The 71,904-nt window shown below is 46.4% G+C and overlaps 1 protein-coding gene across 1 annotated transcript; it reads left to right on the top strand.

The window, feature by feature from the left end:
- Window positions 1–36,815: 36,815 nt before the first annotated feature.
- Ehd3 (EH domain containing 3) lies at window positions 36,816–64,687 on the top strand. Its single transcript, XM_048416343.3, has 6 exons — window positions 36,816–37,434; window positions 48,026–48,202; window positions 52,646–52,743; window positions 59,317–59,729; window positions 60,199–60,363; window positions 62,471–64,687. The coding sequence occupies exons 1-6, from the start codon at window positions 37,208–37,210 to the stop codon at window positions 62,996–62,998; spliced, it is 1,608 nt and encodes a 535-aa protein (XP_048272300.1). The 5' UTR covers window positions 36,816–37,207; the 3' UTR covers window positions 62,999–64,687.
- Window positions 64,688–71,904: the final 7,217 nt, after the last annotated feature.

Here is a 71,904-nt window from a genome sequence, read left to right as displayed (position 1 = left end):
TTGATCTACCATCTCTTTCTAATATCAGTAGCTATTCTCCCATTAAATGAGTCACCGCCAACAATGATATGATATTTTGGTAGCACTTTAAAAATTATTTCTTCAGTGACATTTTTCATACAGATGAAGTTCCTCAGAAAATTCAGTTAACACATAACACAATACAGCAGCACCATCATCAGTAAAATTCAGCCTGTTTTCCTGACCTTTTCTCGTCTATAAAAATAAGCAAGGGGAGGGATGAAGGGAGGAAAGGGAAGGGGGAGATGATGTAATTATCATTTCAAAAATTAAATGAAATATTTTTTAAAGGATCACGCTGGAGATGAAGAAGTGTCTCAGCAGTTAAGAGCACTGGCTGTTTTTGAGGAGGACCTTGATTGGGCTCGCATTATCTGTGTGATAGCTTGTAACTCACTATAACTCCAGTTCCAGGGGATCCAATGCCCTGTAATCGCCCCTGTGGAGACTGTATGCATGTGGTACACATATACATATACATGCAGGCAAAACACTCAGGCACATGAAACACAAATGAATAAACCTCCAAAAACATGATCAAGTGATAGTACATGAGGACATGCATGCATAGTCGAAAGTTAATTAATTGCATGAATCTTTATAAAAACAGGCCAGATGACTCCTACGCTGTGACTTCCTTTCTACCCTTGTCCTTAGCCAGTGTAAAACCCACATACCTTTCAGACTGCCTGTAGGCAGAAACAATGTGCTTACAGGCATCTAATCAGAATGCCTAGAGGCCATTAAACGTAACCAGAGAGTAGGGACCAATCCACCATAGTCTGTATCTGACTCAACCAGCCCTGAACTGTGTCAGAGATAAAGCACTGGAATAAAGTAACCTACAAAGGCCTCAGGCAAGCCAAGCATGCTGCATGACCTCAAGCAATTCACTTAATCCAAGCATCCGTTCCTCTATTAGTAAAGTGGGGACACAATTATCTTCTTCAAAATAGTGCTGTTGGGAGATTGCATGAGATAATAAATGTTCAAAGGATTGAGCACAGAGCTGGCAAACCCTTAAAAAACATTAGCTTTAATTGTTCTAATAAAAAGAAAGTGGTCTTCGTAGCATGAAGCTACTTGTAAGTGTGAGAGGTTAAGCCTCAGTCCGGGAGCTTTCTGATCAGTCTCAAATGAAGTGTGTATTTAATTACGTATGAAAATTGCACCTCCACTGTGACCTTCACTTGTTTTGCAAGCAATCCAGAAATTCACCTGAATTATCAATTTTCTTTCCATGCTCCCTCCGGGTGTTCCAGAGCTCAACAGTGCCTGTAGTGAGAAGAACTGATTTAGGTTGCTGGGTTAAAGTAAGTTTGCCAGATATCTGGGTAAGACTCCGACCTGTAGGTGACACCCGTAGAAAATCAAGGACCTGGAGTAATTTGGTGGAGGAGAAAATAAGGCCTAGAACACATACACTAACTTCTCTGAGGCTAATTCTCAGTCTATGGTAGTAGACACAACAGTGGATCCCCAGAGATGTCTGCCCCAGAATCTGTGTCCAGGACCCAATTTTGACAAAGAAATTTTGCAAATGTAATGAAGCTAGAGTCTAGAGATGAGAAATCAGCCCATTTTATGGTCTTATATGCAAAAACCAGTGCTGGTAAAGAAGAGAAGGATAGACCACACCAAAGGCCTTGTGAAGACAGACAGTCTGGCACTGAATAGCCCAAGACAAGGGACTGGAACCATGAGAAAGTGCAAAAGGCAGTCTCCCTCCCGGACCCTTGTAGCGGGAGAGGTACCCCTGCAGACACACCTTGATTTCAGACTTCCAGCCTTCTGACAGTCTGAACACAGAACTCTTATTTTGATTCACTCAGTTTATCATCATTTGCTATGGCAACCTCAAAAGAGAACACACCTACTCAGAGCAGTGCTGCAAGATTAAGGGAACTAACCATCCCCGCCTCCCTATTAGACAGTTAGAGCATTTAGAACATGGTGAGGACTGTGAAGTTAGTCAAATCACTATGAAAATAAGCTACATGTCGACAGCACATAAGCAACAAACTAACTGCAAGTGGCCTGCAAGAGACTTGAAGCTCAAGGAGATATAATGGGAGGATGCTCTGGGGGAGGATGCTCTGCAGTAGGCCACTCAGGGGGGATGCTCTGGAATAGGCTGCTCAGGGGGATGCCAAAGCCTCTCTAAGACTCATCCACCTTTTAACACCAAGGTCCCTTTGCAAGATGTCTGCTTTGCCTCCTCTCCTATCCCAGGTCTGGGTTATCTGCACACTTAAGTTTGAGCTCTTGTAAATAGGGTTCATTCTGATTCTTAGTCTACTTGGTGCTTAACGAAAGAGCCTGAGAGACTTTTGGATGGGAGCATGTGAGCAAGAAGTGACAACATGCAATAGAAGAACCAGGCCCTGAGGCTGCCAAAGGCAGCCCAGAGTCAAGTTATAGGCACATGGGACCAATGCCAGCTGGCTGAGTTTTGGACCATGGGAAGAGGTAGGATGGCATAGTTTGGAATGGTGGAGTTGGCCTAGATTGACATTTTGCTCTAGTGTGTTTCTGAGTTACCGAGATGCCTTTCCTCTATTTTAACAGATCTGGAGGATCATCAGAGACTTTATCTCCATCTCAATACCACCCCAAGACTGGGAGAAGGTACTAATCTTCACCAAGATGAGCTAAGGTTTAATGAGAAACCCCAAGAAAGAAGGTTGAAACAGAGAGGCAAAGGGGTCCCCCACTTTCTAGACTCCTGAGAGAGGACAGGGATGACCATCCTCAGGCCCATATTCTTAGCATCCTTTCCTTCTAGAGAGCCACAGAGGAGTCCTGATATATCCTGTGCTATGTGCAGCCATGAGAGACCACAAATAGACTTAGCTGACAGAGGGACTTCTGGAGAAGGAGAAGAGACTCACGGTGTGGTATGTCAGTCTTCAAGGTCTTTACCATGCATAATCTCATTTTTCTTCTCAACACCAAATGTGCCACACTGTGACTATAGCCTTCATTTTACAGAGAAAAAACCTCAAATTCAGGTGTTACGTCAAGAATAGTCAGGGCAGAGCTAATCTAAACCTTGCACTTCCATGAGCTCCCTTAGTGTTTAATTGGATGTGTAAGTATCCTGCATGTTGACCTGCTGCCTTCCTTCGCTGTAGACAGTCTGTATTTCACAGCTGTCTTCCCTGTCCTGAGGACCTACATCTGCTGTCATGGTTTAAGCATCAGGACTCTGGATGCAGGACTAGGCAGAGGTTCTAGAGTCTGCAAAGAGGTGACAGCTGGTATATGGAGGAGATGGGAGCAGAGCAGGGGATGCTTGTCACTGCCTAGCCCACTATCACCTCTGAATGGCTCTGACAGTCAGTGAGGGTCTGAATGTCCCTGAGGTTGCCAGAAGCTTCTGCCAGATTAGTGGTCATTGTTACCCCCGTCTGGGAAGCCTATCAGAATGCCAGACATATTCTCAAATGTTGTATCTTCAAAGGAACCAGAGAACCTGATCAGAGAAGAAATAAACACAGACAGAAGGCAGGAGGTATTTATACTATAAGTAGGGTGGCCTAAATTAGTGAGACCTTTTCTTGATTATTTTTTGTACATATTTTTGTTACTATGTCCTTCCATTTCAGGACATGTATACACACACCTCCGCACACACACACACACACACACACAGAGAGAGAGAGAGAGAGAGAGAGCGAGAGAGAGAGAGAGAGAGAGAGAGAGAGAGAGAGAGAGAGAGAGAGAGCGAGCAAAAAAGATAGTGGGAAAGATGATATATATCAGAAAGATAGATAGATAGATAGATAGATAGATAGATAGATAGATAGATAGATAGATAGATAGATAGATAGATAGATAGATCCTATATGTGTGTAAAGGCAAACTTTCTAAAAGACTGTTCATGGTGGGGTCACCACTACGTAAAAGAACTTGATCTCTCAGTATCTCATTTCATAAACTTTGCCTAATTCCACTTTCCTCCCTCAACACTGAGAGAAGAAAAGAGAAGAGAAGGAGAATTTCTGGTGGTCATCTTAGTTGGACTTTTTAGGAAAGGCTACCCAGAACAAGCCCTTGTAGGTAGAAACAAACAATCAAAACAACATTCTCCAGACTCATCTACAGGCAGATTGTCATCTACTAACAGGATCCCATTTCCTGGAGAGCCAGAACTAGATGGAGAGTGTGCACACTGGAGAGTGAGAACCGCTACAGAAGGATGTGCATTCCTGAGGCACAGGAATGGCCCCTCCAATGCTCTCCTTCCTATGGTCCCATCTAGGATGGGACACCAGAAAAACACTCAGCCAGAACTGCAAGATGCCAGCACACTGCTTAGGGAAACTCTGATTCTTGGGGGAACTTAGCTCAAGACGTCCTGGTGCAAAGTCCCAGTTTACAAAGCAGCAGAGAATCAGCAGTCCATGGTAGCTGCGTCAATCTGCTGTGTGGTGCACATTGCCGTGATGGCCACTGAGGGCTTCTTTTGTACGAGGAATGTCTGGCCCCAGTCGCTGTCATCTCTGGATTGACAGACTGGTTTTGAAGAAATAATGTATTGAGGAGGAGGAGGAGACAGAGGGGTCAGAGCAGGGATGAAGAGCACTGCCCACTAGACTGGAATCCAAACTGAACACCAACAACTGAGCTGTATTCCTGGACCAGCTCTAGGTTTGCTAAGTGCCCCAGCTCCAAGACTTTGGACCCAAATACAGACAACTTTTCTGAATTCCACCTTCACAAGAGATTTCCATTCTTGCCCATTCAAGATCTATACCCTAAGCTTGTGCCTCACATGATGACCAATTTTCCCATTTACTCCAAAATAAAATGAGCCAACAACAAGTTTTCTTGGATCCTATTGGGGGGGGGGGTCTATTGGTGCCTCCTGAATGACTTATTGTGGCTACTGAAATAGAATAAGCACATTTTCCCAAAATAAGATTTAGATACGTAAATTGGTTCTCCAGACTATCTGGTCACTTAGCCAAGCTGTAGCATCCTCAAGCCTCCCACAAATACCAGTTTTCATGAACTTTCAGGAAACGACAGAGCAGGTCATGATGGAATTTAGGGTTTGCTGCTGAGTTTCCTTGTGTGGCTCATCTATTCCTTTTACGCTTAGGATTTCTGGGTCTCCTGTCAAAATGCATTCTGACTGTACCAAGCTCATAGATGGCCTGGTGTGTGTGTGTAGATGCTTCGAGAACTTACCTACCTCTCCCTGGCTCAGGTGCAGCTTTTCAACCTTGGCAGAATCGAATGACAATCATAGTGCAGCTTCTTTTGGGACAGGTAGAATTATCATTGTGACCAACCAAAACAAGAATGTTGGGAAAGGAGCGGCTGGCTGCATTCTGCCCCAATCCCAGCTAGCTTACCCCCTAAATAATTACATGGAAACTGTATTCATCCAAACACTGCCTGACCCATTACCTCCAGCCTCTTATTGGCTAACTCTCACATATTGATTCAACCCATTTCTAATAATCTGTATGCCACCACGAGGTCGTGGCTTACCAGGAAAGATTCAGCATGTCTGACCTGGAAACTTCATGGTGGGCAGCTCTCTGCCTCTGCTTTCTTTCTCCCACAATTCTGTTCTGTCTACTCCACCTATCTAAGCTGCTGTCCTATCAAAGGCCGAGGCAGTTTCTTTATTAGGCAATGAAAGTAACACATAGACAGATGACCTTCCTCCATCACGAGAAGCAAAACAACAAACAAAACACCCATATCTATGGAGATCATGTTTCCCATATACTCAACCTGAATTTATATTTAAAGGCAGTGTCATTTCAGAAACATGGCGCATAGCTGTGTGCATTTTATATCTTATTTCTTTCTGTAGCTCTCAGGTAAGTCAGAACCTGGGAGAACTCTAGCTAGATATTGAGAAATATCAGAAAAGTCTTTCTTTAGAGTTTCTGATTAAAAATGAAATACCAGCTGGGCATCGTGGTGTTCAATGCCAGCCTGATCCACACAGTGAGTTCCAGGACGGCCAAAGCTACACAGTGATACCCTGTTTCAAAACCAACCAAAATCAATCACTCTGTTTTATAGGGGACAACTCAGATTTTTTTCCTAAGTGTCTTCTTCTTGGTGAGCTGAGTACCTCAATACTCCTAGTCTCTGATACAAAACCTCCTTGACTTTCTATGCCTCATGGAGGCTGCAGGGGCCCACGGCGAGGGTCTTGTCACTAGCAAACACTAAATAACTCTATCTTTGTGTAGACATAGTCTCTCAGGATTTAGGTGTGTGGCAATTTCTGTGTCAGCAGATTCGAAGATCTTTAGAAAAAGCTGAGTTGCGTCTGCCGTATAGTTTGGTAGAGTCCCTTGTGGATTTTGCACGTAGTGGGATTCACAGTTCTGCCCTGCAGGTGGTGACAATAATTAGTGGGGAGGGACAGAAAACAGAACCCACAGCTCACATTAACTTCACCATGTCTCTAGCATGTTCCTGAAGTCTTTTGGATAAGATCTGGGGAAGGTGGACTGCAGTCTGAGTCAGACATCGTCTCTGAAAGGAATTGTTGCTGTAATGAGCACAATTATGACTACTTCTGAACAGCGATTAATAGCTTCTTAATTTACATGTCTCATGAGCCTAGTTGATATGGGGCGGGGTGTTAGAGGTACATTAAAATTTGCTCCCAGCAGATGGCATTGGCTATGACTCACAGTTTCTTGCCATGTCTACTGAAGACGTTCAGGACCTCAGTATATTTCAGCTGCAGCTGCTGTGTGTGTTTCTGGGAAGGCCTAAGGGAGCTAGCCGCTTCTTAAACATGAGGCCTTCACCATCTGGGAAATCAGAATGTGGGAGCTCACCCAGTTTGCCTCTCCCAAGGATCACTGATGCTATGACCAGCGCAGTGTTGTGAAGTTTGCTCCATCTCTTGTTCTTTGAGGTACGGAACTGCCCGCAGGGTGCTGATGGTCTTTTGTATGCTGGTGAGGTGAGCAGTGGTTTGTGTCTCTCTGGGCAGCTTCAAGACTGGATCAGTTCCTGGGAAGGCCAAGACGGACTTAGAGAAGGTTGACCCCCACACTGTACTGTCTGTCTGCTTGTCAGAAAGAATAGAGCTCCTGCCTGAAAGATGATCCAGCCAAGTTCTTTCTCTCAACCCGCCTTGTCTCTTCTCCCTCCAGTAAGTAATCTAGTAAGCACCAGTCAGTCTGTTAGAGCTCAGAGTTCTGTTGGAAGACCTGTAGTCTTTCTACCCTAGCTTTTATCTGCTTTAGAAAGATGGATGCAGAGATGTAGAGTAGATGGTGTCTTTAGATGGTCTCTGTTGCTCCTGAAACAAAGAGTGGAGAGTTGGATCACCTGCTACTTTTATATCCCAGTAGCAAGCGGTACTGGCGCATGCCTTTAATCCCAGCACTCAGGAGGCAGAGGCAGATGGATCTCTGTGAGTTCAAGACCAGCCTGGTCTACAAGAGCTAGTTCCAGGACAGGCTTCAAAGCTACAAAGAAACCCTGTCTTGAAAGAGAGAAAGAAAAAAAGAAAGGAAGGAAGGAAGGAAGGAAGGAAGGAAGGAAGGAAGGAAGGAAAAGAGACCTGGATCTTAATGGCTTTGATGATCAAATGCATCAACTGAGGCCCTCTGTTGTGGCATGCCAAGACTCTGTGGTTTCCAGAGGTCCGTGTAGTGTTCTTCTGTTCACCACTGTGTTTATATTACACACAGCCACGGCCCTCCCAACTGAGACACAATGACATGTAGAAGTCAACAAGCACTCTTAGGGTGAAATGGATCCCTCTTGTGAAACCTAGTCAGGAGTTTCGTTCAGGGTCTCTCCAAGCCAGGCAGGTCCCAGCAGTCCCAGTATTCTAGCACTCCCCGAGATATTCTGCACCAACTTTGGTACAGCTGTAGATGAATAAGTCAATGTTTTCATCGCCTCTATTATTTACCTTATGGCGCACTTATAAAAGAAAAACCAAAGTTAGGAGAGGCCTCAGAAGTCATCTAATATAGTATTTTTCAAAATAAAATTGGGATTCTTTCATCAAATGAAATCCTACAGAGATGCAAGGATGGAATCTTGAGTCTGTGGGTCAGATGACAACCCCTTTTTTGAAAAGTTTCTCACTTTATTGTTTAAAATCCACTAATTTTACTAAGTCCTCTTGTTTTGAGGGGATAAAAGTAAAACCTACTCAGCCATGCACTCACTAAAATTGTTATTTGAGATTTGCTGTCTGCTGGGCTTAATTAGGCACTTCACCAGAGGGAGGCCCGACCCCTTGGCTCTTACACTCTACTGGGATATAAAAGGATGCTCCCTGACACCACAGAGAGCTATTGTGTCGGAGCCAGATCCCTGGGTCATCCCAGTGCTCAGACTGTCATGCCTGTGTCTGCTTGACCCAGTTCAGATGCTGGTGCAGGATGAGCGCACCTACTGTGAAAGGCAGACCAACTCATCCAAGTGTGACACCCATTTGTGGCTGCAGGCGTGACCCGAGGGTCCCCTCCACTTGTCAAATCTTGTCTGTCTTCCACACTCTAACCTGAATACCCAGGAAGCCTTCCCTGAGTGTCTGGGCTTCACTGAGTTCCCTTCATCTGTTGACCCTCAACCTACCCCAGCCCACTACCTACTCTTCTCGAATTGCTTGTCTGATTAGCACTACGAGAGGACCTCTAGTCTTTTATTTTTAATTTGTCACAGAAAATTAATGAAATATTTTAATAGGAATTCAAATTTTTAATAGATATACCAAGTCAAGCTTCTTTTTGGAAAACCACTTCAGATCATACAGAAAGAGGATTCTCTGGTCAACTGCTATGGAAATGTCCCGAAATATTGGCCGTCAGCTTTGCTCCAGCTCAGCACGCACTGCCGGTGCCTGGTCATGGAAGGACCCTGTCCTCCGAGCGACATGAGCACAAAATCCCTGCTTGGTGCTGGTGTTTTATTCCCAGGATTAACACTGGTTGGATACTGCTTGGCTCCCTTCATTATCTCTCGGTGTGTGATTAGTTCAGCCTGATTCTTAGCTTTAATTTGTCATGGTGCAGGCACACTTCCTGGAAGGGAAGACCCGAAAATTCTCCCCTGTTACAACAGGTTCTTGTGTCTGCTGGTATTTTTTTTTTTCTTAAATGAATGGGTGAGAATGGCTTCTTCAGGTCTAACCCCATTTTCTTCCCGACAAGCTTCTCCTACCATGTACAGACTGGTAAACATACTTAAAGCCACACTAAAGCATGATCTCACTTCATTGTCCCTTCAGACTTAAACAGTGATCCTTGCTACTTTTGCTGCGATTCGAGTTCATGTCCCCCTTACCAAGTTCTGGGTCACACTCAGATCCCTCTGCAAGACTGAAATCACGGCACCTTGTGACAAGTGATGTGCGTTATGAACTCTGAGTACACAACACCCATCACAAGATCCTCTTACAGCGGGCTGTGGTAGCACACACCTTTAGTCTCAGCACTTGGGAGGAAGAGATTGACAGATCTCCAGGTATTTGAGAACAGCCTAGTGTACCTAGTGAGTTTCAGGTCAGCCAGGGCTATGCAGTGAGACTCTGTCTCAAAAACATGAAATAAAGCAAACAAGATCCCGTTAACCCTTCGAATTTCAGAACAAGGCCACAAACATGTGTAAATAGCTTATATTGAAACAAGTGTTCCTAAATAGCTGAAAGGGGATCTAGGCCCAAATATGCAAGACTCCTGTACATACCAAGCTGTGGAAGGCATTGGCTGATTCTCAGATTAGCAGTGCTCTCTGCAAAGAGCACAGGGGTCTGGGTCATATTCACTGTAACTGAGCAGTGTTGACTCTATAAAGACAAAGCCATGGAACTAGGAAGAAAACAGCTGACTGGAATACAAGATGCAGCCTGAAGTCATTCTTCCTGTGCAGGCAGGTTGGGGGTGGGCGTCTTTTTCTGCAGCATTCCTATGTATAGTACGCATTACTATGTATTGTTCTGCAGGCCAGAATTCTTTTACACTCAGAGCACTCAATCTTCCCTGGCTCCACGGTGGCTGTGTCCAGCTTATCTACAGGATGGCTGCCAGCGGGTGTACTACAGTGGTGAAGGGTATTTTTGTGTCACTCGGTCCCAGGGTCTCAAGCCCAAAGGAGGCATCTGAGTGTAAACTGGCTACTGATGATCAAGGAGCATCATGGGAGTAGGGATCAGGGGCTCCTAAGTAAAAACTGAGCTAACCATGTACTCCTGCCTCCCAGCTACAGGCAGGGCTTTCTCCCCTCTCTTGACGATGCTTTATTTAATATGTTGATTATTATAAAGCTCACTACGGAACTTTTTAAACATGGAAGAAGGATAGACTTCAGATATACCTATGACTTATGCCCTTCTATGCCCAAGTCTGTGTTCAATGATGAAACTTGTCATTGACCGTGGTTATCATGACTACTCTACAAAGCTAGCACATGGTATTAAGTAGGGGTTATATTATTTTTTAAAAAAATTGAAAGCAAGTTGCTAAACAATTACCAGCTCTCCACTAGTAGAGCTTGAGAAAGCAGGTTGGCTGCTGCTAGCTAATTCCCAGGTGGACACGCCCAAACTATTTTCTGTGAATACAGGGAGTCCACAGTCTCTGGTGAGAATGCTTTGCTTTATTCTGATTATCAACCTGATAGGATTGAGAAAGGCCTGAGCAATAAGTCGCACAGAACTCTGAGTGTGTCTACAGTGATATGTCCAGAGATCCTGTATTTCTAGATCCTGTGGGCTCTGGGCTAATGAAAGGCTTAAGCCATTGATGGAGTCAAACAATAAATTTGGTTACTTGGAGGAGGTAGAACTGTGGAAAGGAGGGTCCTGGTTAAAGAAAAGAAATCACTGGGAGAATATCAGTAAGGACTCTATGTCTTCCAGTACTGCTTCCCGCCTGCTGTGATGGGAGTCGCTTTGCCATGCCCTCCCTACCGGCACGAACCTCTAAAACCCAGAGCTAGCCATAATTAGCACGGCAATGTTTTAATGCATTTAGAAAGAGGTTTATTACTAACAAAGTGTACACAGGTAAGCATATCTCTACCAATAAAAGGTTAGTTGCATGGAGATCTTTACATGCTTACCTCAAAGACTTGAAAACAAAGGAATATCTTCTCACTCAGCTATGAATTGACTTGTTTTCCAAAAGCAAATATTGAATGTAGAAATATTGAAGAAACGAGAAGATTTAAAAAGGACTCCAGTCTACATAGTCAATGTTTTGTTATTAATTTTGAAGAGAAAATATCTACATGTAATTTTACGTTTTATGAAACCAGGATGCAATACATTGTATTTTAGTTTCATTTTCATTCTGACAGTTACTATTGTATGCTTTCCTTTGTAAATAAGTTGAAAATGCAAAGGCACATGTAATTATTGCACAACACACTATTACCATGAGTCAACCAAAATTTACTTTCAAGACAGTTACAGAATGTTGTTGACTTTTCAGGTTTCTCCTACTCTGACCATTGCCAGGGTCACTGTATTGTAAACCCTATGGATTGTTTGCCTAAATTAGGAAGAGAATTAGAATTGTAGCCTAAAAATGGCCTGTACTAAAATATCTAGCACAGTATTGGGATTTCTAAGAAAGGATTAAAAGCATTTTCTTGGAGCTTGAGAGATAGCTCAGTAGGCAAAGTGTTCACTATATAAGCATGTGAACCTGAGACTGGGGCTCCAGAACCCATAAAAAGCAAGCGTGCATCTGGAACCCTGGTGCTGTGGCAGAGATAGATCCAGGGAGCTCACTAGCGAGCCACACTTGCTGAAGTGGTGAGTTCCAGGTTCAGAGAGAAACCACCTTTCAAATACTCAGGTGGATCAGAATAGAGGAAGACAGCTGGTATTGACCTCTGACTGACCTCTGACCTCCAGAAGGAAACCCATAATACACATACATACTTGCCTCTCTCCCACATGTGTGTGTGTTGTGTGTGTGTGTGTACATGTATGTATTTTAAGGATACCAATTATTACCATTCATATCTTCAGTTATAAATCTTAGCCAACTTAGCAAGAGAGAATAAACAAGCACACAAAACAGAAAGTAAAGAATCTATTTTCCACACAGAAATTATTCTACATGTAGAATATCCAAGAGAAAGGGAAGGGGGAAACTATAGGAAATAACTCAAGGAAGTCTGTGAGAATGGGGTAATTACACTAGACTCAGTAGAACTCAGTGGCATTCTTCATAATATCAACAACTAAGTAGAAAAGTAATTTAGAAAACTATTCTTAATAGTGCAGGTTACTGGTAGGCATAATTTGCATCATTAATTATGATAAAGGAATCGGTTAGAAATCCTATGAACAAAATAATTATTTCAAACACAATCATTAAAGACACATTAAACAATCACTGGAGAAATTGTCTCTGCTCCATGCTCTTGGCATTAGTATGTGTGTGGGCATGTGCATATGGGAACACACACACACACTCAAAAAATGGAAATAAATGCATTTAAATAATAATTGTTCTTTATACTTTTCTATATTTTCTAAACTCTATAATTAGTATGTGTCTTTTATCATGGGGGGGAAAAAACCACAAGCTTTGTAAAATGCAATACCGTTAAAGCGAGCCAGCCTCTACACAAGACCAGAATAGAGACTTGTGCTGTCGTTTATGGTGTGATTGTTGTGGTTCTAGTTTCATTCTGCTGTTGTGATAAAAACATTTCGACCAAGCTGGGCACGGTGGTGCACGCCTGTAATAATGGCACTTGGAAGGGAGAGGCAGGCAGATCTCTGCGGGTTTGAGGCCCGCCTCATCTACACTGTGATATCCAAGCCAGCCAGGAACCTGTCTCAAAGGAAAAAACAGCAGCCCAAAAAGACCAAAAAAGTCCACTCTGACCGAATGAAACTTAGGGGAAGGGCCTGCTTGAGCTTCCAATTCTAGGACCCAGTCCATTATTGAGGGAAACCAGGGAAGGACTGAAGAACTCAAGGTAGGAGGCAGGAATCTGGAGGCAGAAACCATGGAGGAACATTACTTTTTGATCTACCCACTGGCTCACACACAGGCTTTGTGGCTTTCTCGTACAGCCTGTGACCACCTGCCAAAGATGATGCGGCCAACAGTGGGAAGGCCACAACCCGAACAGACAAGTCCACCGGCCAGGTTCTCAGTTGAGGCTTTCTTCTCAGATGACTGAGCCTAGTCAAGTCATCAAATCAAAGCTAGCCAGGACATATGGGGATATGCACGTGTCAAAATTCAGTATACTGTGCCCAATATGCTAACAAAGCCACAGTACTTCTATTTTAGAAAGTAATACACAACAGAGTTGATTCAAGTTGAATTATTAAAGTCAATTTAAGAAATGTAAGGGATCATTCCAACTCCTATCCTTGGGTCTTATCTTGTTTGGAATCACAATACCTGCTGAGCTACCGAATTTCCTGTCTGGCAGCTGTCTCTTCAAACACCAGGGAAACGGTTGAGAACTGGGTCCACCTTAAAGCTGGGAAGAGAGAGAGAAGTTGCAAAGTAGAAACGGATCTCAGGATCTCACCAGAATACAAAATGAAACTAGTTTCAGGAGCCTTAGTCCCTGCCCCAGTTTTCAGCTCAGCTATATCTTCTCTGAACACCTGCCAGAAACTATGCCTGAGTTGAGCATATATACTAGCTTCATTCACCTGCAAGGGTGAAGTCCAGTATCTGAAAAGGAAAGAAAGGATGTCCCACCCCCTTCCTTCCGGGTTCTGTAGTCATGCAGAAGTCCCCTTGGGATAATGGATTTCCAGAAGCATCTGGCATCTTGCCACAAGCCACTGCATTGACCCGGGTGAAACTGGAGTTAGAAACTCAGACTCCTTGTACAATGGCTGTCTGTAGGACATGAAGCTCTAGATTGGGGAGATGATTAATTCCATGTTCTTGACAGTCGGAACAAAGGAGCAAGATGGATTGTCGGTGCTGCCTGATCTGTCGTGTTTCTCCTGTATAAGGAACGTGCAGTGGCCGCCGTGTTGACTTGGAAAGCCCGGGCTGTTTCAGTCGTCCCTTCTCATTCATAGACAGTGAGAAATCTCTCAGCCTGAGATAGTTTTCGTACAAGGGCAGGGGTGAACCGCACTTAGTGTTTTAGTTCTTTCCTTGTTGCTGTGATAAAACACTAACCAAAAGCATCTAGGGAAGAAAGGGTTTGTTTCTTAAACTTCCAAGTGGCCATCACCATCTCCATCTCCATCATCAAGGGATTCCAAAGCAAGAGCCTGGAAGTGGAACCCAAAGCCGAGACCACGGAGAAACACTGCTTGCTGGCTCACTCTCCATCACTTACTCAGATTACTTTTCAATATGACCCATGACCACCTGTCCAAGGAAGGCACCATCTTCAGTGGGCTGGGCCTTCCTATGTCAATCATTACTCAAGAAAATGCCCTGGAGACTTGCCTACAGGCCAACTGATGGAGGTATTTTCCAGAATACTCAACTACTGTCAAGAGTCAGAAGATCATGTGAAAGGGTTCCCAATCAATCAATCAATAAAACCTTCGAGTGAGACTTGACAAAATACAGACTGTGGACTACATCGGCCCAACCCTGCTCTAGTAAAGATGTAAGGAAACACCACCACACATGCCTCTTTTCTCTGTCTATAGCTGCCTTAGCAAGACAAATGGAGGAGTGAGGAGATGCCATAAAGACCTTGTGGCTCACAAGCTGGAACTATCTCGTAACCAGGCCTCTGAAGTTCACTGAGCCTCCTCTAAGTCAGGGCTTCTGTACTTGGAAGCCCTTCTTACCAGAGAAATTCTTTGCAACCCTGGATAAAATCAAATATTTACCAACCATCATAGAACAATTTACTTAAAAAAAAACCAGCTCTTTGGCATGCATGCTATTTTATCATTTGTTAAGGGTGAAGGCAAAGTTGCATTTGAACAAGATAAACATACTTGTTAGTTGACTATCTGATGCTGTAGAATGCAGAACATCCTCAGAATTTCTCAGAGTTGAATGGCATTTTGATTTTATAAACCTCAAAGCTAAGAATGTTGCTTTTCTTTTCTTCAAAAAAATTGTTTTAATTCTCTCTCTCTCTTTCTCTTTCTCTTTCTCTCTTTCCCCATGCTTGCAGAGGCCAGAAGTACCAGCTTATCCTGGTGCTAGAGTTACAGGTAGTTGAGAACCATCCACAGTAGATGCTAGAAATTGAACTCAGGTCACCTGCAGGAGCAGTGACTGCTCGAACTGCTGAGCCATCTCTCCAGCCTTTAGAATGCTGCTTTTCATAAATATGTAGTACAAACGGCAGAAATATGTTTAGGGCCATTCAGAAATTCTATTCTACTCTCGATCCAAAATTAATTTTATATTTCTAAGAGACTCATGTTGGCAACTAAACAGTAGCTTCTAAAATCAAATAACCTACTACAACACAGTCCAAAGATACATGTACTTGATACTTAAGGCTGAGGACTGGTAGTGGGAAACTATTAAAAGTCCTTGTTGTCCATAATGTTATGTCATTATGTTTCTATAAGAGCAGAAAACATGTGTATGCTGTAAAACACCACAGCTCCTAGCACACAGCAGTCTGGATTTGAACCTAGACGGCCTACGAAGCATTTGCTGGTACATTACAGTGTGATGGTGTGAACTGTGCAAAGTGCATGTGTGTTCAAAGCCAAGGTTACACAACACAACACAGTGAGTGTAGCACAGCCAGGACACCTTGGATTCGTTACATATTGATTTTTGAATTAATTTTTGGTCATCAAACATCCAGAAATATTTTTGGCTGCCTAAATTTTCATGACCCCAACAGTCAGTACTATGACCCCACATATGGGTTGTGACAATAGTGTACTGTATCTGTTGGCAGACTTCAAGCAAGACACAGTTGACCTAATCCATTATTAAAATTATCTCAACAAAATAGAATTTTTGTCTCTCATGGATTCATTGACTTTCAATAGACTTTTCACATTTTCAGTTAGAGTCACGTCTCTAGATGAATGTGGCCCATTATTCTCCTTAGTGAAAGTTTTATCACTGCTAAATTTTAGTTGTTCTGCTAGCACACATTCTGGGCAGTTTCAGGTGGTTCTGCAGTTATTCAGTTTGGCTAGGAAAACATATCTCTTCATGTGCATGTTAAAACCAGTCCACAAGTGGGGGAATGGTTGTATAAAATCAGTGGTCTTAAAAAAAAATTTTAAGTTTTTGGCTATCTAAACATCTGTCTGCATTTAGGTTGGCATTCTCACTGAAGACTCTAAGCACACATCTTTAGAAAACAGTAAGGGATGTGACCCAACTTCAAGCTCTTGCAGACAAGGACAGCATCCTTCCCATGGGTGTGCAGAGTCACAGGGTATTGTATCATGAACAAAAAGATGCTTGATGAATGTTCACTGGCTGACTGAATGGATGAATTCATGGATGTTTCTTCATTTGTAAAACATGTAGTGATAAATATACTAAATAAATAAAGCATGCCTCCCTCTCCTGTTGAATAGCAGAAATGAGATAAAGATGTCAAAAGGAACTGCCTGCCATTTAGCTGCCATTCTGATATTCTAACCACATCTCTAGAAAATGATGGATCAAGTGGCCTCCTTCCTCCTCCCTGCCCCACTGCTTTCCTGGCTTGCCTTAAGGGTCCTTCAAGTTGGGGGAGGGAGTCAAGGCAGAGCACATCAAGGAAACAGACCCACAGTTGTCTGTGAAAGAGAAAAGACTTCTCTAAAGAAGGCGTGAGCCTTGAGAGTGGCCCCAGCAAGAACAGGTAGCCCTACACCAGTGGTCCTCACCCTGCCTAATGCTGCGACCCAGTTCCTCATGTTGTGGTGATCCCCAGCCATAAAATTTTTTTGTTGCTACAGTTATGAAAACTATAAATTTGCTACTGCTATGAATCATAATGTAAATATCTGATATGCAAGATGTGTGATATGCAACCCTTGTGCAAGGTCATTCTACTCCCCTAAGAGGTCGCGATCCCCAGGTTGAGAACCACTGCCTTGACTAGTAGTGTTGAAGCTGGAGGGAGCTCCCGCAGGTTAATTGCCCGTCCCTATGGAGCAGAACTCCTGACTCACCCCCAGATGTTTTACCTGCTTTCTGACCCCAGGAACTGCTGCACTGTCGCCAGTGTGTGTCCCCAGAGAACCCAGAATTTTGGTGTCCATCTTGAGGTGCCAGTTATGAGGACAGCTCTTCCTGTGGAAGCTAGATTCCATTGTCATTTATTGCAGGTCACAAATATCAGACTAGAAAGAATTAGTGAGTACTCTGGTCAGTGGCCCTTGTGTATAGTAAAATGCCCAAATAGTTCCAGGGGTTCTTGGCCTACTTAGTCTGCCTCAGGTGAGCCCTAGAACATTCCTTCTGCATATCCTTTACTTACAACCTCTCAGCAACCATAACTATTCCCCTCTACCCAACTCTGCTCTGACACTTTCCATCTGGGTAGATGGCAGCCTCAAGTTCAAAGTCTATCCCCACTCCAACTTCTCAATTCGTTCCTATGCTTTAGAAGCAATTCTTTGGTTTCTTACCACTGTAAACATTTGAGAACACTGGATAGGAAAGGGTCTTAAAATAAACATAAACCAGTTCCTCTCATGTTTCTTCAGCATTTGCATCTTAAATGAGCCCCAGAATATCAGCTTCATTAAATGGTCCTAGAAGTATTTTCTCCTCATCCTGCGTTCTCCATCTGACTGGTCACTTCATGGAGTGCTCCCTTTAGAGCCAAAGAGCTCATGCCTTCAAGTTCACACGGCCAGGCTGTTGGGATATCAATACCCCTCCTCCCACTGCCTGCCTGCCTCGACACCATCCCAGTCTTTAAAAACACGTTTGCACAGGAAAGAGTTAGCCTTCCTCTGCTTTGTGTCATGCTCACTTTCCAAAGTTCAGCACAGATTGCCCTCCTCCCAGGAGACTGTGCAGACCACTTATCTTCTCTTGCTGGAAGAATCACCTCGCCTCCGAAGAGGTACCATGAGGACTTATGAGCTTACTACATAAAAGACGAAGGTTTAAGACGAAGGTTTAGGGCAAAATGTGCTTCCATGAAGGAAAAGCCCTTAGTCTTTCATGGTCAATGCTTACCCTCTCTTCAAGGTTAAAAACTGCAGAGAAGACAACTGGGTAAAGGCATCTCTGAAGCTCTCTTGCTGTGGAAGAAAGCCCTAGCTCCTTAGGCACTCCAGAAGTCCAAGCTGTGTAGGTAGACACCCAGGTGAAACTTGTAAATAGCTAAGTTAATCAGAAATATCTTTTAGGGAAAAACATTTGATGATAAATACCAGCGCTAACTGTCTACATGCTTATGATAATATAATTCCATTCCTGGGCATTACATAATATGTGTGCTTAATTTCATGCATGAAAGACATGTGGAATAATATTCGTAGTATATTCAAAATAGTCCACGGTGGAAAACTACCCAGATGACTGTATACAAGGGTAAATAAAATGAAGGCACATCCTTACAGTGGAATGATATTTATCACTGAGAATGGACAAACAATACATGCTACATGCTACAATACAAGTGAGGTTCACAAATGAAGTACTGGGGAAAAAATTCAGACACAAAAACTATTACTCCATTTACAAGCCAAAGGTGGGGGGAGCAATCTATGTGTTAGAAGTGGTTTACCCTGGAGGTGAACTGATTTATCACCAAACAAATTATACCCTTAATAGTTAAATCAATTCTATTCTTTTCCTATTGATTGTTTTGATGGTCAGGAGAGAGATTTACAAAGGAGTTTGAAATGTAATAAATTCAATTCATTTTTAAACAAGGCATTATTGAGTACCTCCCTACAGACAGAGGTTGCCATAAATCGGAAAGGCACAGAGAGAATTAGATAAAATTTCCACAATCTAGGATATCATAGTCCACTGACTGAAGTCACATTTAGACAGTCCCCTTTCTCTTTACTTCAGTGTGCTCTCTCTGTGTGTAATGGCTATCACCTAACCTGTTCAAGAATCCTAATTCAAAGACATCTTCACCCTGTTGGACCTGAAGATGATTTCACAATAAAAACCCTAGCTCAAGCTGACATTCAGTAATAGCCATCATCTCCAAGACTCCATGCTGCATCCCATATATCAAACATTACTTCCTGCCTTTCTAAGAAAGGGTTGAAAGCTGACCTGAGAGCCGGATGCCTTGCTCTAGTGTTCTTCAGAGAGTTTATTAGTGTTCCCCTGCGACGAGAGACTAGCAAACTGCACAGATAATGGACGTTTCTGGATTTCTAGTCTCCATAGAATTCCTCCAGCACCACACTGACAACTGACATTCTAAGAACGATTTCATTCTCACAGGATGTGGATGTCATCCGTGCTTTTACATCTCACCTCACAGAACTCAAACCAGGCTTGTTTCCCAGTATAATAAACCTGAGAGAAGCCTGGCCCTATCCCTTGATCTGTATGATCTCACAAGACCCTGGGCAGGAGTTAGCTGCTCCCTGATTCCTTCCATCTGGAAACATGCAGAAGCCCCTTAGATGGTCTGCAGCCTGGGGAAGAACAGCATCCAGTGGTATCGGCAACTCTTAGAGCTATCTACCCAGAGAAACCAGATCTGGAAGAGACTTCGGAGACTACCCAGGTCCAGAGACTCTCATCTTTACACCACTTTGATGAAGAGACAAAGGTCAAAGGGCTAACGTCTATTCCTTAAGGTCACATTGTTCATAATGTCAAAACTGGGGGGAGGGGGTTTACAAAGAGTCTTGGGTCTCCAGAACTTCCACATACTCTTGAACTTGCAGCCCTCAAGCTGGATGAAGTAAATGCCTTCCTTCTGCATTCTGAACCCAGACTCTGTGGAGACTGTGGAGTGCCCAAAGGACTCGTGCCAAATCAGACCAACTCTGAGAACTAAAGTAGATGCCCAGGAGATCTTGCTCATAATCTGATGTAGTTGGAAGGCTGCAGTACAAGACTGTCTATGATGTATATGCCCTTATATAAGTGTTTGGTTGAGATGACATCTCCCAGGGTTGTGGCTCCTCCCCCATCTGAAGTTTCCTGGAAGTGAGAGGGGCACTCAGAGCTTTGTGAAAGTTTTATACAAAGCCAATATTTTCTGTTTTCATTTCTCTTTCTTCCTTCCTTCCTTCCTTCCTTCCTTCCTTCCTTCCTTCCTTTCTTTCTTTCTTTCTTTCTTTCTTTTTGGATGGGGGGTTTCAAGACAGGGTTTCTCTGTAGCTTTGGAGCCTGGCCTGGAACTAGCTCTCGTAGACCAGGCTGGCCTTGAACTCACAGAGATCCACCTGCCTCTGCCTCCCGAGTGCTGGGATTAAAGGCATGTGCTACCACTGCCCAGCAACAAAGCCAATATTTTCTTAAAACACCCTACTGAGAAAACTTATTGAAGCAATACTGTTTTAGTTTTGGTTAGTACTATTATGATGAAACACCTTGCAAGCAACTTGGGGAGGAAAGGGTTTATGTGGCTTACGAGTCTACATGCATAGTCCATCATTGAAGGAAGTCAGGACAGGAACTCAAACAGGACAAGAAAGATAGGGGAGTTCAGCCAATCACTTTCTGTTTGTGGGCGTGTCGTCCTTAGGCTAAAGCTTGCCTATAAACCTGCAAGCGCGCTCCTGCTAACTCTCTCTCGCCTGGCTCCTGTATCCGGACGGATCGTTTGGATTCTGGTGTGAGCTGGTGTAAGTCTTACTTCTGTTTATTAAAGCTGTATATTTTGTATTAAGATAGTCTGGGGACTTTTCATTACCAATCGCCCTGCGGCTTCACAAGAAGCCTAAGGATGATTCCTTCAACAATTGGCTGGGCCCACCCTCATCAATCAGTAATTAAGAAAACAAAGAAAATGTTCTACTGGCTTGTTGATGGCCCAGACCTTATGGAGACATTTTCTCAATTGGGGTTCTCTTGTCTCAGATGACTCTAGCTCATGTTGGCACAATATTAACCAGTACAAATACATTGACAGACAGTTGGTCGTCTTTTCGCTTTCAAGCCTTAATGGACTCCCTGGGGATGTAGCGTAGAGTTTGGTCCACAGAGGAACACTTAATGATGCCTACTTACATCTTCACTCACAAAAACTAAGATCCCTACACAGCCATGTGTTCAAACTAAACATTGGCCAGAGGCAGATAAGTAACAGGGAAGAAGCTTGCTATAGGCTTTCTTTTTTATTTCTTTTTTTTAAAGATTTATTATTTTTTATTTTATGCATAAGTGTTGTTTACATATATGTATATGCACCGTGTGCATGGCTGGTGCCCGCAGAGGTCTAAAGAGGGCATCAGACCTGGAATGATGGATGATTCTGAGCTACCTTGCTGGGAAGCGAACCAGGGTCCTTCTAAAGAGCAGCAAGTGATCTCAACCACGGAGTCTTCCCGTCAGTCCCCGCTATTTATTTTTTTCATCTTCTGTCTCGTGGAGGCCTCAGGAGGCTTCCTCTCAAGATGAGCTATGTTGTGCTCAATGTACTACAGCCATATTGTACAATGTTTTGGACTTCCCACCCCTGTTTTCCAACACTCCCATTTTGGCCAATTTTATTTTACTTTACTGCTGTTATATTTTGGATGAGAAATGAACCCCGCAAGCTTTTCCCAGTTTAAGGGCTTGGTCTCTGGCTGGTGGTACTATGGGAGAGTCTGTGGAACCTTTATTAGGTGGCACTTAATTGACAAAAGTAAGTTACTACAGAAGGGGCTTTAAGGTCACAGCCCAAGTACTTGCTATTTCCTGGTTCACTGTGATGTGAACAGCCACACATCTTGTTCCCACTGCCATGGACCAAAGCTCTGCTATGCCTTTCTTTCTGAGGTGCTACTAAAGTCCCCTGAAGCCACCAGCCCAAATACATCCCTCCTCTTTTAAGTCATTTCCGTCAAGTATTTGGTCACAGGGGTGGAAAGTGGCTAACAGAGCCTGGTACTAAGAACGTTTATGCTGGGCAGTGGTGACACATGTCTTTAATCCCAGCACTTGAGGGGGAGAAGCAAGTGGATCTCTGTGAGCTAGAGACCAGCTGGTCTACAGAGCTAGATCCAGGACAGCCAAGGGCTACGCAAAGAAACCCTGCCTTGAAAAACATACAAACAAGCAAAAAGAAGATATATCTTTCTTGATCATGTCCTTGCATTGCATGCTGGATGAAATTGTTTCAAGTCTTCCTTAAAAACATTTGGAACTCATGTGTCTCTTTCATGTGAAGAGTTCTTGGTTTTCTGGGGCCTTTCTCTTGGCTCCCACCACCATGTACACAAGCTTCCACAGCAGTGGCTCAGTTAGTTTGAGCTTGCCTGTCTCTGTGCTTCCATCCTTTGAACCCAGAACCTACAAACATGGTGGGTACCCAGTAGGTACTGAATCTGGGGAGTGTAATCAAAGGGACCCTTATCTTTCGAACTCCGTCATTATTTTTTCACTCCATCTTCTTCTCTGATTTTTTCTTGACTCTAGTCTCTCATACCTGATCTTATTTGACTATTGGTTCACCATTTTATTAAAATTAATAAAGATAACATCGATGATATCAGTGGTAATATCCAACATCTACTGAGTGCCAATAGCATGCAAGGTGTATCAGTGAACATATTACAGGTAGTGTGTCATCAAATTGCCACAATGTTAGCTGGTGGTCCTATTATTACACCTATTTTACAAAGTAGCAGCCGAGGCACAGAACGGTAAATTGTCTAAAATAACCGCAGCTAGCAAAGAGAGGACTGAGCCACTGGCATGTGACATTTTACTGTTTTCATCATCTTGGACAAGAAAGTATGTGTCCCTGGGTCAAATTCTGACTTTGGAGTCCCTTGGGTTCTTGTTCACACTGCCCCTCACGCGGTCTGGGCTGGAAGTATTTTAAACACAGCAAGAAGAGTGAGGCTGGGAAATGAAGACTAGAGGTCAAACCACGATTCAATCTTCGCTTCTAAGAAACAAGGAAAAGAGCATTCCCAACTCAAGGCATGTGCCAGGTTGTGAATGTCAGAAGTGATTTATAAAAACCCTGCAGAGCTCTGTTGATACAAAGGTGCGTGATCGCCGTTATACCGACCTCTCCATCTTTCTGTTTTCACTTTCATCTCCTCCTAACCCTTAGCTACTCCTCATCCTCATCTAAATCCCAGGCTGAGCCACATCTTATCCCTTGAGACACCATCACACTCCCAGCCCAGAGCTGGAGCCCACTCTGTGTTTATACTATGCTCATAATTGGGTTTATCGTGAGTTGTGTCAAAGATTAGCAGAGCCCAAGAGTCATTTCCTCCCGTGACAGTTCTTGAAATTATTGACAGGAAACAGATGATGAGGGAGGGCTCATCGGCCTCCCACCCCAGCCCTGGGAACTTTGGGCATTTTCAAGGCTGTATGTCCCCTTCCCAGGCTCTAATTTCTCACTAGGTCAAACTATACCTGATACAATGGCAACTGAGCCCGTGAAGAACCTTTGGTCTCTGTGTGACACAGGAGGTCTGACCCAGCAGTGGACTGTAGGTTTAGCTGGTTTATAGCCAAGAATTTGTTTCCTCCGGAAACAATTCCTTAGGAGACTTAGGTTCCCAGGAGGACTGTGACCATCTGCAAGAAGCCCTGGGTAGCAGAGTCTGAGCACTTGCTGAATTTTTGCACTTTGGTGGCAAAGTAAAGGGAGGAAGCAAGTGACCCCTCTGAGAAGGATGGATTCCTTCGCAAAACAGGGAAACCAGCCAGGAGGGAAGCTGTGGCTCTATATAGTCCCAGTGCTCAGGAGCCTGAGGCAAAAGGATGGACCATTCAAGGGCATAAAATGTAGAAAGAATCTGTCCAGAGACAGACAGAGGGACAGGCAGAGACACAGATAGAGGGCCAGGCAGGGACAGGCAGAGAGGGAGGGAGGACCGGGAGGGGAAGAGGGCACAAATATGAGCTGAGGTTCCCAAAGAAAAGGCCACGCCCACATTAAACTTTCTATTTGACTGAGAACTTCCATTATTGTGCAGGGTTAGAATGTGGCAGATCTGAAGCCAAATCCCCTTAAATGGCCATTTATTGCCCATCTCTGTGTGTGGTCTAGCATCTTTGTGGAATGTAGGACAGACACCTAGTCTCTACCAGCACAAAAACTAAGAATGTCACCGGGAAGTTTCTAAGGCCCACAGCAGAAGTTTTGGGGCTTTGCTGTAAATATAACTTTGCTATGTGATGTTTCCACTAGCATATTTAAGGAGTGTTTTGGTTCAGAATTTTCTTTGAAACACTGTAAAAACCTCAAGGAACCATGACCACACTGAAGCACAGTATTTGGGGTAACCAAAATCTGTGATCTCAAGTCACAGTCACTGATATTTGCCCCCAGAATAAACTGTTTCTTCTTCCCTTGGAAGAAAGAGTTGTGCCTTTTTGTATGAATAATGGAGGAGGGAGATAGAGGAGGGGAAGGGTAGAGAAAGGGAAAAAGAGAGAAAGGGAGAAAGGGAAGGGACGAGAGAAAAGGAGGGGAGGGGAAGGGCGGGGCGGGATTCAGGTTCACTACAAGAAGCTAAGCAATTCACTTCCTTTCTCCAAATCTCAATTAAACAAAACAGGGGTGTCCTCACCACTATCTCTCAATGTTCTGTTCTGACATTCTGTGACTGTTTGGGACTGCATTAGGCAAACAATGATAGGAGTTAAGTCTGTCTCTTTTACCTTCTAAGGCAGTAGTTCTCAACCTTCCTGAGGCTGCGATCCTTTACTACAGCTCCTCATGTGGTGGAGACCCCCAACTACCAAATTTTTTTCCTTGCTACTTCCTAATAGTAATGTTTTGACTATTATAAATTGTACTGTGAATATCTGATATGCAGTCCAAGGTGTTGAGACCCATATACCGAGAAAGATTGTTCGAAGGGCTTATTTTCCACCTGTTTACACTCTTCAAACTTCCTTTCCACCAAATGAAGTGCATTCTCCAAAGTTTCTCCTTCCTGTTGGTTCCTTCAGCCCAAACCCTGGCTTCTTTGCAGCATCAGAAAGCATTCTGATAATGACAGCTCTCACTACTGGGGAGAGAGTCCATCAGTTTCTCTTATCATGAATTTTCAGTTTTGGACATAGATAAATTCCTTTATCTAAGGGAACCCTCCGTTTTCTGGATTTTTAGGCATTAAAATCGGAAGTAAAAAAGTTCAGTCGAAGCATGAATTAAAGTGCCTGGTATGATAGGCAATAGTTACCTGAAGCATTCATCCATGTTCACACAGATCATGCATGGGGCTTGGTTAAGCTTACATTGAAACGCTTGGGTTCTATATAGCTGCACACAGGCAAACTACTGATAGACTTATGGCTATGCTGTAAACATGGATTCTTTTTGTGTGGAGATAATAAAACCAGATATTTGTGAACCACCATTGCTTTGCACAGGGTTCCTTTTGCTGTGATAAGGGTAGGGCCTGTGGTTCTAAGCCTGAAAAAATCAACTTGAGGGGGTGTCTTATTCTGCATTAGTTTTTGTTGTTGTTCGCTTGGTGTTATGTTTTCAAAACCAGGATTTAACAAGCCAAGAAGAAGAACTTTGACTTGTGAGTGGGAGGAAGAACAATACTAAGTCTAGAAGAATGAAAGGAGAAATTGCTGGCTCCGTATATATACCTTTGAAGAATTAGAAATTTATCCCCAAACATCCAGATCATAAAAAGGGACTTTGTAAGCTAGCTCATAAATTTAAGTCATCTCCTAGGTTCCAAAGAAAGTTACGAGACCCACTCTATTAAGTCCTTCACCTCACAGTAGCTTGAGAATGTCACAGGGAAAATATTCTTTAAGAAATGTATTGTAAAGTCTAGAAATTAAAAACAGGCAAGCTGTTTTACTCAACAGACCACCGTTTTCCTAAATCATCCAAAACCCAATTAGAATTTCAAGGACATTTGTTTGAAACCCATAGCCCTGGCGAACTCAAATTAAGCAAGTGTGTGCCATAAAGGAAGGGTGTGGCGACACACACTGGAGCAGGCGGGGGCGTGAGCTGGGCACTAGAACACTAAGCAAAGTCACGGGCATCTGAGGTTGCTGGGAACAAGAAGGTGTAGACATATACAGAGGTCCAACTCGAGGAGGGCGGGATGCCATCCGACAGTTTCTGAGCTGTCTGTTGTCTCCTGGCCACAGAGTGCAGATGGCATCTGAGAAAGGCAGCAGAAGCTGGCCTTGCTCTCCCTGGAAAGTGGGCTCCTTCCTTGCCCAGGAAAAGGGGCTCTAGACAGAGTGATCGGAGCGCTGCTGCTATATGAGGCAGCTGCTTGACTGGGGAAAGTCAAATAAGGAAAACGTGGAGTTACAGAGACAAGGTCTCAAGGGTCCACGGAATAACGTAAACTGGACTGTAGGCACTCACCTGGTCTTGGGTCTGAGGAATCTTGGCCAGACTGGGGTTAAACGGAAGGGAAGGCAGAGACTTCCGTCTACCACCTTCTGTTTTGCTTACTGCCACTTCTGATGGAACATCAGGCCAAGGTAGCAGGTTTGCATAGCCCTTGGAGGCACCCTAGTGTTTCAGTAGACAGGTCATGCAGATTCACCTTTCTCCAGCATACTCACACAGCATGCATGAGTTCAGCATGCTCCTCCTCCTCCTCTTCCTTCTTTTTAAAACATGCTTCTCCCACAACCATTGGGAAAAATGTGATAATAGTCGTATTCACCAAAAGGCATGTGTAACAGGTAATGGACTGTCAAGGGCCAGGGAGTCCATTAAAAAATATTGATGTGGAGACATAAAGAGAAGCAATGGCCTGTTCCTCAGAACAATAGCTGCCCAGAGAGACACCAGAAAAGGCCTTACGGTGTCATCTGCCTTCCCAATTCCTTTAGCTCCTCTTTTGGCTCTAAGATTGAAATGTGTAAACATCCCCCGCTTCCAGTATAATCTCTCATTTTCTGCCTCTGTTATTCATGTGTTTGGCATAGTCAAATACATATAAGTCAATATTATCAATATCCTCCTAAAGAAAGCCTCTATTCCCTTTTCTCACCCTGGTGTCATTGGTTTCGCCTCTGCTGACTCATCGGCGTTGGATTGTTGTTTTTTGACTTTTCTTTTGACTTGTGACCTGGCCTATCTTCCTCGGCAGGAAATTCATTTGGCATTATGAAGCCTGTGACTGGGAAGACTGATGGCCCCCTCCCCCGGGGAGGGGGAGGAAGAGTAGCTTCCATGCTTCCTTCCACAGGGGGTGGGGTGGGGATGGGATTCTGCTTCAGTGAAAATGCACCAGCAGGAATGGAGACCTGATGGCAACAAACAAGCTCCCAGGGTGAGAGAGTGAGAAAGGTAATAGGCCTGATGCTGCCCAGAACAAGCAATGGAAGGAGGTGTGAGAAGCCCTCAGGTTCCCAGCATCCTAACCAGAGTGGCAGAGGCGGCAGCCTGCCAACCCTACTCGTCAGCATCTTCTCACGTAACAATCCAAGGAGATGACTTTAGTGTGGAAGCTTCTAGAGCCCTCAAAGAAAGTCCTCACCTTAACAGCTATGTCATTTAGTCATCTGGAGCTTGCAATACCACGAAGTCTGGCTCCTCAGAAAAATGGTGCTTTTATTGAATTGCATGGGCTAGAACGTTAAAACGGAGCATAGCACAGATTTCTACCGAGATGTCTTCCTCCCAAAGTTCTGTGCCTGCCAAAGTATGGGAAACCAATCGTGCAACGACAAAGGCATAAGGCCCACGGCTTTCAGTCAGAACTTTCAGCAGTGAGGAAACAGCCCTGAGAAAGTAAGTCTCCCTGGTACCTTCGGTTCTCTAAAATGCCTCAGTGTTATCATCTCCAAAACGGGAATGATAAATACTCTGGGCAACTTAGTGGAAAAATCCAAATCATCATTTCCAATGAACATGACACACTTATCCTGGAGGTGTGCTTATTCCTTATTGATTGGGTTTGGTTTTCTGTGAGAGCTTTGTGACAAGTCTTTATCCCAGGCACCGAGTGGGGTTTGCTTGCTGTACGTACAAGTGAATGTGTGAGAAACAGAACTAAGACTAAGGTGCTATGGACCGGGTTTTGGTACATCACCTCCATTTATAGATGGAAATCTCAACCCACAAGCTGACAGGGATGCAGATGTGAAGCCTTCAGGCAGGGGTTCGATCAGCAAGGTTGAAGCCCTTACGAAAGGAACCTACAGAGTTCTCCCTGCCAAGCTACTGCCCTGTGGGAATGGAAACCATCAGTCTGCAAACAGAAAGCTCTCAGGAGACCCCGACTTCACGCTGCCAAACTGCAAGAAATCAACATCTGTTTATAAGACTCCCGGTCTGTGGTGCTTAATCACAGCGGCAGCCTGGAGTGATGAGACAAAGGGGAAGGCCCAGGTGGGTACAGGAATGTTCCAGAGTATCAGCATTTGGTGGTCGCTGAGACCCAGTAAGCCCTAAAGCCACACTGGTGGATGGATTGCTTTGGATTCAGCCATTTCAAATAGCACTTCTTTAAGTGGAACACATCCAATTATTCAAAATCCATTTTAGCTACCTGCTCCCACACGGTCAAATGAGCCATTGCAGACACCATCAGGAGCCTCCTAGGCGGTTAAGGTAGTAATATAGTTGACTGTGAGCTGCAAGGGAACAGTCAGGAAAATGGGTGTGTCTTCCCTGCTCTGCTGAGATCTGGACCCCGTGATTCACCTTTTTATTTATTTATTTATTTATTTAAATCTGAGAGAACAATGGCCCTTGGAGATGTCATTGGGAATAAGAAGCAAGGTCTTCATCTGAGAGCCCTACACACAGACTCTGGCAACACTGACCGCAGTATTTCCTAGGTTTATTTCAGGCAGGGAGCACTGCATGATTATATTGGCAGCGCCATCATAGTCCTGATGTACACTGAATTCTGTGTCAATTAAATCTCCCCGTCTCCTTAACATGTGCCTTCTGTCCCACTATATAAAAGAAGAGCCCTTTGAGGAGATGCCAGGACAGGGTTTCCACCTTAGAGACACCCTTGATGACTGTCTCCAGCCTCCTGCCTCACGGTGGCCCCAGGTCCTCAGAATGGTGTTACCATCTGCCCAGGGATCCCAGAAATAACACCCAGGAGACACCGCCTATGACAGGCATGACTGACAAAGCATGTTTGCTAAATTTGAGGCCAGGTTACAATAAAGACACTCTCCTTTGTAGATTTTCTTTCTTTCTAGCCCTTACAGTTTGAATCTGATATGTACCCCCAACACACACACACACACACACACACAGAGAGAGAGAGAGAGAGAGAGACAGAGAGAGAGAGAGAGAGACAGAGAGAGAGAGACAGAGACAGAGAGAGAGAGAGAGAGACTCATAGTTTGAATGTGCTGTCCCTAGATGGTAGCATTATTTTAAGAGGTTGTGCAAGCAGTGAGAGATGGGGTCTAACTTGAGGAAAGAGGATATGTGTGTGTGTGTGTGTGTGTGTGTGTGTGTGTGTGTGTGTCTTTGAAGATCACATAGACCTCCAGTCTTACTTCCCAAGTCCAGATGGGAGAGAAGAACTTCAGCCATCAATTCCTGATGTTGTGATGTTCCACCTAAAGCCATGGACCAAAACTCATAACCATCATGAACTAGAATAAATCTTCCTCCCTTAAGCAGCTGTGTCAGGCAGTTCAGACACAGCTACCCACCAGCAGCTGATGCACCAAACAAGAGGGATAATTGATTACGTGTGTGTATGTGCGTGCACATAGAAAAGAAAGGAAATAAAATTACCCCAAATTTTCATAATTACTTTTCAGTTAAAGAGAATGAAAGATTGGAAAAGGGTAAGAACAAGAGAAGGAAGAGGATGATAGGAAGAAAGTGAGGATGTGGAAGCCGTGTGTAGGGAGGGTGACAGGTGCCATGAAGTTAGAGTCACAGAGTTTCCATGAGTTAAGCATCACCTCACTAAAAGGGGATAAATGCTCACTGAGACATCGCAGACAGCCTGGCAAAGGACTTACAGGCACTGAACAACGTATCATCAAGACATTTTGACAAATCAAAAGAGAATGGAAGATGATTTGACTGAAAGAAGTCGCAAGGCCAGAAATGCTTTCAAGTAGATTGGTATCCTGCAAGAGACAATGACTGGAAAAAGATACAAACAAAAACGTAAAGCTTAAGAAAGAAGAGACAAAATGTTCTCACACTGTGGACAGAGGAACACTTTCTAAGTTGAGTGTAATAAGAAACCATAAGGAATAAGATCAATAACCTTTGCAATAAGACATTTTCAAACTTACCCAAGTACCACACACAAATTTTACTACTTAAAAAGGCAAAGAATAGACGATAGACCTACAAATTTAAACCAGAGAAGTAAGTTGTGTCTGATGTGTAGCAAGCCAGCATAGGCATGGACAGCTGCCCCAGAACAGGCTGTGAGGCCCCTCCTGTCTGTTTTTGTATTTCTAGCTAATTCACACTTTTATCTTCTGCCTCTATCCGTTTCTGTGTCCTTGGAGACATTTTCACGCTATTGCTATTTTATGAGCATTGGCCAACTACAGGCAATTCACATCTCCAAGCCTCCTGTTTATTTAACAAGAATCCCACTAGCAATGAATGAAGGATGCAGCCTGCACTGGCCCAGGACCAGGCATTGGAAGCTAGGGTCCCTCCCCTGGAGCTTTCTCTAGTTCCCTTCAGAGGGAGATACAGAAACCTCATTGACCAGCCAAGAAAGGGACTCAGAAACCTGCTCTGCTTCACTGCCCTTTGACCCCAGGGTTTTGTGCTCTGCACGTTTTTCTTACAATCAGTGTCCTGTTCTGCCGGGACAGGCTGGCTTATCTGGGATTGGAACCACAGGTGTGGTCCTGCTATGATCAAAAAGAATTCTGAGGTTTGGCATTAAGGTGCACTCCTTTAATCCCAGCACTCGGTAGGCAGAGGTAGGAGAATCTTTTTGAATTTGAGGCCAGTCTGGTCACAAAGTAAGTCCCAGAACAGCCAGGGCTACATAGTGAGACCTTGTCTCAAGAAGAGAAGGAAAGAGGAAAAGGAAGAAGAGGAGGGGGAGGAAGAAGAAGGACTCTGCTCAGAACTAAACTAGCTGTCAGCTCTAGGGAGGATTCGTACGTCCTCTCCTCTGATACTGTGCTGTACCATCTACCTGCCTATTCCCCCATAGCCTCAAAGGTCAAGTTACTTCTTATAATGCTGAAATTTGGGGTTTTGTTGTTATTTTGGGGTTTTTTTTGTGGTTTTTTTGTTTTTGTTTTTGGTGTTCGTTGTTGTTGTTAAACCTGGGAGGCAACGCTTTCCGACTCCCTGAGCCTGAATACTCTGCACAGCATCCTCCCTTCCCCTCTGAGGCGGCTGTGATGGTGTGGGACTTTAAAGGCAGCATCCCTCTCTGTGAACACTGTGCCACCAAAGCAGAGTGCGGCAACGGAGGAGGCGAGGAAGAGGTCCTCCAATTAGGGCTCACGTGTCTTGTCAGTTCCAAATATCCAGTCTTTTGAAGCTGAGCTTCTCCAAGAAGAAACTGAGCTAGCCCAGCTAGTATTTTCATAAACCTAGAGACTCCCCACAGCCTCCCTGGGATGGGCTTTCCTCCTTGAAATGGTGGGTTTCTCCCGTGAGTGCTGTTCTGCTATACCTGGGATAACAGGATAATGTCATCCTGCTTCCTCAAGAGTTGCTAAGCAGGATGTTAAGGGAGTAATGGTTATCATGGGGTTCTTTATCCTGGACAATTGGACAGTTGGGCTCAACCTGAAGTTTCTTGATTTGTTTTCAGGTTTACAGGCTTCCAGGATTGTCTTAGTTAGGGTTTCTACTGCTGCAATGAAACACCATGACCAAAATTAATTTGGGGAAGAACAGGTTTATTTGGCTTATACCTCCACATCATAGTCCATCACTGGAGGAAGTCAGAAAAGGAATTCAAACAGGGCAGAAACCTGGAGGCAGAAGACGCTGTTGAGGCCTCGGAGGGGTGCTGCTTACTGACTTGCTCCCCATGGCTTGCTCAGCCTGATTTCTTATAGAGCCTAGGATCACCAGACCAGGAGCCTATAACTAGCTAGGCCCTCCCTCATCAATCACCAGTTAAGAAAACAGCCTACAGCTGGATCTTGTGGAGGCATTTTCTCAGTCGAGATTCCTCCCTTTAAGGTGATTCTAATGTGTGGCAAGTTGACCCAAAACCAGGTGACACAGAGGTGCAGTTTTCCGTGTCCCTATTTGTATCCCAGGCTCTCCTCCTTGTGTAGCATTCAGTGATCATTGGAAGGGGAAGGAAATTACTGTTTGCTCCAGAGCTGCTGTGGATATATGAAATTGCATTGGTCTAGCATATTTACTTTATTATCACAACATCATGAATTATCAATCTTAGCCCTGGTCACACATGTGAGGGCATTTTCATAACAGAGGTAACACAACTGCTATGGCTTGGGTATGTTCTACCAGCCTCCCAACTAAGTACATTGAAAACTTAATTGCCAGGGCAGTACTGTCAGGGGATGGGACTCAGTGGGTGTTGGGGGCACAATGGCAAGTGTTTCAGTCCTCAGCCATCCTCCTCTTAAACATGAATTGGTGCTGATTATCAGAGGGCCTCATGTTTAACCTCCTACTATCTCAACTTTGACCTTCCTCCATGGGCTGACATAGCAGAAAGGACCTGCCAAATGGCTGCCTCTGGTGTTTAGACTTTCCTGCGTCTAGAACTAGGAGTATATACATCTATAGTCACTATAAACCACCTTCCCTGACCGCACAACTCAGAACGATACAGCTCACACAGTTTCAGTAGGAAAACTGGCTAGTCAGGGGGCATTTCTCTGTTGTTGTTGTTGTTGTTGTTGTTGTTGTTTAGGAGTAAACTAAGGGACCAGGTGGAAGACATACATTGCCCACTTGGAAGACACATACAGCAAAGAAGGATGAATGAAGTCATAGGAATCATGGAATCATGAGGTGGTTCGGAAACGGAGAGGAGGAGAAAGGTTTACTCCTGTGGGAAAGCTGTCAGCCCAACTCTTCAGAACAGACACGGACGACTGAGGTGGGACTTGATGGAGGCAATCCGTTGGAGAGATGGGGAATGGACTAATGAGTTATTGAGGGTAGGGTTCCAAGGAACTATGCATGGTAGAAGCTGACATTTCAGTACCAAGACCCCTGTTTATGCGCGTGATGCTCTAGGAGGCGCATTGGGTTATGGGGAGAGGACAGGGGTTGTGAGAACTAAAATGGTCCTAACTGCAGGTGACTGGTTGTGCCCGAAGGATACTTCACAATTCCCCTAACTTCCCCTGGAAAGATGAAGCTTTCATTCTGGATCGCCACTTCACCTTCCATCTTCTCCCTTTACCTCTTTCCAGAAGTTAGTGGTCTTGGCACCAAACAGAAGAGAAAGGAGACGAGTAGAAGGCACATTTCATAGCGACATCCCCAAATGATTGCATGAATGTCACAGCTTCTACTATTAGCAATTATATTCCTTGGAGCTAATGAGCCACCCCCAGTTAGGACACAAACGAACCAGATGGAGCTGTTCATAGCTTATTAAGTGCTAGCTTATTAAGTAACTTATTAAATATTAAAGTTATTGAGTATTAACCTTATCAGTAGCTTATTAAAAAGCTTATTAAACATGATACAGGGCAGTACCATGAAGTGAATAAAAGTTATAGTGATTATACTAAAGAGCTAATGATACAGAGAGGTGCTCTTAGTAGACCAGGCACTGAGCTAAGCATGCTTTAAGTATTCTCTTCTTTAATCCAGAAAACCAATGCTGCCACCGTCGCCCTTGCAAAACCTGAGCTGAGGCCTGGACATAAAGCTGCTTGCCTTAGAGTTGCCTACCAAAGACCAAGGGGGCATGGAACCGCTCTATTACAGGTGGTCTGACTGAACATCGCCCCTCCCACACATATGGTCAACACAGGGGTTGTTTGCTGAATTGGAGATAGCGGGATTAGAAATAAATGCTGCTACAAAAAGTTGAGTTCCAGGGGAGCTACAGAGTGAAGGATGCTTTTTATGAAGTCTTGAAATGAAAGCGCATGTTCTTCAGGCATGTGTGTGTATGTGTGTGTGGGGGGGGGGGGTGTGCGCGCAAGTGTACATGCGTATGTGTTTTACTGGATAGTGAGCCAGGGATCTGGTACATCTAAGTAACTGTGTTGCTTTTCCACTGAGCTATAGCCCATCTCTGTTGAAGTTTTTGAGACAGGGTCTCTCTAAGCCTCCGAGGTTGACCTGGAATTCATCCTGTAGCACAGGCCTTGAACTTTTTTCATATATGCATGTATATCTGGTACATACAAATTTGCCTATATGTGTTTGCTGGTTTGTGGGCACACATGTGGGGGGTTGAGTGTGATTTTATGCATCCATGCGAGCTCTGAAGCCAACACTGTCTTCCTCCATCATTCCCCACTTCATACTTTGAGGCAGGGTCTCTTGTTAAACCCAGAGTTTTGCCTAAGTTGGACTAGACATCTTACTCCAGGAATGCCTTGTCACTGCCTGGGTGCTGGGACAACAGGCAGGACACCACACCCACCCTGCTTTTGGGAGACTTGGAGACCCAGATCCCCATCTTTGGGCTTCATGGCAAGGGTTTCACCCACGGATGCATCCCTCCAGGCCTAGGCCTTGAATTCATGATTCTCCTGCTCCAGTCTTCTTAGTTTTTACTAATTCCAAACATTATTCTTTCCCATTTGCTGTTTGTATTTTGGGCTTTGTTTAAGGGTTTCTTCCTGGCCTATGGTGACATGCTTGCATTCTCTAGGGCAACTCCTCTGTGGGTCATTTTTCTGTGTTTGCTGGAATTTTTGCCTGTGTCATTATTGTATTGGTCTATCTCTACACTAAAATCGTATCATCTTCCCCACTCCGGCAGTGAAAAGGTCCCCATCGGGGCCGGTTCCCATAGTCTGTATTCTGCTATTGCCCCCATTATTGCTTCCTCCTCCCCACTACCTCCTTATTTTCTATCCTTCTTGTGGATGGAATAGCTAAGTTATTTGTGGACTGTGGGTCTATAGACACCTTAGCTGCACCTTGTCAATTTTCTTAGGCTTTTCTTAGGCAATTCAGCCTGGATTTCCATCCCTGCACCACTGAGTCAATAAATAACTGTAATATTGTCTCTTAGGTTTGCATGTTGGCACTAATGTAAAATGTGAAACTATGTGATTTCTCAGCCCTCGCTACAGTGCTCGGAAGAAGATAGTCCGCTTTTGGATTCAACGAGGGGTCAGGAGACCTGAACTAAGGAAATTCCATTCAGCACCCTCTCTAATGGTCCCCACAGAAACCCCACAGTCAGCACATCCATCCATCTGCCACTCACACAGGCTTGTTCCACGGGCGGCCCACTGTAGCTCAAACACATCTATTCATTCTGCCCCCTTGCCAGCTTCCTTAATTACTGCAAGAGCTCTCCAACTGTTTGGTCCCCAGCAGTAGAAAATCTGAATCTGCCTTAGGCTTTGAGTTGTCATCCTTTCCTCTTTTATTATTTATCAAACTGCCCACTCTGTGCCAGAGTCTCTGGAATCTCACCTCTTCTCCTTCCCCATTGTTACTGTTCCCTGACGTTCTGGACAGTTTCTCTCAGCCTCTCAATGCTCCCAGTTTCTCCAACTCCACCTGGTCTATTAGCTACTGTCTTGTCCGCTGAAGGGAGGACAGTAGGAGCCCGCTACCAGAGTAGGAAAGAATGACTTGCCATCACATTGATCAATAGTGTTAATACTGTCCCTGAGACCCTTCAGTGTTGCTGCCCCCACCCACTGCCATAGCCTGGTGGTTCCTCCACCACTCTCCTTGGCATTGCTGGAGATGCTATGGATGTTCTTCCCCACGGGGATGCTGTGATGTTGAGTCGAGAATGTTTTCTGAGATCTCAGCCGTGAGCATTTTGTTAATACAGCCATTATAAGGCTTCCCATTTCTTGTTTGGCCCCTGTCCTGGTGTGCATATCCTTCCATGATTGTTTGCAATCATACCTTCCAGCTTTTTGAAAGCAGCTCTGCCAAACTGTTTACACTGCCCGGGACTCACCAAGACCCCTTTTCTTTACAAGAACCCTTTACTTGTCCTCAAATACCTTCCTTTCCTCTCTCTCGGTTCATCCTTGAAGATCCATCTTACAGCCGTGTTTCCTGTGATGCCTACAAATTGTCCAGGGAAAAGCAAAAGATGATCCCCGTTTCCACATCCCTCTTCCCGTGTCTGCTGTAATTCTCAGGTCTGCCTTGCTTCCCTCAGCTTTGTATGTAGTTGGGCAAATTATGTCGCTGCCCCGTAGCACACACTCCCTACGTGTGTATGGTTTGCTGGGTTACCTGTTTTGTGGTGTGGGGGGAGGGAAACAGTTTTGTCTTCATCCCAGGTCTAAAGAAAAGTTTAATTACTGGTACTGGTATTTGAGGTTATTTTATGTCACTTGACATCAGACCCTTCTTTCCATGCCCCAAGAAAAAATACTCCCCAACAGTGGAATCTTCCCCAGATAAACAGTACTGGTGTCCTCAGGGAACTGACCTCAGTAACCAAAGGAACTGGGTCTCAAAACAGGGAGAGTAGGTCGAGGCTGTCATAGGCGCCATTCCTGTCCCTGAGAGGGCGCTGCTCCTAAGACAAATCCCCAGGGCTGGGAAGGAAATACCAGTGCTTTCCCACAGGACTCTAGAAGCATTGGTTTGCAGATAAAGTCCGCGCGGTCGCAAAGTGCCTGCCCACAGACATGGCGGCGCCCTGCTCGGCTTCGCGTCGCCAGGACCGTGGGGCCGGCTGGGCTTTGCCAGCTCTCGGGGACTTCCTGCACGACTGGCATTTAAACGCGCGCCGGGGGCGGCGGGATGCTGCTGCGGATGCAGAGCTGTGTGCGCGGCCGCCTACTCGGAGCTTCCTGGGCACCACAGCAGTGGAGCCCGAGCATCCTCTAGCCACGCATCTTGGGGAGACCCAGGACCTCCCCCACAACTCCCCACCCCCACCCCGCACCGGCTTCCAGGCAGGTTCGCTTTTAATTTCCAAGGCTGCAGCTCTCCTAGCTCAGTTCACAGCATCCTGCTCACCAACCCTGCTGCGGATGAAGCAGGGACTGGGCTGGGTCCAGCAAGTGGGGCAGCCCGGGCCATGGTGCATCTGAGCCCGGTGCTCCGGTGAGGTAGCGGCGGCGACTCGACCCAGGCGGGTGCCTCTCCTTGGAGCCTTTCCCCAGCTGCCACGATGTTCAGCTGGCTGGGTAGCGATGATCGCCGCAAGAAGGACCCCGAGGTCTTCCAAACTGTGAGTGACGGGCTCAAGAAACTCTACAAGAGTAAGCTGCTGCCCCTGGAAGAATATTACCGCTTCCATGAATTCCACTCGCCTGCCCTGGAGGATGCTGATTTCGACAACAAGCCCATGGTCCTGTTGGTGGGCCAGTACTCTACCGGGAAGACCACCTTCATCAGGTGAGCCGCGGCTGGGTGCTGAGCCTTCAGGGTGACGTGGAAAGTCTTGATTAAGGGCTCTGAAGAAATCCCTGTGGGAGGCCTCAAAAGTTGACCCTGCTGCCAAGCCCCCCTTGAATTCTGCATGATGCCTCTCTGCTTTCTTAGCCCTTGAACGTTTCAAATTAAGAATCATCTCTGTTGTCTGGTTTGTGCGTTGTGGAGCTGAGGCAAAGAAGGAACCAGGCATCTAGTACTGCCGGGGGTGTCGTAACCCTCCCTTTGGCTAGGACCTCTCATCTTGTGTAGAGAAGCCTTACCTTTACATCTGAGTTCTCACGGTCACAGGCCTGGGAGAGATGGTGGACTGTGGACCCTGGAGCCTCTTGTTTTGTTTTTTTTTTTTTTTTGTTTGTTTTTGTTTTTAATCATTTTTTCTTCTCTATGTCAGAGCTTTTGCGTCTTTCTCTTAGAGAATCAAAGGATGTGAAGCAAGCCCAGAAACAGAATACTTTTAATATATGTTTCCTTCTTTGATCTTATTAGTTCAGTAATAATATTAAAGACTCACCAAAGTAGAGGAGATACTGATGTGCCTCATCCAGCCCCTTGACTTTGCAGGCAAGATAGTGGAGCTGATGCAGAGGGGAATTGATGGTTCAGAGTCACACAGTATGGATGCAGACCTGGGATGTGGCCCTAGGTACATGTCGAGGAAATGTTAGCTAAAAGCCTGAAACTTTAGCAGTGAGTCTTCCATTCCTTTAAATGATAGAATTTGGGGGCTAGAGGTATCCCTAAGAAGTCCTACAGGCATTCAAAGAGAAAGGTTTGTGTGTTTTCCACCAGAGGCAGGAACATTCCTATCTGAGGAGCAGGCCTCTATCCATCTTCAGTGTGCGAGTCTGCAAGGCCAGTGCTGTCTTTGCAAAGGCTGAGGAGTGCTTATGGGTCTGTGCGCTCTTATAGTGTGGAGAGAGGGTTTGGTGCCCTCCCAGAGTCAAGGGTACTCCCCTGCAGAAGCAGTGGTCCTCCTGTTTCTGGGTTGGCATTTGTGATGTACAAAACCATGTGCTCAGGAGAGTTGACAGTCCGGTGACTCATTCTCTTCAGTGCTAAACTTCTGGGAGCACTGTGCGCAGCCTGCTAACCTGTCATGTCTGAACAGGGCACCAAGTCAAGTTTGTCTTTGGGCTGTCCTCTTGACCGGCAGTTTTACAAGGTCAAATGATTTCTAAAGTGAGGGCCGGGGGGAGGGGGAGAGTAATGGTTTGCTGACTCTATTTTAAATAGGAGAGTTTAATCAATTGCTTTTACTTTATTCTTAAAAATCTAAATCACTTTCCTTTAAAAAAAAAACCTAATGAAAGATGTAGAGCTATCTTTAGAAAAATACATGAAAGCCCTAAATTTGCCTGTAGTGTTGAATGGATTTTACTGGAAACACAGAGGGAGAATCTTGGATTCAAGATCAGCCATTCATTTTTATTAAGCACCGTTTGGTACCAAACGTGTTTCAGAGATACCTGGGTTGGGTGCACAAGGTCTTTTGTGATCAGCGCCTTCCACTCTGCTAGGTTTTGTCTCATGGGAAGTGTGGGCCACCCGCAAACTGTTCTTGGCCTTGCACAGCCTGCCCTGGCCCTCTCATCATCCTTGGTCATGACCCTAAGGACATTAAGCTACTGGAACATCTTCCCACAGCAAGGGTACTTGCAAGGTAGGCTCTGTGCCTGAGCCTTTCTCCAGGACCTCAGCTCTGGGAATTTCCCAGCAGCCATCTTGCAAAATGGGAGGGAAAAAGGGAGGCAAGTGTTTTAAGAGCAGGATCCCGGGCAGAGAAAGGTTTAAAGCGCCTTTGTGTGAGATACCCTCCTGATTTTGCCTGAGTCATCGCTGGCTGTTACTGGGTCTGAGAAAGTGGCAGGGTGACGTACCCCACATTATCCCTTATCTGAGGGGGACAGAAGGCTAAGGGGGGCAGATCCCTCCCCTCTCTTATCCTCGAAGCCCAAGGGGTCCCCCTTCCCGCTCACATCAGTAACTGAATTTAGCTCGTGCTTCCAAAGCTGTTTCCCCTCTAGAGAGAGTCATCTGGTAGGGCAGGAGGAGGGAGAGTGTTCTCTAGCAGAGCAAGGGGCATAACATAAGGGTTTTCCAAACCAAACTGCACACTTTGCTTTCCCCTCATAAAATCCAACAGTTTCATTTGTTACTAGAAAGTAAAGAAGAGAAAAAAATTTGAAAATGAAACGAAACTGTCCCTAACCTAAATCCCAGAAGAAAGCATTAAAAATAATATATTTGCCTTCCCTGGACTACAGCTGTTTTATACTCTGTTAAAGACATGCCATGAATGTAATTTTGTATGCTAGGGTTTTTTTTTTAATTATCGTTATAGTGTGAATATGCCCCACATAACCATTGTTTTTGTGGGCTGTATAATATTTCACTTTGTATAGATGCAATTTGCTTCTTAATTAGCTATACTACTTTTGAGCGTTCTTAGTTGTTCCTAATTTGTTCGCTACTGCAAGATTACCCGGAAGAGCATCTTTCCCACAGACTGGCTCTTTTTTTTTTCTGGGGTTTCCCAGAAGCAGAATTACTAGGCCAAAGGTTGTGCAGCATTTTTCATAAATATTTAATTAAAAAAAAGTTCTGTATTAAGAGTCACATTCTGCAGTGGTCTTACAAGATGGCAGCAGGCACAACTGGCACTTGCCTCTGTGTGCCCTTCGCTGGCTCTTAGGAGCCTTCCCATCTCTGTCTGAGGCCTGCACCTCAGAGGAACCTTTCCCCTCCAGAAACAAGGATTTGCACCTTGGTTCCCCTCGTCCTTGGCGTTTCGTCTCCATCCACTTCCAGTTCAGTTTCATCCACACCATGAAGTCCTATTTCTTGTCCTGGGAAGAACACACAGAAAGGACATTCTTCTAATAACTAATTAACGTGCTATGATCTCTGCCTGAAATAACTTCCCTGGCCTGAGGCCCAGCAACCCAGAGTAATAAAATAAACAATAAATTGGTCTGTGGGCTGCTCCCTCCAACACAGTCTGTCTCTTTGGAGCACAGTAGCTCTGTGTTCCTGGCAGCCTCCTTCCGCCTCTGCTGTTTCTCTTGCCGGCCTGCAACTCTAAGCCCCTCCTTCCTTGGACCTGTTAGACCTGCTGGCCCACCCCTTCCTGTTTCTTTCCGTGTCTCCTCTGTCTCCTGGCGGTAGGGATGGATGTGGGCCATTCCAGGTCCCAGCTGCTACTGTGGCCTCCTTGAACCTTGCCTGGGCTGACGTGGGGAGGTCTGAGATTCAGAACCCCCACGGGAATGTCTGGGTTGATCTTGATCCTCTTCCGTAGTGGGCCTTGAACGACTGGGATGCTGGGTGTTCCAAAGTGAGGCCATCTTAGCTGGCCCTTTGAGGTGCTCGTGCTTCTTTCAGAACTCTGCAGCCTCCACCAAAGGTGGAGCAGCATTTTCTTGGGGTTGCACCATCTCTTAGCAGTCCCAGGATAGATAGGGATGGGGTCCCAATCCTTACCCTGGCCTTTAGTATATGATCACCTCCAGGAAAGGTGGTTTTCTTGGAAGCCAAAGGTGGAGAGGCCGCCATCCCAGGGACAGCCACTCATCTGTGGACTCAGTTCTGCCTGCAGTACCTACACCACTTCAGTCTCCTGCCAGCCTGAGCCAAAAGATTCTCTTAGAGTCAAGGGTCCTGGGTTCAAAGTGTGGCTGGGTGAATATCCAGTTACTTCTATCTAAGGCTCATTGGTTCCTGAAGGGAGCAAAACGTTTAAGGCTGGAGGAGCTGTATCTGCCTGCCTCAGGTCCAGTTGAGGAATCACCTTGAAGCCAGGCGTCTGGAGGGCACTAGAGGCACCATTGGAGAAAGGTTTGTATCCCGTCCTCATTGGCTGTGGCACAAAGGTCTTACCCAGGCTAGGTCAGCAGAACCTGGGTTCCCCTACTTCCTAGCCAAGAGACTGATAAGAAGGATAGGGTAGGTCACACCACCATTCCTCTCTGACCTTCAGTTTTGTTATCTGTACAATGTGAATCTTAATAACCACCTCATGGGAATTGGATAGTTCATAGCCAGTTCAACACCATTTAGTTCCAGGCACCATGTTGGGGGTGGTATCATTCCCTCCCTTCTTTCTAGCTGAGGTTGACCCTCAAGAGATAGGGGACAGTCTCCTTCCAGCACTGCCACAGCCTGTAAGGTAAGGGCATGCTGCCTCTCCATATTATATACAGAAGGCCAGAAGGCCAGAGTCATTCATGTCCTAGGTAGGAAGACTTGTCACAGGATGGAGCCTGGAAGGGAATGCTAAGACCAGATGATCTGAGCTCTAAACTATCCTCCTGTGGCAAGCACTTCCCATAGCTGAGGGTCCCGTGTACACAGCACCATGGCCAGTTTGCCTGGGCGTGGAGCTAACTTTTCTTAACCTAGCCATAGAGAGTCTTCCACCCACTTTGTGTGGACACGTTACTGTTTCCCTAGAACTCAGTCAGGTTAATGGAACAAGAATTATCCTGATCTTATTTTAAAGTAGAAGGATCCATGGCTGAGTGACCCAAAGATACAGATGCGTGACCCAAAAACTCGTAATACTGCACAGCTGTGCAGAGGAGGAACCCTGAGGTCTGCTGTTGCCCAAATGAGGGAAGAGTGTGTGTGGTTTGGGTGAGGCGGCAATGAATCTGTTAAGGCTGGAGTACACGTCTGAACTGCGTTTAGAGATGAGGGGGAGATCTGCCAAGTACCTGCAGGCGACATGGAAGGAATCATTTTCTCTAATTATTGTTTGTGTCATTGTGGGCAAAGTCTGCTGTTAGCCTTGCTTTCCCAAAACTTGGGGAATACCTGAAATGGTTTTACTTTTTAGCTGCCGTAGTTAGGAACTAGGCGCTTCCCTACTTTATACATCAGGTAGGTAGCGGCTATTCTTTGAAAATTTTACCTATTTGTTTACTTAGCATGTGGGTACATGTGTGCATGTGTGTGTGCCTGCCTATATGTGTGTGCACTGTATGTGGAGGTCAGAGGATAACTTGCCAGCGTGGGTTCTCTCTTTCCACTATGCCAGAGATCAATCTCAGCCTGTCAGGCTTGGCAGCAGGCACCTTCACCCACTGAGCCGTCTTGCTGGCCCTCCTAGTCTTTTGAGCAACTTGTCCAGGGTCATGTGGGTGGTAGAGTTGTATGAGTTTCCTAAGCCACTCAAGAGAACAACAGATTCTCCAGATGATTTGGGGCACCCAACCCAGAGCCTCCAACGGCAGTATTTGCAACCCCCCCCCAACCTTTCAGTTCTTTCCCCCAGGGTGTAGTCCCAGTAGCAGCTTAAAACCTGGGCCTCTGTCTGGGGAGGTGTGCCTGAAAGGCAGGCCTGGTTGAGATTCTTGGCTCTATGCCGAACACTGGATACTTAGGTCATCAGTAAAGGAGACCACATACTGAGATTGCCAACCAAGCAGGGCCTGAAAAAATGAGGAAAATGTTATGAAGTAATGTTCTAGTTAAGAAGCATATGAAGAAAAATCGCCCTCATGGGGAAAAATCAGATTTGTGTTGAGTTTCCCCACACATATTTTATGGTTTAGCTTTTATTTATCTTGCATTGGATGGCAAAGGAGAGGAGGCACCAAAATCCTGTCAGTGTGTGGGACCTCAAACTAGGCATGCTGGTTTTTGGCTGACTCCACTTCAGAACTGAACGGATATCATGGCGTGGCACAGGTGAGGCTGATTGCGTGGAATGACACCAGCAAACAGTAATGGCCACACGGAACAGTCTCGAGTGTTCTGTCCCTCCTCGTGTGTCCCTGTCTCTGCTTGTCCCAGTCAGGCTTGATCCCAGTCTTCTTTTATTACCCAGCTGTGGGAACGTTTTCACCCAGCAACAGAGGCGATCTGTCCCACTCCCCGTAAGGAAGCAGTGCGTGCAATTCCTCAATAGATTCTCCTTTCTGGACACAGTGGTGGCTTTGTGTGAGGAGTACCCAGCGCCACAAGACAAACCCAAATGTCTCTGAGAATTTATCCCACCCAGTTCTCTGACTGTAGCCTCTGGGCCTCCTGGTGGCCTCCTTAGACTCTGTGTTTCCCCAGACCCATATGTGGTGAGCAAGTTTTGGATCACGTGAGCATAAGAGGCCAGCAGGCCCAGCCACCTCAGGCCATGGCTCTGTAACTCCGCAGGAAGCTGACCTGTTAGGCTGGGCATGTTGCCCTTTGTTCATTTGCTGAGTACAGCATGTTTCCCAGGCTGGAATCTGAGCTGCCTTTTAAAGAACAGAGCTCATTGCTGCTGCTGCCTTCTTCGTTCTGGACATTTTTGAGGCTGCCTCAGAATGGATCTTTCCATCCTTTTAGTTCAGTTGTGGTGTGGGAGGTCCTTCTGTCTATGTGCTGCTTTTATTGGTTAATGAATAAAGAAACTGCCTTGGCCTGTTATTAGGGCAGAACTTAGGTTGGTGGGAAAAACTAGATTGAATGCTGGGAGAAGGCAGGTGGAGTCAAGGAGATGCCATGGAGCCACCACCAGAGATAGACATGCTGAAACTTTAGCTGGTAAGCCACAGCCACATGACGATACACAGATTAATGGAGATGGGTTAAACTAATATGTAAGAGTTAGCCAATAAAAAGCTAGAGCTAATGGGCCAAGCAGTGATTTAATTAATACAGTTTCTGTGTGATTATTTTGGGAACCAATAAGTAGCCTTGCTGCAACACAGTTGTCCCCAGAGTTCCCATCCACACCCACTACACTGACCTCCTCACGGGGCTGCACAGGACTTAGCTGCCAACATCAACTGTCCCAAGTCAGCACATGGATTCCCACAGAGCATCTGGCCTTACTGTTCCTAATTGTCCTTGTGAAAACCACAGGACCAGGACCTGCCCCTGTAACCTAGGAACAACAACTTTTGTGTGCCACCTGCAGTCACTGAGACTGAGTGTGCACCCAGGACCTGAATTCCTGGAGACACATATGTTCTTGAGTTTGCGGGTCCCAAAGCGTCCCCTTTCCCTCAGGCCCCGACTTTAGTCAGCTTTCTTGCCAAATCATAGACTTTTGTATCTTCTCTCACTTTCTGTTTCTAGTTCCACACGGGGCAGGACATCATTTTTGGCCTGTTCCAAGAGATGGCTCCATTTCTTGGAGGAGGCTTAAGCCATAGAAGGAGATGGTAGGTGTAGTGATTAAAGGCATGGGTTCTTACATCCAAATACCAGGTTCAAATCCTAGGCTATCTGTAACCCATGTTTTGTCTCATCCCCTTTAAAATGAGATAAGACGCTCGGTATCGGGTACCAATTAAATGTGTAACAATTGTGACCACGGAACCTTCCGAACAGCCTACAAGGTAGATTTACTTCCCAGGTACATTTGACAAGGAGGACATAACACTCCCAACCTATAGTACATATGGATATGAAGTGAGATGAGCCATGGAACATTTAGGACAATGTCTAACCTATTGCAGGCAAGCAGTAAGGCTAAACTATGATACTCTGTGTGGTAGTGGGAGATGCTGAGACCACAGTGTTTAAATTGGGTGCCTTCTAAAAGGCATAGCCCTCGTAGTTAGAAAGCCCATGGTCCTGTCTCATTCAGGAAGTCCCCAAGGGAAAAAGGTCTCACCAGGAAAGCAGAACGTACAGCCCTGTGTGTGACTTCCATGTTCATTCTCATCACAGTTCCAATGCAAGTTCTCAAAGTGACTCTCTGATTGGAAGAAATTCTTCCTTTATATTCCCAGTTGTTGGGCGTGGCTAGTCGAGGTATGAGGGGCTTGCCGAGGTGACCGAGACTTACAAAGCTTCCTAATACTGCTGTTGTCTAATTCGCCTCTTGGACAACAGCACTCCAGGCTCTGAGAAATCAACAGCTTCCTCTGGGACTGGGGCTCCAGCAGCTGCTCCCACAGGCTCCTTGGGGACTGAGTCCGTAGCAACCCAGCCTAAACTGCCTGGGAACCGTGGAGTAGAGTTCTGCTCTGAAGGCTTCCTGAAGGCACGGCTAGCCCACTGGGGACCCGGAGGAAGCCAGCAGGAAACCTGGAGAGGCAAAGGATGGCAGGGAGCTCAGGCTTGGGCCAGGGAAGCTGGGCCTCTGGCTTCGGAGCTGCTTTGTCTTTCCCTGGGCCTTGGTTAGCTTTCTGGGAAGTGATTTCTCAGAGGCGTCCAAGATGGTAGAAGGGTGATACCCGTGTCTCACTGATTGGAGGTTGGGGCCCAACCCTATTACTCTGAGAAAAGCTACCTCACTCTTCAGCTGCCTCAGTGTCTACCTCAAGTGGCACCACAGGGACGAAAGAGACAGCATTGTCAGTTTCAGAATAAAATGTGACTTAGAATTGCTATTACATGTCAATGGTTATTACCAGGAAAATGATAGAGTTGATACAGAGCATCTCATAATGCCCTGGGTTGTGTGTTTGAATCATCTGGGAATCTTCTAACGCCATAGTTCTCTACCTTTCTAATGCTTTAGTATGGTTCCTCGTGTTGTGGTGACCCCTCTGTCCCAACCATAAAGTTAATTTCATTGCTTCTTGTTCCTGGGGCCTCATTTGTAGGTCTGTATTTCTCGGGCAGTGTCCTTTGGCTCTCTCAAAAGATGCTCCAGGACTATCCTCTGTCTGGCCAGTCCTACCCCAGGACACATCTGTGCACTTGTATTCAGTCCAGCCTCCCACTGTCTGTGTCCAGACTTGTGCTGGCATCCTAAAGAACTCTGTTGTCTGTTGGTGGTGGTGACTACTCCCTGACTAAGCATGTGCCTTTGCTCTTAGCCTCTATAAGGGGCAGCAGAGTGGGGGAAACAGGTAGCCTTGGACTCTCACTGCCCAGGCCGAGAGAAGAACAGAGGGGTACCTGTCATGCTGTGCCATGGCCAGAATTTCAGAAGCAACCATCCTCCTGCCCCCTCAAAAGTACTCTTCATCAAGGGATGAGAATAAATGGCTGCAGATGATACCACCCAGAGTCCTTTCCTGGCACAGTGGCCCAGGAAACAGAAGGCCCTCCGGAGATCACATTGACCAGTCTCCTAGTAGAACAAACCATGAGGCTCAGAGCAGGGAAGGGGCCTGCTTGGGGTCGTGTGTGAGAAGAGTCAGGTGCAGGAAGTAGAAAGGGAAGGCGTTAAAAACCACCCCGTAAAAATAGGCAACCACCCCTCCTCCTCTTCCCTTCTTTCACTGAAGTGTATCAATTCCCGAACAGCCATTTCTCTCCCTTCTAGACAACAGAAACTGCTGTTAGATAGCAAGAAGGATTTCACTAAGAAGCGTTTGTAATAATTCGCATCACGGGATTATACGTAGTAATTAACAAGGGTAAAGTAAATTTGAGCTGTCTCCCAGATGTATTACGCATAAGACAAAACCGCTGCATAGCTATTATCTGCATAATCTTGCAGAGTATGTAAATTCCCACCTAGAGGCTGCACACATCCTCTGTGGTTACTATGTCTGTACAAGTTGGGGGCAGGGTACGTGTGTGTGCGGGTGTCAGGTGCAGTAGAAAAACATCAGTAGATAAAAGGTAAATTTTGATTCCACTTCAGGTAGAAACGATAAAACCCAAGCCCTTTAAAAGAATGCAGAGCTAGACTTTCCAACCAAGAACCCCTCCACAAACTGAAATCTTGGTAAGGAAACTTCCCGAAGCCTAAGGACACAAGGGAGGGAAGGTGTCTTGTGGAAGTCCAACACAGAGTGTCTTGAATGTGGTCACATGCTGGAAGCTGCGCCAGTTGGGTCGTGACAAGAAGGGAAGGTATAAACTCTTAAAAACTCCAGTTGGCCAATGAGATGGCTCAGAGGGGAAGGACTCCTGCCACCAAGCCTAATGGCTTGAGTTTCATCCTAGGACTCACGGTGGAAGGAGAGAGCCAGTTCATTATTCTCTGATTTTCACACAGGCACAGTGACGCATGTCAACACACACACATACACAAACAAATACATAAATAGGACTACAACACACACAATAAATAATAAAAATAAGAAAAAACCTTCAGTCATCTACGTGTAAGTATGCTTAATCACAAAAACTGTAGCATGTGTATATATGGAATATTTCTACAGAACACACACACACACACACACACACACACACACACACACAAATCTAGGATGGGTTGCAATTCATTGTGTGTAGTTTACCCTCCAGGCTGCTTTTCCATTATATCACATATAAACGCTCTGTATTAAATAACCAATCATGTATATAGCTAATGATCTCCAAGAAGCCAGGAGAGCCTTGGGATTGTCTGATTCTTTGCCTGTGTGTGTGAATTTCAGCAGTAACCTTGATTTGTGAACTCTGCAATATCCTAGTTAGGGATCAGCTTCAGCCCACGGTTGCTTCAGAGTCAAGCCTTGGCTTTCCTTCATTCCTTCCTGAGTCAGGAAGGGGGAAAGGACCAAGAAAACAGAGCATGTGAAGTTCAGCTAAATCCCACCTCCTCTGTACAGTGCTTGCTCTGGTTCTGTCCCTGCCCCGTGACCTGTGTCTAGGCAGTGTGTAGTAGACAAAGGGGTCATCTATGAGCACCAAGCCTACATGACTGCACCCTTTCCTGCAGGTACCTGCTGGAACAGGATTTCCCAGGCATGAGAATTGGGCCCGAGCCGACCACTGATTCCTTCATAGCAGTGATGCAAGGAGACGTAGAGGGGATCATCCCTGGGAACGCCCTGGTAGTGGATCCGAAGAAACCCTTCCGAAAGCTCAATGCCTTTGGCAATGCCTTCTTGAACAGGTGAGTCTGGGTGCTGGGGGGCGGGGTGGGTGCACAAAGAATCCAGATAGGTTCTTTGCTTCTTTTTGAAGCACAGGGGGGGGAAAGAGAGGGGTGTGTTTCTGGGAGACTGTCTTTTCTATGCTAGCCGCTTGATTGTCTCCTGAGTAACTGAGTCGTCATCATGGGCTGTGGGACTTGACAGTTATGAGTGCTGGGCTGAGGCCACCTGATTACAGAATAGGGAGAGATCTGACAGTGTGGTGAGTCACATGGCCCTACCCTGCCCTACCCCAATAAAAACGTCAAAGGGAAGTTATATGTTTTCCGGGACTTGCTTACTTACACTATGCCTAGGATTATTTGTCCAAGCAGAAGGGAGCAATAGAAGGTTCTTTCTTGTTCCTGAATGTTCTTACCTGGAAAGAAGGCTAGAGAAGCCTTGAGTTTGACCAGTAGTTCTCTTAAGCTCCCTGTGTGGCCTTGGCAGGTCACCTCCCTCCCCTTAGGGTGAGTTCAGGCCTGAAAATACCGAAGTCACCATGAGGCTTTGAGTGGAGAAAACCCTAGACCAGTGGTTCTCAACCTTCCTAATGCTGTGACCCTTTAATACAGTTCCTCATGTTGTGGTGACCCCAACCATAAAATTATCTTTGTTGCTACTTCATAACTGTAATTTTATTGTTATAAATCATAATGTAAATGCCTGTTTTCCAGTGGTCATAGGCGACCCCTGTGAATGGTCGTTCAATCCCCCAAGGGGTTGCGACCCACAGGTTGAGAACCATTGCTCTTGAAAGCTAATCTCAGCCTTCATGTTATAACTCCTCTTAACTGGAGTGGACAGGATCCTGACTGTGCTTGTCAGTGGTTAATCCATTTTACATGTACTCTGCACTTCATTTCAAGGCTACTCTTTCTTATTGGAAATATTTCAAGTAAAAGAGAAGATCCTAGACTTTGGCTTTGGATGAGCCTGGAATCAGATCCCACCTTGAACTGTGGATCTTGGACAAGTTACCAAGCTCTTGTGTGCCTCACTTTGCTCATGTGTAATATAGGAGAGCAATAATATCGTTTGCCGGGTTGAAGCAGAGGCAAAGTGAGAGTCTGAACACCGAGTAGAGTGTCTAACAGAAATGGTAGGTTATGGTTAGGACAGCATCAGTCAGTACACAGTCACTAACAGAAATGGTAGGTTATGGTTAGGACAGCATCAGTCAGTGCACAGTAACTAACAGAAATGGTAGGTTATGGTTAGGACAGCATCAGTCAGTGTACAGTAACTAACAGAAATGGTAGGTTATGGTTAGGACAGCATCAGTCAGTGCACAGTAACTAACAGAAATGGTAGGTTATGGTTAGGACAGCATCAGTCAGTGCACAGTAACTAACAGAAATGGTTGGTTATGGAGGACGGTTAGTGACAGTGTGGATTTCCTGCTTTTTGTTTTTTAAGTCGGTTCCTGGACTGGGGAGATGGCTCAGAGGTTAAGAACAGAGGACTCAAGTTCCATTCACAGCACTGACTTCCAACGGCTCACTGTAGGGGATCCAGCACCACCCAGCACAGACACACATGGAAACACATACTTAAAAGAATTTCAAATTAATCTTTAAACTGATTTCCTAATTTTTCAGTGAGCGAAATGGGTACCCATCCATACCATTTCCATCTCTGGAAATTGAGGCTTGTTGCCCAGAAACATTCCCAATATCTCTTATCCTGTAAACCTTCCTGCAGTGACATGTAACCCATAGTACTTTGAGACAAGAAGGGACAGGTGGCCTGGTGTGGGACAGTGTGGAATGCCAACTGGCAGGACATGTTTCCTGGGGGACACGAATTCACTTGTGGGGAGTTGTTCTAGTAGGGAGGATCCTCAGAAGGTGGGCATGGCTTCTTAGAAAGGAAAGTTGAATCTGCATAAATGGATCGGGGTGGTGGGTACTGAGGTGCACTGAGGTGGGGTCCTTGAGACCAGGAGTTTCTGCTACCTGGAGCTGGGGGACGGAGGCCTGATCCAGGTAGAGGGGAAGAGAGGCACATGGAAGACTAAACCACAGAATAGTATGTGTTGAAAGGGATGTAGAAGAATGAGTCAGTTGGGGATGAACCGGGGCGTCTGGGGGTGGGAGACATGATTCATTCAATTTCGGGTACCTCAGTTTGCAGCGAGAGATCGTAAGTCAGCGAGGGAGCTTCATTCTTCAGAGGCAAAGATGAGCTAGCTTCCAGGTGAGAGGAGAGAAGAACTTGGGGTACCTGAGAGACAGTCATCAAAAGAGATGGGCGGGCCAAGGTTAGCGGTTAAGCTCCTTCAGGATAACTGTGCTTATGGTGATAATAGTTATCTCTGTGTAATGGCATGTGGTCAGTTATGATAGCAGATTGATGTAATTACCATAGTAGCCAGCACATTCCTGAGGGAGGAGTGCCTTTATGTCTTGAACCAAACCCAGGAGGGCCCACTGACTATATGATTAATTCGACTTTTGAAACCAAGGACGCATGTGCCTGAAAAGTCTGGTTAACAACACATAACCTCTTTCAGTACTGCTGTCCTCATCCATGAGATGACAAAATGCAAGTCACAGACTCTCTGGACGCCCCCTCTCCTCCTGCAAACATATAAAGATAACCGGAGAGAGGAAAAGCATCTAGAGCGCGGGTAGCTGTGACTGTGTGGATTTCACACTTGGAATTGAGAGGGAGAAGGGTGAGGGAAGACACAGCCTCATTGTCTGTCTTGCTGAACCGCTTTCTTTTTTAAACCGTAGGGGAAAAAATATAATTTAAAATATTCTGAAAATGATTCATTAAAAGCCTAGATGTGAAGGCGCTGTGGGGCTGGGGAGTACACAGAAGGTGACTCCGTCTCCCCTTAAAGCTTCACTTCCCTTTCGGGGATGAAAATGTTAACGGGAAAGAGCAGGCACAGGTGAGGTTCCTTCAGGGTTCCTGGCCACAGGGACCTGTACCGTGCAGCTCTGGTGAAACAGATTGAGGAAAGAAGGCAGAGCGGCTGTCTTAAGGACTGTCCCATCCCCCGGGCATGGTACCAGGGGGTGGAGTGCTTGCTTTAGTGCAGGAAACTCTCGTCCTTGGAGGCAGCAGCTGGGGTGAGCTCAGCAAGAGAAGTAAGGCAGGAAGAAATGCTGCCTATGTCACAGCAGGGAGAGTAGTCCCAAAAGGTGATGTAGGAAAGTCGGCATTTGACCTGGGCATGAAGCGATGGGGGAATTGGCCCTGGAAGGGCGAGCAAAGGGATTCCAGGAAGAAGAACCTGAAGCAAGAAAGAAAAATACAAGCAGGGAGAGACAAAAGAAAGGGGCTCAGTGTAGGACCCTCTAACTAGAGGACGGGTGACAGTGTGCACACAGCACTAAGACAGTGGCTGATAGGGCCATCCGGGGCCTGCCAGTAGTGACCACTCGTCAGTCCAGTGCCAGCTATAGAGTTTCACACCTCGTCAGCACCCATCGCTGCTCCTCCTGAGTGCCATTAGACGGTCATCCTAGAGTAATGTCTGGCTGAGATAGCCCTGTAGATGCCCAAATAACACACTCCTGGGTGGTATGACTCATCTTGCAAGGACAGCCCCAATGCTGCCTCCTCCAAGAAACCCTCCCCCGAAACCATCTCTTGGCCAGGGTTCTAACAAACCCTTCTTTGGCTTTGGGATGCTGGCACCTCTGCACCCTGGCTTGTCATTGCCGTGTACAGCGAGCATCTTTGCCTCCACCAGAGGCAGGGATCAAAATTGGTTTGTCATAGGCCTCTTGACAGGAAGGGCTCAGAGGATGAGCCCAGACTGCCTCGGGGTCACCTGGGGAGTTTTTCCAAGAACAGATCTCCAGGCATACCGCAGTCACTTTCAGCATGGCTTCCCGTGGGTTTGTGATCTCTGCACCCGCCTGCTTGCTATCTCATGCTAAATAAGGCTTGCAGAACACATGCAGGATGCACAGTGATGGGGGGGGTGCAGAGTGATCAAATCGGAAGGGGGTCGCCATATCCTGACTATGTGCAGATTGCAGATGTCCAGGCTCCTCCTGCCCCGTGACTGGAAGCACTGTCTGGAGGAGGTAGAGTTCTGATTGGCCATCAGGAGTTGGCCAAGCTATGTGAAGCCTTTCAAGGAAGGACGTGGCTGACCAGGGATCATTAAAGACTTGAAGCCACAAGCGTTTAAAACAAGGCTTTGGACACATATGGGAGGTAGGATTTCACTATGGAGTAGCCAACATTTTATCAAGCACGCTAGGTACCAAGCACTCCAAAACAGGATACAGTAGGTGGCAAGAGAACCATAACTCACTCCTGGGATTAGCCGGCATACCTAACATGCCCACAGCAGGTGACCTGATACCCTGTAGCCCACGGGAGGGTCGGGTGATGGAAGCTGAGCCAGCGAGGTGCCTCAGTAGCTCACCATAGCCTTCCTCTTACCATCCGTGCAGGTTTGTGTGTGCCCAGCTGCCCAATGCTGTGCTGGAGAGCATCAGTGTCATTGATACACCAGGGATCCTCTCTGGGGAGAAACAGAGGATCAGTCGAGGTAAGCGGCATTCCTGGCGGGTGTTGAGCTGGTGGTCACCCACTCCTGGCCTCTCCTGTCGTATCTGCTATGTGCCTCTGAGTAGCCGACTCATTACCCTTTCAGTGTGGGTTTAGGAATTTTGAAGGCTGGCCTTGAACTCCTGATCCTTTTGTCTCTCCCTCTTAAGTGTTGGGGTTACAGGTCTGTACCCCAATACCCCACTGGCCTAGCCTTTCTTGTGCTATGCTTTTAGCAGGAAAATCAGATGAGATGCACTCTCGCCAAACCTGGTGCTAGCAGCCTGGACTGGGACCAAATTAGCACTCAGAAGTCTGCCTCCGGGAAGGGTCAGCCTTGTACTGGCAAGTCTCTCTGGGAAGTGGCCAGGGCTCTCTCCTGAGTTGACCTCAGGTGACACAGGCCTCCCTGTGGCATGTGCCTCAGCACCATTCGCTCCATGACCCCTTACTGACGTAGATCTGTCTATCCATCTTGCCACCGCAGCAGGGTCCAAGAACCACTTCCTCAAGGGCATGGCCCCTATGCAACTCAGTACCCGTTTGCTCCCAAGCCTCAGAGAAGATAGTCATAGACCAGCAGGCATATGGTCCATGGCTGTGGATCCTTGAGGCTTAGCAGGGCCAGGAAAGGTTCTGAGCTTCTCTCTCCTGCTAGGAGAAACTCTCCTCTAGGGAATGTGAGTATAGAAAGGCTCAGCTCCTTGGGGCCACACAGTAGCTGTGTGTGAGCCCAAGCAATAGGAGAGAAATAGCCTTCTCTAGGTGAGCCCCGGACAGGCCTTCCTAGAGCCCAACTTCTAAAGCCGTGTTGGGAGTGAGGCATCACGAAGTATCTGAGCAGGACCCCTCCCGCCCTGTCCCAGGAGGTAAAACCTGGAAAGGAGAGAGGAAGGAAGCAGCTGAATCAAGAGGGCATCTAGAAAACCGTGTTTCCAATTCCTATAATTGATGACCTGTGATGAGGTCCAGGAAGCCTGGTCCCTTGGCCCCTAACTCTGGACTCTGGTGGAATGAGGAGCAGTCAGTCTGCACCCCCAGAGCCCTGGGTCTGAGTCTAGGCCTTAAAGGATGTAAGACTCACAGGGCAGTCCACAGGGTAACAGTGGCAGAGTAGTACCACAGGCTGTCGGGGTTTGCGTCTCATGCACCTGCTAGGCCAATGCAGCCTGGCCTGCAAGCAGGCCTGGAGAGGACAGCCTTGAGGGGCCCAAGGGCACTAGACTTGGACTTCTAGTTGAGGTCTGTGGCCTGACAAAACCCCTGATGTCTCAGGAAAATGCACTGTAGAGCCTTATGACAAAGTCCACAGTCCTTTTCCCTCCTTAGCGGCTCTCCAAGGGTGCACGTTACATGACCAGGGTCAGCTGTGTGGTTCATCACCCTTGAATTTGGGCCTGTGCCGATGTACAACGCAGCCTTGTCTTCAGGGACTCCCGTCTTCCACCTTCCTGTCCTGCTCCGTTCTTTTCCGTTCTCCACGTCCTCCCCTGCCTTTGTCTTCAGACCTGCTCTACACACACTGGGCACTGGCGACCTTGATTGTATTTCCACCCCCTCCTTCCAAGAACTAACAACGCATCAGGCTCCTCCCTTCTCTGCACAAAACAATGAGTCTGCTAGGGTGCTGTCTGCCATCCTGAGTCCAGACCAATGCAGCTGCTGGCCAAAGCAGCCAGAGAATGAACAGAAGCTGGGGGTGGGGCTGCCACCAGCCCAGAGCAGTGCTGATTTCAGCACCCTGTAAAAAACAGAGTCGGGGAGGATATCAGATACCCCAGTGATCCAGGTGGTGGTGGTGATGGGACCCGGTTCAGGAACATTGTCTGGGTACACATGCTCTCCCATCGTTCCTTGTGGTTAGCCATAAAGCCAGAGTTCCACTTTAAGCCCCTTGACTCCCCCCCCCCCCACTTATACATTCTTCACACATATACCCACACCCTGCCTCCCCCGCATACACGTATATACTCCTCCTGACATCCACACACAAGTGTCTACACAAATCTAAAGTTGATTGCCCAGACTTCCTTCACTTATGGGGTTGGCCATAGTAGATTGGGTACTTCCTACCACCCTCCTCAAGCCCAGGTGGGCCAGGTCCCCTCAGATGGTCCTGCTGATTAAACCCACAGTCCCTTCCCCATGCCTCTGCCTGGCTCAGGGCTTATGGCTCAGCAGAAGAGTTAGAATCAAGTCAGCACAGAGACACCTTACTCTAGACTGCCCAACCCTTGACAGTTGCTCTTCGGAGCTCCCAGAGCCTCAGCCATCATTGGGATGAGCCTTCTGCCCTAGGCTAATGTCAAACTGTGTGGTCTTTGTCTCAGCGTGGCCTTCTGTCCAGGCCGGGGGTCGGGGTGTATGTGTATAGAGAAGACAAGTCCATGAAGCTTCAGGCTGCGCTCAGTTCTGAAAGAAGAGTCTGGAGGAGGCAGGAAGGGCAGACAGAAAGCTTGCTGTTCCTGGAAGGGGCAGGATGTGGCTGGTCCTGGTTCATTACCGGGAAGGAGCACGGATGTAGCAGTGTGCAGAGGGTGCTGGAAGGCCTCATGCCTTCTCACATGGAAGGCACATTTCCTGACTGTGTTTCAGACTGACTCCGCCAGTTCCACACTGGGAAAGCCACCTTGGGGCTTCATGCTCTCATCCCACGACTGCACATAAATGGAGACCCCTGGCCCAAGTGCTCAGTAGGCTCAGAGCAGATGACACAGTTGGATGTGAGTCCTGGTCTCCCAGGTCCCAGTCCTCAGCGTTTAGTACATTCCCATAACTATTGGGAAAGACCAGGCAGGGAATGGGGGCTAACTTGTCTTCTCCAGGGTTCCTCTTGAGACTTCAGGGATCTGTGCCAATACAGCTTGTAGCCTACATCCATAGCCTACCCCTGAGCACTAAGGGGTTCCCAGGCTCCTCAGAGAATGAGCTGCTAAACCCATGCATGCACAGAGCGGCTGGGCCCCGATGCCTTCTGAAGCCTCACTGCCAGTTTCGTGGTCACCTGAGGCCTGTGATGGGTCTGCTTGGACCATTCTTTGTGGTTGTTTCCTGCAAGTGTCTAGGGTATTGCTCCATATTGTATTGTCAGCTAAAGGCTCCCATTTTTGAAGCTGCATGTTTCTATATCTCCCTCTTTTTAAAGCATCCCTAGAACTTAACAGATTTGGGGAGGTGTATGCTATATGTCCATTATAAGTAAACCTTGGGCCTCTGGGTTGCAGGCTCACCCGGGACTAAGAGCTAAGAGAGTGTGGATCTGGGTTCTACACCTTCATTTGCTAGCATCTGGTCCAACTGTGTACTTCGGCATGCCCTTAACTCACCTCTCTATGTCTGTACTCCCTCTTGTGCAAGATGCGTACACCCTGTTCACTCTGGGTAATGGAAGGCTGTAGAGATCCTCCACTGAGTTTAGTTTTGCAGCTGAAAATGCAAAGAACACCGCACCGTTTATCAGACAGCGAGGGAAGTGCTGGGTTATTAAGGAGTGGCCCTGCTTATTGAGTTTGTCTCATTGATTTCCTCCTGCCTGGCATTAATTAGAAATGCTTTCTTCCCAGTCCCTGGAGCCCGGGGGCAGGAGCTGCAGATCCCTGCAGGCTTCCCAGACTCTAGCCTGGAGCCTACCCATTGGATCTCTGGGTGCCGGCAGACATTCCAGGAGGAATTCTGTCTCTCCACCCTATGATTCAAAGACCATGGGCTGTTGAAAGTGTTCAGGAGTAGTTACTGAGGGTCTCGGAGTCATTCCTGAGATAAAGCGGTGTATCAGCCTTGGGCATGCTGTGCATTCTTGCATTAGGCCAGTCTTCATCTAGACTGAGTTCTCTCCTCCTCCTAGTATCAGGTTTGCTTTTCATGACTACACCATGGGCCCTCCATTAAGCCAGTTTTTACTATCCATACTTTTTTTTACATCTAAGTAAAAGAGATTCAGACTTGCAGAAGGGCATTCAGAGAACAAATGGGAAAGAAAGCCCTGTGTCCCCCTCCTGACTGTGCTCAGTCTTTGCCTTTCCCGTGCCTCTCTTTCTGGGCTTACCTATAAGTCCAGGCTATGGAAGCAATTCACATTCATCCTAGAGGTTGCATGGGCCCCCTAGTAGTCAGGAGCTAGGAGGGTGAACATTGAGGGGAGCTTGCAGAGGCACGGCTTCAGTCTCACAGTCTTCCTAACCGCACACCACAGAGGAGGTTTCTCCCTGCTTGTCAGTCGATAGCAGCTACCAGAGCCTGCAGAATTTGCAGAAGTGGGAGGATTAATTGGAGGCCTCTGTGCTCATCCCCATCATAGGAAAGGTTCCTGGAAGCCGTCTGCTCGTCAGCAGACTGGAGACTTCCTGTAGGCATGCCCAGGGCACAGAGGCAGCGGCCTCCAGCCTTTCCCTCTCCCTAGATATAAAGGCATTCTTGTGATTCATCTCCATCTTACTGTGTTCCCCATCCTCACACCTCTGGATGAAGACATAGAGAATTGTAAACCAAGAAAGGAAGTGCAGAGATCATCCATCCCGGAAACGGAGACCAAGGATAGGCGAGGGGATTCTGTTGCTCAGCATATCAAGTTAATAACTGAGTAGAAACTACAGGGAAGTCACCCAGGCCAGTGATCCTACAGAAACACAGACCCGCAGAGCAAGCTCCATCCTGTGGCGACACTCGGAGTTCTCTATAAAGGGACCCGGTGTTTGGCCAAGTAAGAATGTCACATGCTTTTCTTAGATTTGATCCTCACAACCCTGTGGTCAAGGCATTGGTGGGTCTGGGTTTAGAGAGTGGAAGACTAAGGCCCAGAGATGAGCAGTTCTCTGTTTCCCTGATGTAAAAGGCAGAACAGGATTCTGTGTATACTATGTGCAGCAGATGCAGATGGAGGACCTACCATGTGCACCCTGGGTGCAATGGGGATGGAAGAGGATAAGGCTACTTTGTTCAGGTTGGGGCCACAGTGAGAGGTCCCTAATTACATGAGGGAAATGGGTACCCATTGTTAGGGAGATGTAGCTCAGTTTGTGAAGTGCTTGTTATGTAAACATTAGGACCCGAGTTTGAATCCTGAAACCCACATAATAAAAGCTGGGCATAGAAGCCACAGTGTCCCCTTTTATTGGTAATCCCGGCACTGGGGAAGCTGAGATGGGGGATTCCTGGGGCTTTCTGGGACACCAGCATAGCCCATTTAGTGAGTTCCAGGCCAAAGAGAATATTGTATTATTTCGATACAATAATATGTATTGAAAAACATGGAGGATGGACCCTGAAGAATGACCTTCCCAAGGCTGGCCTCTGGCATCCACATTCATGAACACAGATGTGCATATCTCTACACACACAGAGAGAGAGAGAAAGAGAGAGAGAGAGAGAGAGAGAGAGAGAGAGAGAGAGAGGATAAATGCCTACCCAAACCTCCTGGATCAGACTTGAGGTGTTGTCTCAGAGACTTCATGATCCATTCACTTCCTAAAATCAACTGGCAACCAGTCCCCCCAATATGAGTCTTTTGAATTCCACTACATAGCCAAACCATGACCTTCTCCATGATCCACAGCTGCTTGGCACCGAGCAGAACAGGCACTCTAGAGTTCCCGGAACCAGTGGATTTAAAGTAACTCAGTGCTGGATAACAAGGTGTGGCTGCCAGCAGCCCAGTCACATCCTCAGGAAAGGACTCCGTACAGAATAGGAGTTGGGAATTTGGGACTGCAGCAGAGGAGTGAGGAAGGAAGTGAGCCTGGGAGCTACAGGAGAACAAGTCACTTGGGTCTATAAGGGGTTTGTCCCAACCAGGAATGGGCATGGTTCGAACCTGCATCGGTCACTTGCATCTTCTGTTTTGCTGATGGTACCTTGTTAAGAATTTCCGAGTCTTAATTCAAATTCAAATTCAAAACAGAAACCAGTCCAAGCTGATGAGGATGCGCTGCTGGAATCTCAACACTTTGGAGGCTGAGGCAGGGGTGGGTATGGTGTGGGGGATGGGGACGGTGGTCAAGTTTGAGGCTAAACTGGAGTTTCTAAGAAGTTCAAGGCCCATATGAGCTACTGCAAGACAATAAGACCCTACCTCAAAATCTCAGCACAAAAGCAATGTCTAGACTATTTTTTTTTTCCAGCAGGGACTCTAGCCCCTGACTTTAATAAGATGATAACTGGGTAGTGGCTGCCCTTTGTGGGAGTAGCAATGCTTATAATAGAATCCAGCATTTATTGAGCATCATCTTCATCATCCTACTGGCCAAATATTCACTAATGACCATTCTATAGATGGAAAATGCTAAGGAGGCCTGGGGTTATATCTCAGTAAAAGAGCATTTGTATAGCATGCATGAGACCCTGGGTTTGATTCCTACTACTGCACACACACACACACACACACACACACACACACACAGAGAGAGAGAGAGAGAGAGAGAGAGAGAGAGAGAGAGAGAGAGAGAGAGAAATTTGTTCAGGGTCAAAGAACCAAATGGGAGGAGCCAGGCTCTTTCCAAGACTGTGTTGTCTTATGTCAGACCCATCACTATATGTCCATGCCCCAAAGCTCCTCCCATTGACTATGCCTCTGCCACAGGGTATGATTTTGCTGCTGTCCTTGAATGGTTTGCTGAGCGGGTGGACCGCATCATCCTGCTCTTCGACGCCCACAAGCTGGACATCTCCGACGAGTTCTCAGAAGTCATCAAGGCTCTCAAGAACCACGAGGACAAGATGCGAGTGGTGCTGAACAAGGCGGACCAGATTGAGACCCAGCAGCTGATGCGGGTATATGGGGCCCTCATGTGGTCCCTGGGGAAGATCGTGAACACACCAGAGGTGATCCGGGTCTACATCGGCTCCTTCTGGTCCCATCCCCTCCTCATTCCTGACAACCGGAAGCTCTTTGAAGCTGAAGAGCAGGACTTGTTCAGAGACATCCAGAGCCTCCCCCGTAATGCTGCCCTTCGAAAGCTCAATGACCTTATCAAGAGAGCCCGGCTGGCCAAGGTAAGGCTGGTCCTGAAAGGTGGAGTATAGATAGGTTGATAGGTAGGGGTCAGTTGTAAGAACTGCAGTTCCTTGGATAGGAGAGTGTGGGTGGTTAGATTGCCAGGTTGGTTCCATGCGCACCTCAGTGACCCTCAGAATAGCTGTGCTTTTATAGTTTCTCTGTGCCTTTTTCTGTATCTGTAAACAGAACAGGCTGATGTCGATGTAGAGAAACAGTGTGAAAATCCTCACCACTGCAGTAGATGCCTTCGTGCTCGGTGGGTACCACTGTGGTCAGCTCTGCAGCATCAGCAATGGCAGCATTCTAACCCCCACCACTGTGACCTTACTTCCTGATATTCTTACCATGCTAACCCAGCACTGTAAGGGATGGAGAGAGAAATGGTCTTGGAAGCAAGGCAGGAGGAAGGACTAGAAGGGCCAGTCTGGGCTCCTCATGAAGTTGTTCTCTGTCCCTCTTTGTCAGGTCCATGCCTACATCATCAGCTCCTTGAAGAAGGAAATGCCCTCGGTGTTTGGGAAGGACACCAAAAAGAAGGAACTGGTGAACAACCTGGCTGAGATTTATGGCCGGATTGAACGAGAGCACCAGATCTCCCCTGGGGACTTCCCCAACCTGAAGAGGATGCAGGTAATGAGGGTCAGAGACGCTATGGAGGGAGACAGTGTCACACTAGCTGGCTGCCAGAGAATGAAGGGGCAGGCAGAGCTCCTGGGAGAAACCCAAAGTCGGATGCAAGGAGATGACATTAGATATGTCCTTCCTGATGGACCACTGCTCACAGCAAGTGCCATAGCCAAGCCAGGGAGAAACAGCCCAGCATCCCCAAAGGCATGGGTGTGTTTGGTGACGCTGAAGACCTAATCTAGTGAGGGGCACATCTCCACAATCTCTAGGATAACAATAAAGATCCTTAAGTGCTTCGGTTATTCCCTTCTTGGGAATAGTTTGTGGCAGCATCTTTGGGGGATGTTGGAAGCCCTTGAACCTAGGGCCAACACTTGGGGTGTGTGTGTGTATGTGTGTGTGTATATGTGTGTGTGTGTGGGGGGGTCTTCTCAGAAGGAACATCTTCATCTGCCTTTTGTACAAGAATCAGCTAAGGTCTTAGCATTTTCCCAACGAAGTGTTCACATTACCCTTAAGTAGAAAAGCTGGGAACTGTCCTCAGCAGCCAAGCAAGAAGGCACCATGCCATAGAGACTAGATGCACACTGAGCCTTTGTGTCATCTCGAAACAGGGGGTGCAAAGGGGTTTGTACACAAGTGCTGGGAACCCAGGGAAATATCTTGTCTGCAAGATCCTTAGCATAGAGCCCTGTTCTGCTCTCCATAGCTCTTCTTCCTGGCCCAGCCCTGGAGAGGAGGTGAGAAGTGTCCTGCCAACCTCGCCCTTGAACTGTAGCTGTGGATATTCTTTAAGTTTTCTGCAGTGGACTCCATGTGCCAATCCTTGTTTCCTGGCCTCTTCCTTTACCCACGTAATGAGATTGCTGTGGCCAGACCAGGACAGCAGTGGGCAGCTGTGTCCTCCTAGAACAATAGTTCTCAACCTGTGAGTTGTAACCCTTTTTGGATGGACCAACTTTTCCACTGGGGTCACCTAAGACTACCAAAAAACACAGATATTTATATTACTATTTATAACAGTAGCAAAATTATAGTTATGAAGTAGCAATAAATATGATGTTATGGCTGGGGGTTTCACTACATCATGAGGAGCAATGTTAAAGGGTTGAAGCATTAGGAAGGTTAAGAATTACTGAACAAGAAACAAGTAGAAATTGGATGTTCTAGGTTGAGGATCTTTCAAGACTATAAAGGTGTTGGCGGAAGTTTCTTGTCAAGGAGCTGCTCGATCCCAAATACCCAGCAGCTGCTCCCCAAATTACCACACAGAGGCTTAATGTTACTTATAACTGCTCGACCAATAGCTCAGGCTTATTATTAGCTAGCTCTTACATTTTAAGTTAACCCATATTTCTTATTTACACTCTGCCACATGGTGGTACCTTTTCTCAGTATGGTGTGCCCATCTTGCTCTCTCCATGCAAAGGTCTTGAAAGGAGAGCATCTTTCTTTTATGATGTGGGCTGGTAGCCCTGGCAAGGGGACCAGCTTTTATAAAGTCAACATGCCTGCCAGTGCCTACTAGGTCAGAATGCTTGGAAGGGGGAAGGGGTTCAGACTTTTGAGACATCTCACCAGGCAATTCCAGTGAGTATCCTAATTGAGAACAGTAAAGCTGAAAGTGACCTTTAGTTTTTGTTGTGGTTATAGTTGCCTTAATTTTCAACCCTCATCACCTTGACATTCTCACTAAATATTAATAGTGTATGGCTTCTCTGCCTCCCTGAGGAGAGTGAACTAGTAGGCAGGAAATGAAAGCAGTTTGCTGTGTGTTTTTCAAACATAAGCTCTCCTGGAGACCCACAGGACTCCTTCTTAGAGGGCCACCACCTTCATGAGTCACCATTTGACAGCCAAAACTTACTTTGGAAGGAATATACCTTTTGTAATAATATTTAAAGAGATGCTTTTGCTGTGCTTCTTCATAAAAAGAGCCATCCTTAGCCCCCCAGGCCCTTGTTCTTCTCGTCTCCTCACACAGTCCCTTGGCCTCACTGCTTCACCAGAAAGAACTGGGGAAGCATCCTAGAGTTAGTAGGAAGTGCCTTCCCCGATGTGGAAAATCTTCCCGTATATTCTACTCCCTCCTTTTTCCTGCTCTTCCCAGGACCAGCTGCAGGCCCAGGACTTCAGCAAATTCCAGCCACTGAAGAGCAAGCTGTTGGAGGTGGTAGATGACATGCTGGCACACGACATTGCCCAGCTCATGGTGCTGGTGCGCCAGGAGGAGACCCAGCGACCTGTCCAGATGGTGAAAGGCGGAGCATTCGAGGGAACCCTGCAAGGCCCCTTTGGGCATGGCTACGGAGAGGGGGCCGGGGAAGGTATTGATGATGCTGAGTGGGTGGTGGCCCGAGACAAGCCAATGTATGACGAGATCTTCTATACCCTGTCTCCAGTGGATGGCAAGATCACAGGTGCCAATGCCAAAAAAGAGATGGTACGCTCCAAGCTGCCCAACAGTGTGCTGGGCAAGATCTGGAAACTAGCCGACATCGACAAGGATGGCATGTTGGATGATGAGGAGTTTGCCCTGGCCAACCACCTTATCAAAGTCAAGCTGGAGGGGCATGAATTGCCCAATGAGCTGCCTGCCCACCTTATCCCTCCATCTAAGAGGAAAGTATCTGAGTGACAGATGTAGGTAACCAGACAGGCAGTGTTAGAGAGAAGGGGCATGATGACCATAAACACACACAGATACATACATACATACATTCATACATACATACATACATACATACATACACAAACACACACACAGATACATACATACATTCATACATACATACACACACATACACACACACACAAACACAGTGTGACTTGACATATAGATGAGAAGGGTTCATCCTTTTTTGGACACTTCCAAGTTCCCAGGGTTGGAAGAAGGGCAGCTGTACCTCCTCTGTCCCAGGATAAAAGCCTGCGTCTCCAGTCTTCCCCTCTTTCTCCCATCCCCAGAGACACGAGGCAATGGACTGGTCCACAGATGGCCCAGGCCACCCTACCCCCCAGTGCCTCCACACCGAGGCTCTAAGCAGATGGGAAAGGCTTTCCATGGAGTAGACAATTCGCTTTCTTTTCTGTGCTTTTATTTTTCCTCTTTGGCTTCCTAATTAGAAATTTTCTCAGGGGCTGGGAGCTGTGAGGGAAAGGAGAAGCTGCGGGGAGGATAATGAAATGGAGACACCTCGTTAAGGCACTACATCCCAGACCCGAAGAGACACTGGCCCCTGTTCTTTGTATCTTTCTAGCTGGAAAACCCTGTCTTCCTCAACAAACTTGAACTTTGAACTCTGTCTGTCATTTTGTCTTCAAGAATCCCAGATGGGGAGAGAAAGGGAAAACCTTGGTAGAAAAGCACAAGGAAGCTGCCCTGTGGTCTTCATGGACAGGGTGTTTGTAGGTCATGAGTTTATCAGGCCCAGGCTGTCTGGATACTCAGTTTCTTTACATACAGTGAGCCCCTCCTGTGTGGCAGGAGCAGTGTTAGGCACTTTATACATGTTGGTCCCTGAGGTCTTCACTAATGCCCTAGGCAAGTATGCATCACCCCTGTTCTCATTTGTCAGGTGAGAAGCCAGAGACTCAGGAGTTCAGGTGACTTTCCCAAACTCCCGAGGTCCCAAAGAGAGAGGATTCTGATCCTCCATTTGTCCCTGTTCTGTGATGAATAATGGTCCTAATGTTGCTATCTGGTGGCAGAGCACAGCACCATCTGAACACAACCCCTCACACAGCCTCCCAGAGTATCCAGGCAAAGGAAAGCACTCACCAGCATTTGGTGGGCCATCAATCTGGCCATCTGTCATCTCCTAGAAGCAAACTGTGCCTTCTGGCCCTGTGCCTCGTGTTCCCAACATCACAGAAGTCCAACCAAGCCATCAGGAGAGTGGGCTGACCTGCTAGATGCTGTCTGTGCCTATTCCTGCCGAGCCTCCCATCCATCCACCTTGAGCATCCCAGCTCAAATTCAGCCACTGGATGTCACCAAGCAGGACTTTGTGCTGGTTCTCAGAAGACCATCTTGAGAGGACTGGGACCTTGTTCTCTGTAGAGTTTCAGTGTTCTTGGCAAAAATCCCCACTGTGCTCAGCGCCCTCCATCCTCCTCTTGGCCTTTTCCTTGGCTTGCTCCCCGGCCACTGACCCAGTGACTGTCTGCTGCACTCCTACTGTGATGGGAAACAAAGCAACTGTAACTTATTTTGTATCTATGTTCAGACTATATAGAGACTGTTCCGTGTATCTATAATGTGCTTATAACTGCAGTGTGTTTGTCATTAGGATTCATGTGAATACAGCACATTTATCCTTTGGTACCCTTCTGGCAACTGAGCATCATTGCATAGTACTAGATTCTGACTTGGGCATCTACTGGCAACTTTGGAAGAAAGTAGTTAATCCCTGCAGAGGTCATGAATGCAATACCTTCTCTTGGACTCGCGTTCTTATCTAGTGGCCAGCTTACATGAAGCTACCAGGGCCACTGTTTCTTGCTTTTCTGGAGTGGAGATGTTTGCTTCAGCAAACTTCTATTTCTCTTGAGTCAATAGTAGAGGACAGCTAAGACAGAGAGATCTCAACTCAGAAGACAGCCCCAACGTACCCGACAGATAAACCATTCCCCTATATGTTGTATTGAGCTGGAGGTGATATAAGAAAGTGGCAGGTCAATTCTGTTTTAGTTCATATGAAATGGAGATGTGTGTGAGTCTCATGCCACCCTGTATGACGCTCATACCATATTCCTGTCCTCCTTTATTTCCCCGTCTCCCCATCTTGTCTTCAAGACCACCCGAAAGGATCCAGAAGGTACAAGAGTGAGTTCCATTTATTCTCTTTCTGCCATCTGGAAGGAGGAGGTGGTACTTGGATCTCCTCTCAATGTGGTGGGGGGGTGAGTTCTTCTCACTTGGGCAGTATGCCTCTGGCTCCAGCTGCTGTGACTTGCTAACCCCTTGCAGGACCTGGGTAATTCTGCTTCATCCAAGGGGACATTTCACATGAGAAACAGAGACACATAGTGGTCATGGCATTTACAAAATCCTCTACACCTTTTTCATGTACAATCAGCTTAGACCCTGAAGATCGCCAGTGGCGCAGAAACATCCCACAATCCTGGCCCACTGAAGTGTACCAAAGAGTTAAATCCTGACCAAAAAATAGTTACATACTTGTGCACCTAGGTGAGTTGCCCACCACAGTAGGGTGTGGGCCTCTCTTCACAGACTGGCGAGAGGTTTCTCTGAGTCATCCCCACTCTCATTTGGTTCCCTCTGTTTCAAGAACTAGTATGTGTGAGTTTGTTCATCAAGAACTCTCTGAGGAGAATAAACTTGTTCATTCTCCCTGTGAAATGCCAACTGGCCTCAGTGCATACTCAAACTATTCTGTCGTCCGTCCGCCCATCCATTGATGTACCATCTTTCACTTGAGAGGTCCTAAGCACTCCTCACAGAAAGACTCTTAGGAAAATCATAGAGATTTATTCTTTGAGCCATTCAGAACTACATAATAAAGTTCACATGTGTGGTCAGGTCTGTTTTAGATGAATCTAAGCAACTTCTAGAGTGTCCAAAAGCTCACATCCTAGTGGAGAAGTGTGGTATTTACAAAACACTGATAACACAAAGAGGGCATGTAGGGAGAGATGCAGGCAACATGGGGACTTGAAGGAGTCAGAAATGCCTTCAAGACAGTGAAGGTGGAAGTCACAGAAAGCCTGGGGTGAGGGCAGACACCTGGGGAGTAGAGGAATTGGGAATTGGACACTGATTCCTAGAGTTACACAGGGGCAGGTGTATCGGTTGGAAAGAGAAATGCAATTCCCAGGTTTCCTTACAGCCGGGTTCAGGAGTTGATTAATAGGTCACACTCACCCAGTATTCCAATGGAACCCAGGAATGCTGTCCTTCTTTAGAAATGCTTACCAAGAACCCAGAAAAAGTTCTGAAGCCAGCCTCTTGGGCCTCTGTCCTTCCCTCCTAATCCAAGGACGATAGGCAGAATTTTTATCCAAACCTAGACAGTGTTTCCAGGCCACAAGATCGTAGCAGACTTAGAAACGCTGCAAAGCATGATTAGAATTTTTCCTCCGGGGACCCTGCTAGCTTGTTTTCCCATGAGAAAACAAATGAAAATTTTTAAGTGAGAATTTTATCAGTATCTCCAGTGCGTGGAAGAAAAGAAAAATATGGACATGGAGGAGGAAAAATATGGTCAGCTGAGCGGTGAGGGTGTGCCCTCCTAATTGAGCTTCCCCTTTAAAGTTAGGTGGGCTGTGCAACTGCTCTGGCTAGTGCAGTAGGAGTGTGAACAAACTGCCCCTGATTTAAAGAAGCAAATGTGCAGGTTGCTGCATTGTGCAGGGATGTAAGTGTTGGGAACTGGACCCTTGTCTGCTAAGAGCTACACAGAAAAAAACAGATCAGTTGGAAAGAGAAAAACTACAATTTTAAGGCTACTTTGCAGCCAGAATCCAGAGAGATGATCGTAGGTCCTACCTACCAAAAGTACTTGTGGAAACTGCTTAAGTGGCTCGCTGGAGGTGACTCTAACAACTATCACATCGACTTCCTGGTTGGGCAGCTTCAGAACCATGAAGAAGTGAGCTGAGGTTTTTGTAAGGTTAAATAGCCCAATGGGAAACATGCTAGTAGACAGTGCTAGGAAAACTACCTTGTGTTTGCCTACCTAACCCTGGGGGATCATGGAGGCAGTTAGGTAGAATGGTGTGTGTGTATGTGTGTGTGTGTGTGTGTGCGTGTGTGTGTGTGCCTGTATGTCTTATGTGTGTGTGTCTATGTATCTGTGTATATGTCTGTGTGTGACTGTGTGTTTGTGTGCATGTCTGTGTGCATATGTGTGTGTATGTCTGTGTGTATATGTGTTTCTGTCTGTGTGTGTGTGTGTGTGTGTGTGTGTGTGTGTCCGTGTGTTGGGCATCAGCATGGGAGGGTACACGGAAGTGGTGCTTACTGGATAGGTGGAGAGGACCAGGCACGGTGAAGCTTTCCAGAGAAAATGGCAAAGGAATTTTCAAAGCAGTAATCCTTCTCAAAGGGTAGGGGAGGGGGTTTAATGACTAAAGTACTTAATACACAAGCATGAAGACCTGATTTTGGACCCTAGCACCCATGTAAAAATGAGGGTACAGTGGTGTGAACCCATGACCCCTAGTACTAGGGAGCTAAGGGACAAAGACAAATAGCTCCCTGGGGCTCACTAGCCAGTCTAGTTAACTGGTGAGTGCAGGTTCAGTGAAGGAATTTGTCTCAAGACAGAAAGCAACTGAGGAAGATCCCTGCCGTTGAGCTCTGGCCTCCACATACCTGTGCACATACATGCATGTGCACCCTCACATACATGTGCACAACATGAACACGTTTTGTAACAGAACTTTTCTAAGAATTGACTGAGACAGGGTTTACTTAGGACACTCCTTACTGTAAAATAAGACTTGTTAGATAGAAACAGGGGCTCTATGTACTTCCCTTAGGATTTCGTGAGCTAGGTCCCTTTCCCTAAGCCAGAAAACATCACTGAATCATCATGGTTGCAGCTACAGCTGGAGGATGGGTCAGCACATAGACATGAAGCTGCATGGGTAGAGCATGGGAAGAGTAGGTGCTGAGTTCCAGCATGGGACCAGCCATGTGCTCTCTGTGCCTCCAATCATTGTTCCCCTAAGTAGAGGTTATTTCAGTCTTTTGGAGCCATTATAAGGGTACAGAGACCAATGGTGGGAAAGCTTTCAAAGATCAACATTCTACATGGGATAGTTTTGTTGTCTTCTACTAGAAGAGACAGACATCAGAGAACAGGGGAGAATTCTATCAATGTCAAGAAAGGAAACCAACTAACCCCAGGAAAGGCATGGAGGGAGACTAGTTGTGGGTGTGATGGACAGAGCAGTGCCCAAATATTGATGCCTGAAAAGTATTCAGAAGCTTGCACACTGCGTGGTTGGTACCTGTGACCTTAGACTCTTGAGCCCACTGCACTCGGGAAAACACTCAGCCACTATGATCTGGTACTGACCAGTCTGTGAATGCTGGACACACTCATTGGATGACTTTGCAGAAGTAGTAGCTGCAATGCAGAACACCTGAGAACTTCAGAGGTTATGGCAGAGCATCCAATGTGTCAAGCAGGACTCCAGAGGCAAGCATCCGCCTTCATATAAGCACCTGGGTTTCTGCTTTGGTATCTGTTTTCAAGGCATTTCTAAAACCTCATTTAAGATTATGAGCAGTAAAAGTGGGCATAGTAGCCCACACCTCAAATCCCAGCACTAGGAAAGCAGAGGCAAAACCATGTCTGTATGTTCAAGACCAGCATGGTCTACAGAATGAGTTCCAGGCCAGCCAGGGCTACCTAATTGAGACCCTATAAAACTATAACAATGACAGATAGATTATTGTAGGAAGAGGTGACCTTCCTCACCTCCTAATCCTTTCACAGGAAGGGACTAGGGGACTAGGTTTAGCTCACCATTGAATGAATTAAAAATATTTTGCCCTCATGAGGATGCTAGGTGAATCTAACTTTGGTCTAGGTGTCTTTGGTCATAAGGACACTCCCTTTCCTTACCCCTATTAATGACTATGCATGATGCACCAATCCTCTACTATCTGGACCTTTTGTCCTTACTAGGTCGGTAATCCATTAATCCATTCCTGTCCTCCATGTCCGCTCCATCCCCAGGCGAAAGGTACTACTATCACCTGTTGACTGATTTGAGGAACCAGGAGACTACCAGTGACACCGTGAGGGCAGACACTGCTGCCGTAATTCCCGAACTTTATGAGCTAGGGCAAAGGGTCCCTGTCAAGCTGGCAGGGAAGCTGAAAGATGCAGGATCAAGCAGGCATTTAGGGACATCCCTCCCAAAGCAGCGCTTACGCGCAGAATTCTCTGTAGGTCTTCACCTACTTGCTGAATGCCTCCTCAGCTTTTTTTGGCTGGGGGAAGCAATTCCACTCATTCCAAAACAATCTTCGGCCATGTGTGGTGGAATGAAAAGGCACAACCCACAGCAGGGAAGCCAGCGGGTACTCTGTGCCCTGAGCACAGTGACCGTTGTAGCTCCGGACCAGCTACAGCTTGTCCTCTTGATACCTCGGTGTGTCCAGGGCAACTGGAACTGAGACCAGAGATACCAGTGGCCGTGACCTCTTCTGCAGTGCTTCCTGGAACTTCTGGGGATGGAGAGAAAACAATCAAACTGATTCTGAGCCCCAGCACTGGGCCAGATGTCATTCCTTAGCCACGGAAGCTCATTTAGCTTCTAGTTCAATGTCCTAATCTGGAGTTTTGTGCGAAAGAAGCCCTGCTTTACCCACCATGGATATAAACTTTTACCCTTTAACTTAAGAATGACAAAGCTAAGAATTTTTGAAGGCCCAATGCAAATGTCACCAAATAAGATTTCTTCATTTCTGCTATCCTTGGCAAATGCCTAAAGCATCAGGAGCTCCCTCTGCCTGCCAGATGCCGTCCAAAGTCTCATCACAGGCAAAAAAATCTTCCACCGTCCACCACGTAGAGTAGTAGGCAAAGTCTCATCACTTGCACGTTTGTTTAATTCCACCCTGGCTCTCCCTGCTCATCACAAATGCCTGTGAGCACGGAATGCACTTTGCTCAGAGCAGCAGACATCTCACGGTGTCACCAGGTCCCCCTTTGAGGCTCAAGAACTTCATTCTGCAGATAGCGCCTTTGTTGACAGCTGCTAGCCCTAGCCTTCAGACTGTCTCCAGAAATTTCCTGCACAGGCTGAGATCTGCATCCTGGGCTCATTGTTAGGGGCAGTTAGAGTCAATGGGAGCAAAGAAGACCCAGCCCCTTGCCTCATCATGGGAGGCTCTATCAAGCCTCATAGCTCCCCATGGGGTCAAGCTGAGGCATTGTGACTGCATTGCCACCTAACTGCCCCTCTGCCTCATCTTGCTTTCTCCCTCTTTGCTTCCCAAGGACCCAGGCACGCCTTTGAGAAAAATTCCCAGGGCTCCAGCTCAGAATCAACTTCCAGGCTGCCCAGCCTGTCTAAAGTGTCAGACAAATAGGAGATGTTCAATAAATATGTGTTTGCATAATTGAAAAGCCAACTGCTTGGTAATGAAACCACTCTAAGATGACCTTGTGGGAATTAGTTAGCTGACTATGCAAATAGGTATGAGGGCTTTGCCGGAACATACGTGCTACGTGGCATCAGATTCTTTTTGGAAGGTTCCTATGAATGAACAGGAGTGTCTAGGTGGCTGAACACATAGAAAAAGATCAACAGAGCTCAGGAATTTTACGCTGGGCAGCCCCAACCAAGTCTGAGTTGCTATCAGTGACTGATACAAAGAGCCACAGGGCATACTCTGTGCAAAACGAGAAGCTTTTTTTTTCTTCAGATATCTCAGTGTCTAGTTTTTTTCCCTAGGAAAGCAAGTCCCCCCCCCCCCTACTTTTGAAACGTGAACAGAGAGAGGGAAAGGCCAGTGAGTTTTTGCTTCCCTGAGGTACAACTCTAGTCTCAACTTTACAAAACTCAAGCATTCTAGCATAGACTTTCCTGGAAGTGAAATTAATACCATAACAATGCTGTTCTTGAGCAGCTGCCTGGAGACATTTTATATAGAGATGGAAAAGAAAAGGAACAAGTCACGGCTGAACACCGTGAGGGCTGTTTCTGCTGTGGGCTGGGGCTTCAAGGCCTGAATACCTGTAACAGATGCATCCATGCAATTGTAGTGGGTCTGGAGAGTGTGCTTGATTTTCTACGTGCCCAGCCCCTTCTCTGTGCCTGACTTCAGCTTCTGCGAGAGCCTACTGTCTACCATGGCCAGGCCCTGAGATCATTATGTTCCAGCTCCTCCCTTTGTTGTTATTTCATTCGATCCATGTGTGGGGAAAAAAAAATAACCCAGGCTAACTTACTGTTGGAGGAAAAGGAGATAAGTCATGCGAAGGGGAAAGGGAATTATTTTATTCTGCAGTTCAGGAAATGCATCTCTCTAGATAAGTGTTTAAAAAGCAAACTCTCCAACTTTCTTCCAATGTAAAAATCAAATTTTCCTTGAAATTCATGTAGTCCAAGCCACAGGTCATTGCTTTTTCCAGACCAAAAAATTGGGAAAAAAGAAAAGAAAAAGGCAGCTTTGCCATGGGAGAATGATGGTCGGTTTCAGTCCACCCCCTTCTCCGTGAACATTAATTAAACACGGATTAGTTAAAAAGTAAAATGAACCTTCCCATGTCCTTCCTCTGCCTTCCTGCTGCCTGCAGCAGCTTCACACAGAGTTACTCTGTTATGATAGTCCCTGGCCTTACTCCAACTTCTTAAGAAATAATATTGAGAACACCACGGTGTCTGCAGAACTTGTATGTGTGTGTGTGTGTGTGTGTGTGTGTGTGTGTGTGTGTGTATGTGTGATTAGAGAAAGTATATTTTCCATGTGTTCTACATATGTGTATACCTAGGTGCTTGTCTCTATATTTGTGTGTGTGTAGTTTATATATATTTGTGGATGTGGGGGGGTGTGGG

This window comes from Myodes glareolus, chromosome 6 (genome assembly GCF_982192425.1).
Source record: "Myodes glareolus chromosome 6, mMyoGla1.1, whole genome shotgun sequence".
NCBI classification, from domain to species: Eukaryota; Metazoa; Chordata; class Mammalia; order Rodentia; family Cricetidae; genus Myodes; species Myodes glareolus.
The sequence above is the reverse complement of the archived record's forward strand: the minus strand, read 5'-3'. Positions and strand labels throughout refer to the sequence as shown.

Bases quoted from the DNA above. Each gene is read 5' to 3' on its own strand.
- Ehd3 (XM_048416343.3), top strand. From the start codon at position 37,208: ATGTTCAGCTGGCTGGGTAGCGATGATCGCCGCAAGAAGGACCCCGAG. The intron at 48,203-52,645 runs GTGAGTCTGGGT...CCATCCGTGCAG, and splicing joins GGCAATGCCTTCTTGAACAG to GTTTGTGTGTGCCCAGCTGC. The intron at 52,744-59,316 runs GTAAGCGGCATT...CCTCTGCCACAG, and splicing joins GAAACAGAGGATCAGTCGAG to GGTATGATTTTGCTGCTGTC.